Source organism: Quercus lobata, chromosome 5 (assembly GCF_001633185.2).
Source record: "Quercus lobata isolate SW786 chromosome 5, ValleyOak3.0 Primary Assembly, whole genome shotgun sequence".
NCBI classification, from domain to species: Eukaryota; Viridiplantae; Streptophyta; class Magnoliopsida; order Fagales; family Fagaceae; genus Quercus; species Quercus lobata.
In genome coordinates this window covers 34,119,273-34,191,361 of record NC_044908.1, presented here as the reverse complement: position 1 = coordinate 34,191,361, position 72,089 = coordinate 34,119,273, and the positions used below count along the sequence as shown (strand labels likewise).

At 35.3% G+C, this 72,089-nt stretch overlaps 1 protein-coding gene across 2 annotated transcripts; it reads left to right on the top strand.

Moving 5' to 3' along the window:
* Nucleotides 1-51,633: 51,633 nt before the first annotated feature.
* Nucleotides 51,634-65,907, top strand: LOC115991953 (endoplasmic reticulum-Golgi intermediate compartment protein 3-like). 2 transcript variants are annotated; one of them, XM_031115945.1, is made up of 13 exons: nt 51,634-51,884; nt 52,734-52,807; nt 53,206-53,289; nt 53,493-53,573; nt 54,166-54,246; nt 55,963-56,055; nt 62,724-62,903; nt 63,033-63,100; nt 63,562-63,613; nt 64,252-64,305; nt 64,399-64,491; nt 65,017-65,124; nt 65,461-65,907. In XM_031115945.1, exons 1-13 carry the CDS (start codon nt 51,743-51,745, stop codon nt 65,482-65,484), a joined length of 1,134 nt encoding a protein of 377 aa, XP_030971805.1. In that variant the 5' UTR covers nt 51,634-51,742; the 3' UTR covers nt 65,485-65,907. The 2 variants fall into 2 exon arrangements, with proteins under 2 accessions (XP_030971805.1, XP_030971804.1); XM_031115944.1 differs by having other exon boundaries at nt 51,635-51,884; nt 65,017-65,083.
* The last annotated feature ends 6,182 nt before the right edge of the window (nt 65,908-72,089 follow it).

Below are 72,089 nucleotides of genomic sequence, written 5' to 3'. Positions count from 1 at the left end.
CTACATTGAACCTTCACTTAGTAAAATAGCGATATAAACTCCAAAGTTATAGTGGTCTCCGACTTGAATTAGAATTGCTTTAGGGAAATTAAGTGTCACTGCTTACACATAACAACCCAGGTGTTGACATGAGCTTTTATAGCTAGCACTTTACGACCGTGTGCTGATCCCATTTTTATAAGTGTATTTGAGATTAAGTCCAAATCTTATAGGGAGCGGCCCTACCCCCACACACACATAGGTGAAATTTTGTCAAGGGTGCTCTTGTAGTTCTAACACCCTACTCATACGAGCTACAAATTTCATTAAGAGTTTTTTACTCAACATCTCCACATTACAGGATAAATGCACTTACATCATAAGGATGAACAATTAAAAAATTATTTACAAAATAAATGATTAAAAGGAAATAAATTATGCATTTCTTACGACTATCGTATGATTCGTTTTTCCCATTGAACCCAATTCTCAGGATCTCTGGTCCTTGAGTTGGGTATCCTCATACATGGCTCATGATTCTATGGACTTTAGTCCCATCCCCCTCGATGTATTCCAGACCCTATCTTTTGCCAAGGCCTTGGTAAATGGATTTGTAAGATTATCATTAGATTTAATATAATCCACAGTTTTGATGCCACTACTCAAATAAGATCACACGGTACTGTGCTTTCTTCTTATAGGTCTGGATTTACCGTTGCAGTAACGGTTTTTAACTCTACCAATTGCGGCAATGCTATCACGATGAATTAATATAGGTGGAATTGGCTTTTCTCAAAGTGGAATTTCATATAACAAATCTCTAAGCCAATTTGCCTCTTCAGTAGTTGAAGCTAATGCTATTAATTCGGCTTCCATTATTGAATTAGCAATTATTGTTTTCTTTTTAGATTTCCAACAAATAGCACCACTACCTAAGGTAAAAATATAACTAGTGGTAGAGAGAGAATCACCTAACAAAGTATTCCAATTGGCATCACTAAAAGCTTCAATCACAGTAGGGTACTTTTTATAAAATAAACCATAGTTTTTGGTACCAATTAAATATCTCATGACTCGCTCAATAGCTAGCCAATGATCTTTACTAGGCCTTCTAGTAAACCTGCTTAGCACTCCTACCGAATATGCAATGTCAGGTCTAGTACAATGAGTAGCATAATGCAAACTACCAATGATGCTAGCATAATCCTTTTGATTAAAAATCTCATCATCAATATTCACAGGAAATAAATGAACACTAGAATCAAAAGTAGAAGCTACACTTTTGTGATCATAAAAATTATATTTTCTCAATATTTTCTCAACATAATGTGATTGATCAAGAAATATTCCATCACATGTTTTTGTAATTTTCATGCCCAAAATAAAATTAGCCTCACCAAGATCTTTCATATCAAAATATTTTTTGTCTCATTTATAACATGCATATTTGAGCCAAAAATCAACATATCATCCACATAGAGGCTAATAATAACATGTAAATTATTCCATGATTTAGAATAAATACATTTATCACATTCATTTGATTTATAACCATTCTCAATCATGCAGGAATCAAACTTTTCATGCCACTGCTTAGATGCTTGTTTTAAGCCATATAGGGATTTAGTTAGCTTACATACCTTGCTTTCTTGTCCAGTCTCTACAAAGCCTTCGGGATAATCCATATAAATCTCTTCCTCCAGGTCCCTATTTAGAAAAGCAATTTTTACATCCATTTGATGAATTTTCAAATCAAATATTGCAGCAATAGCAATTAACAATCTAATATATATAATTCTTGTTACTGGATAAAATGTATCAAAGAAATCAAGATCAGCTTTTTGTTTAAAGTCTTTTGCAACAAGTCTAGCTTTAAACTTATCTATTGATCCATCTGGTTTCAACTTTTTTCTAAGGACCCATTTACAACCTATGGTCTTACAACCCGGTGGAAGATTTACTAATTTCCAAGTTCTATTAGAAATTAGAGATTCCATCTCATCATTTACAACCTCTTTCAAAATATAGCATCAGGTGATGTTAAAGCCTCTTTTAAATTTTGAGGATTTTCCTCAATGTTAAAAACATAATAATCAGGACCAAAATCCTTTTCAACTCTAGCTCTTTTACTCCTTCTAGGTTCCATTTCAAAATTTTCTTGATTTTGTAAATGTGAAGTAGAAGAACTAGGTTGTGATAAAATATTTTCTTCACCCCCACTATTTTTCAATTTAAAATGAAATTTTTCTTCATGAAAAATTGCATCACCAGATTCAAAAATTATTTTGTTTTCAAGATCAAAAAACCTATAGGCTGCACTATTAATCGCATAACCAAGAAAAGCACAGGTAGTAGCTCTTATACCTAATTTAGGCATTTTAGGGTTAGTAAGCCTTACATAAGCAAGATAACCTTATACTCTCAAATATCCCAAATTTGGCTTATGTCCTTTCCACATCTCAAAAGGTGTGTGGTGTGTGACTTTTTATGTGGCACCCTATTCAAAACATAACATGCAGTTAAAATAGCTTCACCCCAAAAATGTAAAGGTGCACCAGATTCAATTAACATGGCATTTGTTAACTCAATTAAAGTTCTATTTTTTCTTTCAGCCACACCATTAGAAGCAGGTGAATATGGTGCAGTAGTTTCATGGATAATTCCCAAAGACTGAACAAATGAGTTGAATGCACTTGATTCACACTCACGGCCTCTATCACTTCTTATTCTTTTTCTTTTTCTACCGAATTGATTTTCAACTTCTTTTAAAAAAATCTTGAAATTTTTCAAAAGCATCACTTCTATTTTTCAACAAATAAACAATTGTATATTTTGAGAAATCATCAATAAAAGTGATAATATAGCTATTTCCTCCACGAGTTAAAATTCCCTCAAATTCACATAAATCAGAGTGAATTAACTCAAGCAATTCAGTATTTCTTACAACACTTTTATGAGGTTTTTTTTGTAATCTTAGCTTGACTACAAGTTTCACATTTTTCAAAATCTTTTGACAGTCTTGGAATTAATCCTAAACTACTTATGATTCCCACATATCTACTATTTATATGACGCAAACGAGCATGCCAAAAATTAATAGAAGAAAGCATATAAACTGAACTGGTAGATGTTTTATTATTCTCAACATTCAATTTAAACATACCATCACAAGCATAACCCTTGCCCACAAATAATCCCTTTTTAGTGATTACATAATTATCAGATTCCATAGTTTACTTGAAGCCAGCCTTGTTAAGCAAAAAACTTGACATCAAATTCTTCCTCATGGACGGAGTGTAAAGAACATCTTTCAATGTTAGCACACGTCTAGAATTGAATTTCAATTCAACCTCACCACTCCAAAGAACCTTGGTTTTGCTAGAGTCACCAAGCATAATAGTTTTTTCTTCTTCAAAATAAGTGTACAATTTGAACCAATTTTTGTCATAGCAGACGTGTCTATTAGCACCAGAATCTGTCCACCACCCTTCAACATATTGCACCATATTGATGTCCGTAATCATAGCCACTAAAGGCTCTTCGGTTACGTTAGCCTGCGAGGCAGATTCACGTTTCCAAAATTTGCAACATCGGGCAATATGCCCACTCTTGCCACAGACAAAACAGGATCTATTAAATTGATCTTGTGAAGAGGGTCCTTGGTTTTTATTGTAATTTTTCTTCGGGTTTCCCCTTCCTTGAGGTCTATTATTATTTTTAAAGACTCTCTTTTTAGGCTTCAATTAACCATTTCAAGGAAAATGATTTTTGGACATATTATTATTGGCTGAAATAAGGTTTACCTTTGTGGTGGAATTACCATTGCTCTCTTGTGTCATGAGTGCATCTTGTCCTCTAGCCTCCTCCTCCACACAGATGCTTGTGATCAAAGTCTCCAAGGATGTCTTCTTTTGTTTGTGCCGCAAAGTCTTTTGGAACTCCCTCCAAGATTGTGATAGTTTACCAATTATGCCAGTTACCACCAACTTGTCTCCAATCTTTATGCCTTTGGATCTCAATTCTGCCACGATCATTTGAAAGTCTTGTGCTTGATCCACCACCAATTTTCCATCCACCATTTGGTAACAGAAAAATCTACTAGCAGCATACTTCTTTGCACCCACCTCCTCAGTATCATACTTGCTTTGTAAAGCTTTCCAAATTTTCTTAGCAGAATTATAAGTTGTATCATAATAATCATAGAAATGGTCAGCAAGACAATTCAAAAGATAAGAGCGACAATTATATTCATCTTTTGTATACTTATCTATTTTTTCTTGATGGAGAAACTATATTCTTCCTCACTCATCTCATCGGTAGGAACTTTTGATGGATTCTTGTCAGTGAGAATGTAGGAGACTTTGAGAAGACTCCAGTAGAAGAGGACCTTTCCTTTCCACCTCTTGAAGTGAGAGCCCTTAAAGTGAAAGGGTTTGTTGAGATCTCCAACAGACTCATTTGGTTTCTCTAATGTAGACTCCATGTGATGAATCTCCTTAAAATTGTTGGTGGAAACACAATAATAATAGAAATAACACAACAAGCAATTAATGTGGGATTAAACACCACAATTAAAAAGAATAAAATGGTCTCTCTCCTTTTCAATATAGGATTAAACATTTTCACTAATTTCTCATCTTCCATATTCACTCTCATATCTTTACATTTATGTTATAACTTTTATTCATTTTAATTATTTAATATTAAAATGCTCCAACAAAGTGTTTATGATGTGTAAAACAAAAATTGAACAAAAAGCTCTTCAAAGCCACTATAAATGTCTATTTGGGATTCGTTTATTTTACTGAAACTGAAAACTTTTTGCTAAAAGTACTGTAGATAAAGGTAAAAGTTAACTAAAATAGTACAGTGGAGCCCATGAATAGTAGCAAAAATAATCTAAATGGTAAAATAAGCTGACTTTAATTGGTAGCCAAACACACACTAAGCCTCTGTTTGGATACTAATGAAAATGAAAATGATTTTACTATTTAACTTATTTTTGCTACTATTCATGGCCCCACTGCACTTTTTGGTACTATTCATGAACCTCGTTGTACTATTTTAGTTAACTTTTACCTTTATCTACAGTACTTTCAGCAATAAATTTTCAGTTTCTGCAAAATAAATAGTATCCAAACAGACCCTAAGTATGCGTTTGGATTGAGATGGAAAATTAAAATTATTTTACTATTCAGCTTATTTTTGCTACAATTCATAGGTCTTACTGTACTTTTTTTAATATTTATGGGCCTCACTGTACTATTTCAACTAATTTTTACATTTATTTACAGTACTTTCAATAATAAGTTTTCAATTTCAGTAAAATAAGCGGTATTCAAACACACCCTAAGTTTACAAGTCACTTAGCTACAAAATCTTAATTTATTAGGAAGGGTAAAATATAATCAATTAACCGTTATTCCAACAAATAATGCTACCTCACAAATCATTCCTTAGCTTTGGTCTTCACAATTAATTTTGGAAATTATGATATGACAAAAAGGATAAAATATCAAAATTCGTAAAAATGTTTAAGAAAAATGAATCTGAATTAGTAAGAATAGCAAAGCTCAAACATCTTACTTATCTATTACCACATAGAACCAAGTTTACTGAGTTAGATCTCGACAATGACATTTGCCAAACAAAAATTTGTTACCTAATTTTTTAAACAAGTAGACTTAGCGTGTGTTTGGTTTCAAATTAAAAAGTTAGCTTATTTTACTATTTAGATTACTTTTGCTACTATTTATGAGCCCCATTACACTTTTTGTTACTATTCATGGGTCGCACTGTACTATTTCAACTAACTTTATCTTTATCTATAGTACTTTCAACAAAAAGTTTTCAGTTTCAATAAAATAAGCGAATCTCAAACATACTCTTATTGAGTGTTAAGGCAATGAGTCAAATCCATAATGTGTCATCTCTGCGTTAGGGAGTTAGGACTACCAAGTGGATTCCCACCAGAACCCATTTTTAGCTAACTAGGGTGAATGATCAAGTAACAATAAGTTCCAGTGGGGCTGCTACAACAACTATTTGTCTTGGTGCTTGACCACTGTGCACCATATATTGGCCTAGCTAGCTACGTGGTTGACTACATCTATTGCAACATTGACATCTGCATCTGCTGTGCTCTTTTAGCAGAAACGTCACAAAGTGCTTATTTAGGCCGGCTAGGCACTAGACCACGTTACACTTTTCTTCTTTCTTCTAGTGTTTGGATGCCAAATTAATTTCACTCTTCAAGATAATGAGAATATGTTGGAGTGAAAAGAGAAATATATACATGATTTATATTGTGATGCTAACTATTTACTGAAAGTAAAATACCAGTTAAATCGCAAAAAAATAAATAAATAAATAAATAATCAAACAGCCATGTGTTCAATGCTTGTTGTGCAAATCATACGATGCACGATGCATTTGTCGATTAAGACTATTAGTACCCCACAAATTAAAAAAAATAAAATAAAATAAAAGTGTAAAAATAGAAAATAAAATTAAAACAAAAGATTGATGAAACTTCCTAAATTAATAAACAAACAGGCATACGTGCGTGCAATGCGTTTCTGTAAATGTACCTATGTAAACCAAAATTAAGTAAATCTATTTTTGATGGACACTTTTAGTTTAAAAAACAAGGGGAAAATAAAATCACAAAATATATAATAGTCAAATATTGAAAATTAAAACATGCGTGTCTTTTGTCTTCATCTATTAAAAATAACGTGTGGCGAGTATAAACTTGGTAATAAACTTTTCCACCTGTCATGACTCATGATGAGGAAACATTGGCATGAAACGCACTGTATTTCCTCTTTAAAATTATTTTTTAGATGTCAAGAATTAAAGAATACAATAACATGATCTAGACATAATAATTTTTTCAGTCATTTTCATAATTATTGACATTTTAAATTCTATTGAAGTAACATCACTTACATAATTTTATTAGTACCGAGCACAACATATTATTTCAACAGTTATGAAAAAGAATTATAAAAATTGTTGTGTTTCTACGTTTTTTTTTTTAATTAATATTCACCCAATCATCCATTTAGACTATAATCATTATGAAGCGGATTCATGTCATTGTCTATGGCATGTGTGGTCCATTGGTTAATTGATTTTGGTTTTTCGAGCTCCAACTACATGTAGGATATGCCTCGAAGACCCAAAAGTTTGAAGAAAAAAAAAATGAAAATGGTTTAATTAGAGGAGCAGGATGAAAGTTGCAGTTTGAAGCCAATTGATCAATAAAGGAAGAAAACAATGGTAAACGGTGTGCTGGGAAAAGTGGTAATTATCACAAAGCAGAGTCTGGCCAAGTTGAAAGAAATTGCAGGAGAAATGTCAGTGTGAACCATGAAAACGATTGTGAGGCATTTGGTGCATGAATTTTGGAGATTGGAAAGCTTCACAAAAAAGGTTGGGCTTAGTGCTGACAGCTGAGTGATGATGTTTTCAACACGCTTGCTTGATATAATACCTCTCTAGCTCGTGGGTAATTCTATTTACTAGTGGAGGTAGGAAATGGGTTCATTCAACTGGAATTTCCAATGGAAACGGAAAAGGACAATGATTTTTATTTCACCAAGGGGGCACCACTTTGTTGGCTGAATTGCCCTATTAGTTATCATCATGATTTAGATGTGACACTCAAATAGTTTAATTACGGGAAAGCTTTTTTTTTTTTTTTTTTAATGGCTGGGTGGAGTAAAATTTTCAAGAACTCATTTGAGAACTAAGCAAGAAATAATGTGACCCATGATAAGAAATGGCATATTGGAGAATGATTTTTAGCATTGAATTTTTCAGTTAAAATATTTGTGACTAATTAAAGAACTATTTAGTTGTATTGGAAGATTTATCATGGTTTAAACTTCATATATGATTTGAAGTTAACCCCATGAAAAATAAAGAAAAATGAAAATCCTAAAGAGCTTTCATATTCTATAATCATGGCCTATCACATTTTACGAATTCACTCGTATATCAGTGTCACTGTCAATGATGCAAACTTTTCTTTAATTTTTTTTTAAAGGAAAAAAAAATACAACTGAATAATAATCATATAATTATGAATGATTGGTCAATATCAATATGGATTCAAATTATGAGTAAATAATTTTGAAAGGGATAATTGAGGGACTCAAATAAATAAGGTGATATTATTCAGCCAAAAAAAAAAAAATAGATAAGGTGATATACAAAATGGATTGGCAGCCACCCAATAAGCAGGGGTACTATCCTTTTACTGCCACTCAACTTCTATCACTTGTGGTTTGTGATGGAACTTATGCTGCATTGAATTTGAAATCGCTATCTCTGTATATTTTACTCTCTTTTTTTTAAGACAATTTATCCAACTGTTGAAACTTACCAGAAAACGGAATAACCAAAAGACTAAAATTAAAATGAAAAAAAAATAAGAAAGAAGAAGAAGAAGGCATTGCATCCTTCATGGACCGGGAACAAGAAAAGAGAAATAAATTTGGAAAAAAAAAAAAAAAAACACTTGGCGGTTCTAGAATGGCACTTAATTTACCATTCCAGAATATCTCTAAACATAAATAGAAATTATTCATTTAGACTTATATATTCATACGTACAAGCAATCATAGAACTAGGCAACGATTATTAAGAATAAAAATGAAAGGGGGAAAGACCTTGGCCAATGATTGTTTGCCAGGAAAAACATTTGGATTATTTCCTTAATGAGGAAAAAACGTTATTTTTCACAAATTAGATATATACTCTTTTTCTATTATTATTTTCATCTTAATTTTATGGTTCTGATAGAACAAGTCTAATGCCACAACTCGCCACATGGGCCACATGGACGAGTTGTGATATAAGTTGTGCCACAAGTTATGGCACTAGACTTATTCATTCTGATAAGGATTAAGATGGCGTAATCAGTTATGTCAGCATGATGCATGCACCTCCCTTTCTTTCTTTCTTTCTTTTTTTTTTTTCTTTTTTCTTTTTTCTGAGAATGCACCTCCCTGTATTGAAGAACAAAAACAAGAAAAAGTAAAAGAAAAAAGCCACTTTCTTTGGGGCCTAGAAAGAGACCTATAATGATGTATTGAAGTGCATAGCTTTTCTTGCACATATTATAGTTTATGTTGCAAGACCGTTGCAACGGTACATGCCACAGAAAATTCTCATTTAGAGTTTTTGGGTTTTGTTTATCTTTATTCATGTTGTTTTCTTACTCCAAGCATGAAAAATCTATATCATCATTTTAAGTTCATCAACTTCAAAATTGGACGATTAAAGTTTATACAATTAGGGTAACGTTTCTTCTCTACTAACAAGTATATTTCTTATTTCTACTACCATTGTGTCTGTGACCGTGAATTCTTTATGATACTTCTTATTAATTTTTATACGGACAGGATATTTGTAGTAGAGTTCTTGCTCTATATAATGTAAGTTATCATAATTACAATCATGTGTGACTTTATTATTGACTGTATCTAGTGACTCAAAGATAGATAATAAAATAAAAAATGAATAATTATATAAATATAAAAAAAAAAAATCAAGTATAAATTTTTTATACTATATAGTTATATAAATAATTAAAGTATGACTTCTAAAATTTACAACCCCAATAATTTTAATTGGTCCAAGAGTCATATATATATATATGAATGGCCAATTGGCCCGTAACATGTACCCAATCTCTTAAAATAAAAAAGAAGCTTTTTAACATAAAGCATTTCCTTTAAAAAATAAAAAAAAAATTATTAAATCGAGAAATAAGAGACTACGAGCCTTTCAGCAAATGTTCCTCATTTATTTCTATTCTATGGTAGTTCCTCTTGGATATGCGTATGTCTGCCCTTTTTCTTTTTCTTTTTTCCTTCAAAATTTTGATAGAGATAATATACATCCGAAGCACACATAAATGTTTTAATTCGTCATCATATTTTCAGAATTGTGCAAATGATTGATAAGGAATATAAAATCAACAACCTACGTATTGTTTTATAGAGTTATCATATTTTCTTCTGTAATTATTGAACCAAATTTTCAATTATGAATATTAAAATTAGGTTCACAACAAAACGAAGATGATTTTTTAAAAGACTACATGATTTTATACATTGAAAGAGAAACTATTGTCAAATTTAGTATAAAATCAATAACAAATGATTTTCAAATTTTAAAAAGTGTCGAGCTCCATTTTGATTGATAATTAGTTTGAAATATATTGAGAAGTAATTATATTAACTAGAGACAAAGTTTTCCTGCAAACTTAGTAACTCTCACTAAAAAGATTAATATGACTACATATTTTGAAATTTTAACTATTGGATTACATGTTTTTATGTCCTTAACACTCATGTTAAATTTCATATCAATCAAATTTTATTTAGTATTTGATTCATAAACTTATTTTTTATGCATAATTTTAAATTATAAAAACTTGAAATTAAAACATTTGAATGATGACATAGTTATTAATCTTTAATCTTCTGAAAATTTTGCAAACATGAAACATATAAAAAGAAAATGTAATTCAATGGTAGATTTATTAAAATTCATATTTTAAATAAAAAGATATTGAGTGGAATTGTAGCCATTGACTACAACCAAGTTTATAACCAAACTTTGTCCATTAACTAAATAGATTCTAGCTTAAATTTTTCTAGATTAATTTAATCGTGAAATTGTTTTAGTATATTATTCATTCCCAAATTCCAAGAAAAATAAATTGTTCATGTTTTGGCACCCAAAAATTGAATTTTGATTCTAATGTGAGTTATTAATGGATGTAACAAAGTTATTATATAATAGTGACCCTTCTACTGCTTGTCCAAATTAAATCACATTAAAAAAAATTTGAAAAAAGAATAAGAAACCTAGGTTACAACTTACCACACAACATGACAGAGTCTACCATCTGATTTAACATAAACACTATGTTATGTAACCCATCACAATCTAATAATAATAATAAATAAAAGGTGCTAGTACTTAATGTGATGTGAGTTCCCAATACAAACATCAACAAATCCTTAGTCCCAAAATTTGAAATCGACCATAGATTCTCGACAAATTAGATTGGATCATCCACATGAAATTTTTATCTCCATTCTATCCTATTTGAAGTCTTACTCTTGCAACTTGAGTTCCAAATAGATGTAATAAAACTACTATCATATGTGACATGAATAAGAATCCCAGATTACAAGGTGACATGGTTGCATTTACAATCAAATTTGAACGTACACACTATATTGTATGTAACTCTCTAATTAAATTACTAGATAATGTGCCCGTTTGGATTGGGCTGAAAGCTGCGTCTGCGTTTGTTCTTTCACGTTTCGTTCCTTCTCTTTTTTTTTTTTTTAGCCGCAACATTTGACTTTTCCACTGTGAACAGTGCACCTGTGCACTATTCACGGGTCCCACAAATTACACTTTTCAGCAACTTTTTCATTAAAAATTGGTCACATAGCACTATTTATATATACATTTAAAAATTATTTCGCTACAGTGTTTTTAGTTTCAGTTTTCAGTTTCAGCAAAAATAAGCTGTATCCAAACGGACCCAATGTCTCATGAGATGCACAAACTACTTTACAATTTCATTTGAAATCATTTTATGCATATTAAAACATACATATAACACTTATTTTGTTGTATAATACTTATATTTGCCCACAATATTGTTGAATTTTTTGAAACTTGATTTTCTTAATTCATATTTTATTTTAAAAAATTGTATAAAACTATAAGACTATAACATATTACATTATTTAATGTCAAGAGTAGATTTTCTTTTTTAAATTGACTAAATGAATTTGAAACCTATAAATAAGAAAGCATAAAATACTTTTATATCCTAAAATTACATAAATTTAAATAATCTCTCAAACACTTCCTCAACCACTCTATTCTCACAACCAAATATGGAAAACTCAATCGCAAGCACTCAATTCATTATCTCAATGAAATTAAAGAAATCATTTGTAAGTATCAACATAAAGAGAACGTGAATAAACAAAGAGAAATTGGCTAAAAACACATCCATTTATCAAAATTTAATTGTCTTTAGTTGGGATTTTGTGTCCTTTTTTTTTAAAAAAAAAAAAAAAAGCATAAAATACTTTGAAATCATCATTTTTTTTTTTTTTATCACTATGACTCATGCCACACAAAACAGCAGTAAAAATTACACACACACACACACACACACAAAAAAGGATAACTTCATAAATAATCGATTAGAATATTTCATTTTTTCTTTAGTTCTAAAAAAAATAAAAAATACAACCACCACACATCCTTAGTGCAATGGTCACTCCACAAGTATAAGTGCTTATAGAGTGTGGGGGGCAAGGGCCGAGATTCAAGTCTCCAAGAGAAAGTTTCACACATATAGACACTTAGATTATGCTAGAGTAGAATTTCTATCTTGTATAAAAAAAATAAAAATAAAAATACATTTATGACTTTCCCAAACCAAAATCTCAAACACCCAAAAACTCAAAGTGAATCATAACCTTCACAAAATCTACAACATCTGACTTTAACATCAAAACCGTAAGCTACCGTTTCTAAATAAAAAATTCAAGCCCCCTTCCTTGGTCATTGCCTACTCGTACAGGTTAGGATCAAATGGAATTGTAATGTTGGAGTTATGTAGATGTCATTGAAATGTTGAAAGTAAATGGCATCGTTTTTGGTTTGAGTGTATTTGAGATGGGATGGCATGAATGACTGTGGACATATATATATAAAGGAGTAGAAGTGAAAAGGGTAAATGGAAATACAAAGATTTTTTTGTGAGTGGGAGAGAGAAAAAGTCTTGAAATATTGAACCAAATGAAACAAATAGTAATTTTAAAACATTGAATAAAAAATGTAACAAAAAGTTGTCTTGAAACATTGAACCAAAGGAAATAAAGAGTCCCTATTTTTAAATTTGTTTTTATCTCCAATGTGACTTAAGAGTATTTCAATTCTCTTCATAAAGTGCGCCACATGGCAAAATCTCATGCTTTCCATATGAAGTCTTTGCTTCTATGGTCTTTGCTTTTATATATATATATATATATATATATATATATATTGACGTGAAACAAAATAAATTAAATAAATAAATAAATAAAAATTATGACACTCTAGTATTTCGTGTGCTATGAATTGGAGGAGAGCTTACTGTTTGCTTGGGATGTAGGGATTCAAGATGTCCGATCCTATTTGAATGCAACTCCAAGGTTGTTTGTGATGCTATGACTGGATGTAGTGTTCCACCTTCAGTGATATGCAACATTACTGAAGGTATTCGACATTAATTGCAGGACTTTTGACAGGCACAAGTTTCAAATGTTTATCGATAGGGTAATCACCCTGCTCATTTATTAGTGCAATATGAAAGGCATATCGTTGATTATGTAACTTAGATAGAGGAAACTACTTCTATGGTTGAGTACATTGTGGCTCATGATGTAGCGATGTTATCTTCATTTTAATAAAAGTTACCATTTCTTATCTCAAAAAAAAAAAAAAATGGCAATGTTATTTTCATGTTATATTGTGATATGCCTTTCAAAAATTCATGTAAATACCATATATTATTTAGTATTCAATACATCTAAATAAAATAATAATAAATATATAAAAACTATAGAGGTGTTATAGAACTGTATGGACACGTTTGGGTCTTGGGCCCAAGGTATAAGTGGATCCAAGCCCAATACAATAAATTTGTAGAGAGTGGGTTGAAAAACTAGGTTCTAATGAATGGGACAACAATTATAATGGAGTTTAAAGGATAATCAAACAGAAATGGATTGGATTTCTCAAAGTAAATTGGTCATCGGCCCAATCCAAGGAGGTATGTTCTAATATATATTAATTGGAAATAATTACAAGTATGATTCAGGTTGCTACAATGCTTTTTCCTCCAAATTTCCGATCCCCTCTCCATGGAGAGTCTCTTCTATTATATAGTTCCCTTCCAATGATCTTGGCCCTCCATTTGTTGATCATCCAGTCCACTACTTGGGTACTTGTCGCATCGGACACCCTCTCTAGCCCTCTATGAGTTGATGTAGCCAATACTGTTCAGGGGTCTTTTCTACATAAATGCTGCCAGAAAGTTAGCTGCAGAGCATTCAATGCGATGGCAACAGCTTTCTCTTAGATATTTCTTGGTTCCCATTCTTCCAATACATTCATAATGCATGCCCCTATCAGTAGAGTTTCCTAGAAGGTTACTTTGAGTGATAGGATATGCATTTGATCTGGGCTTCATTTATCCGAGGAGGCGCTCCTCCTCGAACCACCTTTCCCAACCTTTCTGTCCGCATGTTATTTATGGGACTCTAAGCTTAACACCTTTATTACTGTTTATTCGTCCTCGACCCATCAACATCATCGGACAAGGACCAAAGCCTAGTATATGATTTTGGACCCTTATCCCTACAAGAACAATTATGTAGTACTATCTAAATAAAAATAATGGCAAATTTGTTTTTAAGTTAAGAGGTCGTATGATTCGAGTTAGCTCAATTAGTAAAATTTCTTACCGTCTAAATAATAAATTTGAGTTTCAAACTCTACTTACCGTCTAAATAATAAATGGGAGTTTCAAACTATACTTACACCAAAAGTCAATTGAATCTATAAAATACTATTATATAAAAAAAGGATAAGGACAGAAAAAACAAAAAATATTTTTCATAAAAAGTAGAAAATATCCTAAAATAGTACCTGTAAACTGAAAAAGTAATATAAATTGAGAAAGAAGACACAATTTTTTTTCAGAAAAAAGTGTGCTTAACGGGCACCGTGCGGTGCCCGTTAACACAACCCTATAAAAAATATGGGCTTCAGTAATAATGATAAAGTACACGTCATAAATTAAAATACTATTACATTTTATAAATTAAAAATAAAAAAAAATTAAGACATGCAAATTGGACTGTAGATACGGTAGTCAGGTTGTGTACCATTAGGTGTATGATTTTTAACTTATTGCCGTGGATCCAACAACTAGTTTACTCAAAAGAAGTATGATTCTTTTTTCTTCCCCGTTGTTCACGTTGGAATTATGGCCTTCGAAGAACTCAAAATGTAGAAGCAACTCAAATGGGACAAAGACAGTAGTAATCTTTCCTCATCATGATGATCCCAAACTTTAAAGGCAACTAAAACTTTGATTTTCCTCCCAACATTCCTTCACTTTTTTAGTGGCTTCTAGACTGAGTCAATTAATGAGGGGAATCATGGTCGGCCGACGTGGCGCACGAGACCATGACACTATTGCCTCCTAATGGTTGAGCGGCACCGCCTCGAAGAATTCTCTTCATTCTCTAACTTTCACTTGACTTGCAGATTAAACGGTCATTAAAAACAATAATTAATTAATGATGCTTCTTCTTTTCTAACGTCAGTGCTGCATTTCGTTTTCACCACAGCCGCGTGACGTGTCTTGCAAATATTTGTGGAGACCCAAAATGTTACTTTTGCTTAATTGGTCATGGTTGTTGTGGAAACCAAGCCAACTCTAAGCTTTTGTGTAGAAGATACTCTCACGTTAGTGTAGGCTTTTGAAATATAGAATGGATCCAAGGAAAAATTTTGGACGTGCACGGAGATTGAAAATCCAAAGATTTATTAACAAGGAATAACTGTGTATATCACCCACAATGGCGGAGTCAAGAATTTTGCCTAAGGGGTAACAAAATTCCTATAATAAAGCTCTCTTTTCTAGCCCGTAACTATATAAAGTTGTACCCTACATTCTTTCTTAGACCAAATCAAAAATAATTTTTTTTGAAATAATTTTTTTTTTTACCGATCTTTCATGCATGGTACTAAATTTTTCTTTAAATTATTATTAATAATTTGAAAACATAAATACTAAATTTTGTTGAGTTATAAATTGACCCTAGTAAATTAATTCAATTACCCTTTGATTAATTACCTAAATTATATGCAAAACAAATTAAGGCACAAACAAATCACCAATCTAAATTAGAGCGCAGCAACAATTAAATTTAACACAGTGATTTGTTTACGAATAAAGAAAACCTTTGTAGGCAAAAATCTCACTAGGTGAATTTCAGGTTACCACTCCTAAAGAATTCACTAATCAAGAACAAGCGGTTACAAGTACAATAAATCTTACCCTTATGACCTATTCCAAAGTACCTACCTACAATAGAACCTTAGCCTTAATCCCTAATTGAACTTGATCTTGTAGAAGCCTTTTCCTTTGTATGGATCCTAGTATATGACTAACTCCTTTGCACGAATTTCAATATATGACTAACTCCACAGCAACCCAAAGAGGTAAAAACTCCCAAAAGTTGAACACTATTTTTTGGCCAAATCCTAGGATAAATATCTTCTGAAGATTTATTTCTGATTGGTATTGATTTTGTCTAACATTTTTTGCTAATCACTCCCCTAAACTCAGTTATGAATAAAGCCTTTCACCAACACACACCAACCCCTCATAAATTCTCTACTTGTTCTGTTGTTTCTAGATCTTAAATCAACTCCCTAGTTCTTAAGTGAACTTCTAAGTTTCTAAGCTCTTAAGTTCTCAGATCAGCCACTTACTCTCTTAGTTATTAGTTCATAAATATCCCTCATACACTCACCCATAAACACCCATATCTCTTATATCAGAAAAATCCTAGCAAAATAAATGTCTACCAACCCCATGGCCAAAAATTCTCACTCTTTCCATTTTTATTTACCCATACTATCAAAATAGCCTTCACTACTCACTACATATACAATTATCATCATAAGCATGACATGGCATAAAAGTGATCTTGCTGCCCTAGCTAGAATCTCTCTCTCCCTTCATTTCATACTAAGCTTTCCTCATTTATTTGTTATAATTACAAAAATGGATTTAGCAAAAATAAAATTACAAAAATGGAGCCTATAATCTTTGTCTATAGTTTTTTGATTGAGAGCTATAATGTATTTGTAACTATGGAATTTTTTCCACATGTTAGTTTAATGAGACACAAGAGTTTGGTGATGTAGACACTTTCCTTGATCTATGCAACCACTAACAGCTGGACATCCATTCTTTTTGATTTCACTACTAGACTATTTCTTTGTTGTAGCTGGATTTTTCTCCATTTGCTGACTCATTTGCTGTAAAAAAAATGTTTTGGGCCTTCTTAAAATCCTTGCTGGGCCTAACTTAGGTGTGAAGCATAAAAAGTGAATCTTTTAAAATCTCAGCAATAACCTATGGACGTATGTTAAGCCTAACATTGAGTCTCAGTTTTGGCCTCCCTAATTACTATATTTGTCAAAGGGAAAATTTCGCCCCTAACAGGTACTATCCTTTGAATAAGCGGTGTGAGGTTTCTACCACCTTCCCCCGCATCATGGTTGTCAAAATCGTGATCTGGATCATAGGATCGCACTATTTTACAATCCCACCTCACCAAAACGTTTAGGAACGCAATAGGATCATAAAAATGGTAGGATCATACGTAAGATCGTGTAGGATTGTATAGGATCATAGGATCATATGGGATCTTACCAATCTTACCAAAAACATATATTTTTGGTTTTTTTTATGGGATAAATTTTTTGTTTTGATGAAACTTTAAGGGTTTTTATTTTTTCATGTTGTGATGGTAAGACTTTTTATTTTTTATTTTATAAATTTATGTTAACCTAAGCAAATGTTTTCTAATTTCTAGTTCACTTGTAATCAAAATGAAGGAATGCTTCATTATTTCTAAATGAAGAATTTGATATTGGCTTTGCTGCCTTTTAAGCTATAATGCTATTAAATTTGTTTGATCAATATACTAAAATGTGTTCTAATATTACAAAAATATTTTTTTATATATAATTTTATCAGTTGTGCTTGTATTTGTATATTGATTGATTGATTTTTTTGAGCATGCTTCTTAATTGTTGTTGAGTGGTATAACTTGAATAGTTGAGTGTGAAATTGTATCTTGATGTCTTTTGCAGCTCTAGTATACAAATATATAATGTCTACATAGATGATGAAATGGATGATGATGATTAGGAATTTAGGACAATGGTTATAAGAACCTTAGAATGGGAATAATTAAATGTTCACTTCACCTTAATATTCATCTTGCTTTTGGATTTCATATTGTAGTTAACTAGTTTCCATTTGCTAACTTATTTTGGATTTCAAACTTGGAACTTAGAACTTGGAAAATATTTTCCATATGTTTTAATAAATATTTTGGTATTTAGTTGCTAATTAAACATTTATTGAACTTTTTAAATACATTGGGTCAAAACTTAAATATATTTGTTTCATTAATATAGACTTAGCAATGTATGACATGCAAATTACATCATTTTATGCAAATCTAAGTTTTTTTATGGATGAATTTATAATTTACGTGATCATTTAACATACAAAGCCATTGTCAATATGTTTTTTGCTTCAAATCTAAAAATATGTAGAATCTTACGATTCATGATCCGATCCTACGATCTATGATCTACGATCCCACCTACCTTCAACAATCCTACGTAGGATCCCGATTTTGACAACCTTGCCCCACATATAACTAAACTTCTGAGTCTAAGAATTTTTGGATTAAAACTTTCATTACCTTAATTATCTTAAGAGTCCCTAAGAATGACTTTTAGTTAATTAGGTGATTAAAATGAGTTAGACAATAGGTGACCAATCACACCTAGAATAAACCAATGGTTGGTGCAACTCCATAAAATTAAATAAGTAAAGAGACTCATTCACACATACATCACTCTAATGATACAAATACACACACATCATCACATGCAAGCAAAAAGAAAAGAAAGTAGTGGTGTTTGAATGAAAATAACAACACACCCTTCAATGTGGGAGTCAAGGGTTCTTTTCTTTTTCCTAATAAGAGAGAAAACCGGCAACAAATGGCGTCCACAATCACCTTCTTCTACTACCTTCAATAAAAACCCTAAGCAAACATCACAAGAAAACCCAGCAACAAGCCCTATCCAAAAGCCCCAAAAAACCAAAAAATCAACTCACAAAACCCCACTATAAAACCCATAAAAATCCATTGAAAAACACTTAACAAAAAAAAAAAAAAAATAGACAACACCGAAATTCCCAACCAAACACCATAGAAAATCAACTCAAAAAACTCTATTGTTAGTGTGAGAGACCGCGCCCTCAACAAAAGAGAAAGCATCGACACTTCTCTTTTGGGGTTTCGATTATTGTGGGGTTGCCATTTTTTTTTTTTTTTATATTGCGAAAAAGAAACAAGAAAAAAACTAAAAAAATACAGGGTACATGAATAACATCAAGTTCTTATTGATTTGAACAATTACAATTGATAAAAATAAATTATACATGGCTTTGGTCCTAATTACAATCTAAGTAAATAATTTCAAAGTTCTTTATCCTAGTTACAATCTGTCAACAATAAAGACTACTCTACAAACCTAAGATCTAGACTCGGGGGCTAGGTTACAGGATGGGAAGGTATTAGGCACCCATCCTGCCCGAACAAAATCAGGTCTTCTAGACTCTAATGACCATTTAAGTACCCATGACCAATGATATGCAATAGATTATGAAATGCAACATGTTATGTTAGTTTTTTTATATCTATGGCTAAATGTTATTTAGAGACTTTAGATCTACATTTTACTCTTATGTAAAGAATTGAATCTGATGTTTAATGTGGAAAACAATGTTTTGAATAAAAATGTGTAGATCTAATATCAATTTGTAAAAATGATTTTTGTTGACAAAGTGGAAATCTAGATTTTAATAAAGAAATCTATGGTGAGAAAAATTCAGATCTATTTTTTAGATAAGAAAAAGAATGGGTTTTTAATGAGAAAATTTCAGATCTGTTTTTAGATGTGAAAAACTATGAGTTTTTTAATGATAAAATTTCAAAGCTATTTTAGATATGAAAAAGAAGGAATTTCTAATGAGAAAATCTCAGATCTATTTTTTAGATATGAAAAATAATGAGTTTTTCAGATCTGATTTTAGATATGAAAAAGTATGAGTTTATAATGAGGAAATCTCAAATCTGATTTTAGATATTAATAATAAAAAAATAAAAAAAGATGAATCTTTTATGAGAAAATTTCAGACTTGTTTTTTAGGATATGAAAAAGAATAAGAAAATTGCAAATTTGAAACCTTTAATAAAAAATAACCGTGAATCTAAGATTATGTCATGAAAAACCCTAAATCTACATGTTCAAGCATGTGAATCAAATAATCATTGTATTCTAATCATGGAACCGGGATTTGAAAGAAAGAAAGATCATGCTAGAGATTGATGTTCACATGTTAAAATGGAATGCACAATTAAACATACATGCTAATAAAGAAATAAACTTAATACCTATTGATGCCCGGCCTCGAGATGGAGAACCGTCGGGGCCTTTGTTCAACCACCCACCATGGCAACGCTCCCGCATGCACGGGGCCTGTTGGAGGCCCCTCTCGAATGATGGTGGTATTGCGTGGTGTGCGCGTGTGTAGTGTGTGGTGTGGTTTGCGCAGGACTTCGGGTGCTCTCTCTCTCTCGATGGAGGAAGGTAGGTCTACCTTTGGCATTATGGCAGGAATCTGGCCAAATTTTAAGGGATTACCAAAGGTAAGTGGAGTCGCCACCAATCATTGGGTTTTTCTAAGGTGTGATTGGTCAACTATTTATAGTTGATTTTATTACCAATCCTAGGTTAAGAACAAGGGCATTTTTCCTAATCTAATGTGGATGGCAAAAAATCTTGATTCTTAGATCCGAAAGTTTGGTTACGTGTGGGGAAGGTGTTAGGCACCCCACAACCCCTGTCCAAGGACAGTCCTTTGTTTTGATAAAACCTTAATTTTCATAAATTGGCAGTAGAAACATTATTTTGGCACTGGATTTCGGGGATTTGCATGCGTGGAGGCTTTGAGGTTTGGCTTTTGAATGAGCGTGGTCCCAATCTATGCTTTCCTTAGGCATACAAGCATAGTACCAGATTTCCACGGTGAAAATCCAGAGACATGTCACCTTACTTTCGTGGCAAAATTAGGCTCTGCTTGCCTTGGGTGACACAGATTGTGACAATCACACTAGAAGGGGTGAGCAGATATACATAAACATACATCATGCACAATGCAAGCACATAGAGCGGGAAAGTAAATGCCTACATCTCTAGAGCATGGCCCAAAATATAGGTGCAGGAAAATAAACAGGGGTCGCCATACTCTAGAGATAAGGACGAACGGTACATGGCATGATATACCTAATACAACCCATCTAAGAGAGAAATTAAGGAAGAAGGAAGGGGTTTTAAAGAGTACAAAACCAAAAGGGAAAGGCTAAACTCCTAAATCTACTGAACATTACCGCTTGGCTTATATCCACATGCTTGCACCCGCGCTCCTTTTGCTTGCCCCTGGGAGACTGTGCCCTAACTCCAAGCGTCTTCGCTCCATGTGTGTACATGCAAAGGCAAGGACAAGAAACTAGCAAACAAACAATGGAAGGAAAATATGCAAAGAGCATATGAAAAGGCATAAAGCGAATAAGCATGATAGGTATGGCAAGCACAGAAACAAGAAAGCAAGCAAACAAGCGAGAAGGCAAACAAGCGAGAAAGCAAACAAAAGGTGGTGTCCGCGAGGGACAAATGTAGGTTTGGATTGGATGTTCGTAGCTTCATTGTGTTGAAGTATGGACAACACACTAGCAAGCAAGATTCATGCATGGACATGTAAGCAAGCGTGTAAAGATGCATAGAAAGCCAACGGGTGGCACAAACAAACATGGTAAGCATATCATCGCACGAAGTGGAAAAGGGGAGGGTACACATGGAGCAACCCGACATCCGGAGATGCTTCCCAAATGGTCACATCCGAACAAGACCTCATGGGCTCAGGTGTAACCACACAACCACAAACCTGCTAAGGGAATCAAGCGTGGCAAAGCCTAGAACAAGAGAGGTTATCACAAGCATAAAGCATAGAAGCAAGCAAGCATAGATATGCAAATAAGGATGATCCGAACCCTTTGATGTGGGCCAAGGTGTATGGATAATGACAAAGACCATAGGGTCTCTAGATCAAGTCCGAACCGATAGGCCAAAACACAAGAAAGAAAGACAAAGCGACAAAAGGGCTACAATAGCACATGGCATGACAAACATAGCCTAGGTCTAGGCACACAAACATAGCATGGAGCGCACAAGCACATGGAAGATAGCATAAAGCATGTAGAGAACGTAGTTCCAAGCACATAGGCATGTGAAAACATAGATCTAGACATATAGGCATAGAAACACACACGTAGACATGTAGAACTTAGCACATAGACATGGAAGAACATGAATCCAAGCATATAAGCATGTGAAGACAAGGATCTAACCATATATCATGGGAAAAAAAACATAAAACACATAGATCCAAGTAAGGCATAGCCAACAACATCATACAAACATGTGAACATGTAACCCTAACATCAACCTAGAACAAAAAGAGGCATAAGACATAGGAAAACATGGCATAAAACCTAAAGCATGTAGATCTAAACACATAAGCATGTAAGGATGTAGATCTAAGCATGAAACATGGCAAAAAGCAAAAAAAAATCAAAGAGATTTAAGCTAGAAACACAAATAAAGCAAGAAACATGCCAGAGAGAGAGCAGTATATCATGTTATTAAGGCAAAAGAGCAAAATAAATGCTAGGAAAAGATTTAGAAGGCTAAGGGTGTGGGTAGTAGCTAGAAAGCTATATCCACACCCCTAAACCCCAAATCCAAGATGTAAAACCAAGGAGAAGAAGATTGGGTATAAGAACAATACCTTGTGTTTTTTGTGAAAAGAGAAGAATCAAGTAACTTTGATGTGTTTTTTAGGTGTTTTTTGTATTTGAGAGAGGGGAAAAACGTGTAAAAAAACCAGGCAAAGAGCAAAACTCAGGAAAAAAAATGATCCTCCCCTAGTCTGAAGGGTACCTCGAGCTTTTTATAGCTGCGGCACGAATTTCAAGGGGGCAGCTAAAGGGCCGCCACCTTCAAACTTCCTCGGATGGGTTTGATCTTGACATGTCTGGAAAGGTCTTGACTTTCTGTTTTTGAAAAGGTATGGATCTTGAAAATCCAATAGTCGGGTCAAAAGTTATGGCTCTCGAAATTTAGTGGTGCATCAATCGGTACGTTATCCCAATTTTTGGGACATCTCGACCATTCTAACACCGATTTCAACCCATGAATAGTCATTGGAATGATAATTTGATAAACTTTGCAATAGCATTGGTTTCAGCCCGTTCTAACAGCTTGATCAAAATTAGGATTTTTAGGCCCACTGGGGATCGACTTCAGGTCAAACTTGGTCGAAGTTGTTAAAAATCTACGAGAAGCTCGGGTTTGATGTAAAATTATGAAAAATGTTGTTTTGTGAGGGTTTTGACCTTCAGTCAAACCTAAGGTTGACCAAGGGCATTTTGGTCATTTTAACCAAAAAAGGCACTTTGGGAGCTCTGGTGTCCGAACGGGTTGCGCCACGATATTCTGGATGTTCTCGCTGCCCCATGGAGAGAAAATAATATTTTTGGATTTTTTGGGGTCCGGCATGCAAATCGAGAGAGGACAAAATACGGTATCAACAATACCTACATTAATTCATGAATGAATTCTCCAGGGGGAATTGCTTTAGAAGTTAGACAGAATGAATCTCTCTGAGTTCTAAAGAATTATCACTTAACAAAAAAGAAAATCTTAAAGTCAGACTTCCGGAGTTTCTTTAACATTAAGAGGAAAGGGGTGCTGAATTTTGGGTTTTCTCCTTTATTTATAGAGGTGTAACTACTTCAAAAATAAGCTAAGGTTGCTTTAGAAGTCAACAGACACGAGTTGGGTCAGACTTTATCCCTAAAATAGTCAAATCTGATGAATTTTGACCTAAACAAAACATATCTAGGTCAATTCTAGGATTTGTGCCAATTGGCACCGTTGAAGTGCCAATCAACACTTTCCAACTGCCGATTGGCACACCGATTGGCACTCTCAGCAGTTTTGCCCAATTTTGTCTTCTTACACGTTTTGGACTCTTTTTGGGCATTTCTTTGAGTTGGGAATTGTACTTAGACGTGTCTTGGACTTATATTCCTAAAAAAAATTCATCATAACTTGATAATTAAATCTATAAAATAATTATCTCGAAGATAATTACCCTAAAAACTTAATTATCAGTTCAATTTTAACATTATCATATTATTTCTTTTATTCCCAAATAACCAAACTTATTTTAACAAAATAAACCACCAATCACAGAAACTCATCTAATTAATTTTAATTGTCGAACAATCAAAATTAATTTCAATAGTCACGTGTGATCAATTCCACCCAAATGAATGCATGCAGACTGTTAAAACTTGATCTTGTGATATCTTTCAATTTGACAGTCTGATTTGGAAACTGAACCTATTGTTGAGATTGTTAGAATCTCAAGATCATTTTTATGATATGTGATGAATGAGTTGATGCATGAAATGCAATCATGATTTTTGGGTACTTATAACTATTTTGGTCTTCTCCCAAGGTTAAATTATGGGTGCAAAATTGAGTGTCTACAGTTAGTAGTTGGGTTGGGTTGGGTTTGACCCAACCCATAACCCATGGCCCATGAATCGTCCACATGGGTTAACTGATAAGTAATTTTAAGGGAAAATTACAACTTACCCACCTGTGGTTTGGCCCGAATTTAAGTTATCTACCTGTGGCTCAAAATTTGACACTTTATCCACCCAAGCTCTATTTCGTAAATCTTCCATAACCCACTTCTACATTTGCTGTTAGAAAAACAGATTTTAATTCAAAAATATGACATAAATAGATCAAAAGGGTAGGGTTTAAAATTTTGCAAAATATGGATGAACATTGCATAAAAAATATTCAAACAAATACAAATTAATATCAAGACTTCTCTCAAACAAAGTTCTAAATGTGAAAGCTTTTTTTGAAAAAACCCATCAAAATCAAGCAAACTTCAAGTATTAGCCTAAAAGACCACAAAAAAAAAAAAAAAGAATTGAAAATATAGCATGAATCTTGGCTGGGTTTTTGAGAGAGAGAGAGAGAGAGAGAAAACTTACACTCCACTAAAGACAACACAAAACACAAAAGATCATACAATTTTTTTTTATAACATTTTCTGTTGCAAATTTGCGTATAATTTATGGCAACTTGATATAGTGTGAAAATTTTTCTTCAAATCCTAACTGTTTGATCTATTTTGTGTCATGTTTTTGTATTAAAATGTGTTTTTTAAACAAAAATTAGAGAGGTGTGCAGGTACAAGCGCCCACGACGGTGCATTTGGGGTTTCCCCAAGTCTGTGGGAAGTACGCCTTGGCCTAGGATGGACCATGGCAGAGGGTGTAAATGGAGTTACACCTAGTTTAGGTCTAGAAACCATAAATATAACGCCCTTCATGGAATGACTGATCTTTAGTAGAGCACGTGTCTGGAGTTTAGGAATGGGGATGGGTAGGTGTTAGGCACCCAACCCCACCCAACTCATAGGTTGGCTTTCACTAATTGTGTTCCTAGTCTTAATCTCATTAAAGGCACATTTAACACATTATTCTAACTCACACACACACTAGCATGCATCTAAAGCAATCAACATGGCATAATCATCCCCAAAACTACCATTCATCTATCATGTCATATAAGCATATATCTCAAAGGGCAGAAACATCACAAGGCAGATCAGGATAAGCATGTTATAGCATCTAAACATCAAAACATGGGATTCAATCAAGCACAACATGTTAATCACCCATATCATATTCACAAACCAAATGCATGTTCATGTGATAATGCATGGCTTACCTCACTTACCTTACTGCATCACAGCACCTATGCATCAATGCATGATCATATTCAAATGCATGTTCATGGTATTTAAACAAATTAAAACCCTAATAAGCATAAAAGAGATAAAACAAAAAAAAAGTGAAAAAAAAAAACAAAAAACAAAAACAAAACAAGGTAAATAGGTGTATACAAATATGAAAACTAGGTTAAACAGAGGCTAAACATGTAGATAAAATAAAGGAAAAACTAACAAAAGGTGAATTAAGGTTTCTGGGCAAGAGTATGCATGCACATACATAGGGCATGCGTACACAACCCATCTATATGCATATGCATACTACGAGTATACGTACGCATGCAAGTAGCATGCACACGCATACACGCCCTAAGAACCCTAGCCCATAAACTACAGAACAAAAACACAAAAACAAAGAATTTAACAACCTAACATGCTCAGAATAAAAACAAAAAGAAAACCTAAACTAAACAAACATATTAAAGTAAAAAAAAAAACATATATAAACACAAGTTCAAAAGAAAAGCGAAGAGCCAAAGTTAGAAACTTTACCTCAACATTAGAACTCTCTAGAGCTTGATTTTGACTGTTCCTCTCATTCAATCTATTCACAACCAAATCAAAGATGAGTCAGTAAACTTAGAACTCAAAGACCAAGATCAGAAAAGATCCCAATCAAACAAAATTTGACTTGAGGATGCTTTGTGGAAAACTCCCTCTTTGATTCACTATTTTCTAGTGAATCTAATGTGTTTTACCACTGGAATCTGTCCTCCTTAAAAAAGTACCTTTTATTGCTTTATATAATTGAAAAATAGGGGTTTAGGGCAACTCCTAGACGATGTGGGATCCGTTCCAAACCTAATTTAAATGCAAAAAACTTGCCTTACAAAGTTTCTGGAATACATAGTTTCTAGAATCCTAGCATGCACGTGTATACGTACGCATACATGAAGCATGCGTACACAGAGTTTAAGCATGCGTGCACATATGCATGTATGTGTACACATATGCATGAATGCATACACATGCCCTAGTGTTTCTGTGATCTTTCTTTTCCAAAACTAGTTTCTTCAATCCAAAAATAAGTTATATTTTCCATAAATATTCTCCTCAAGTCAATTTCCATCTCATTGGGCCATAAACCAACCTTGGGCTTTGGGATTCTAACATCATTGGGGAACAGGGGCCCGAGTCGTAAGGGGTACAAAATACAGTGTCTATAAATACCCTCTTTTGATTCATGAGCTCCGCTAATGGAATCAAAAGAATAAGAGACAAAACATTTGTTTTGACATACGGCTCAAGCCCAACCCATGCACACAGCAAACAACACACATACATGGGGCGAGGTGCAACTCCATAGAGTTGCGTGGGATTCAATGTTCGAAGTCCCACAAGTGTTGCTCGGGAAACGAGCAACCACAGCTTTACTATCCAAGAACCCAGTTTGCCAATTACAATCAAAAGGCGAGTGACTCACTATCCTAGAGTCACTAAAAAAGAAAAAAAAATGGCCAACAACCTCAACCATTAACCAAAAAAAAAGGTGCTCTTACGAGCTAAAAGGATACATATCTGTGGTGTCCATCTGAGGCTCTTGCTTTGAACTTCTTTGAGTGGCTGTCACCTATGGGTAGTTTTTGTCTCTATCTCAAACTCCTATGATTTGGTGAGACTCTTGACTCTATGTGACTTCTATCTCTATCTCAATCTATTCAATTCTAGGTGGCTTATGCCTCGATTCTAGTGTACATGTTCAAGTCCAAGAAGGATATGTACTCAAGTTTCGTATTCTTCTTTTCTCTCCTTGTCTTGGGGATCTGTGCCTACATATTCAATTCTCGAAGGATATGTGCACAAGTATGGTGATGATCTTGAAGTGAAAAGCTCACCCAGGGGTCTCCCTACATGCATGGGTTTTCTTGGTAATTCTGACTCACGAGGGAGTTTTTATGGGTAGCTTTTGACTTATAAGGAAGTCTCTAATGATGTAGGATCCACTGGGGAAGACCCTTCCTTTATGACTCACTAGGGAGTTTGTGTTAGTTCCAACTCAGGAAGAAGTTTCATTGGTAATTCTCGACTTACTGGGGAAAATTCTTTTCCTTGTAACTCACGAGGGAGTTATCTTGGTGCTTTAGACCCACGGGGAGGTCCTTAAATTCACTTGGGGAAATTTTTTCTATCTGTGACCCACTGGGAGTTGGTGGATAGTTTTAACCCACGAGGGAGTTTCCTTGGTGACTTCTAATTCACTGGGGATGCTTTTGGAATCCTTGTGTCTTTCAACCTGCTGAGGGTATTTTTGTCATTTTAGTGTTTTTTTGTAATATTCTTGATAATACATGGTCCACTAGGGATGTTTTTGAATTTTTTCTTCTTGCATTTCCCATTTGCCGAGAGTCTACTAGGGATTTTGTAATTTTTTTTTTTTTTTTTTTTGTTAAACTACACGTAGTTTAGTGAGAGGCCTAAACTACACATAGTTTAGTCATCAGATGCCTTCCCGCCTCTTCATTTGTCTCTAATGGTTACCAACTGTTTCTTTTTCTTCTTATTCTTCTTCATCTTCCCCATCTCTTCACATTCTCTCTAACTCTTCAACTTCCATTTTCTCTCTACAAAAACCTCTGCCCTTTCTTCATTTCTCACAATCTAAAACTCTCATCTTCTCCCAAACTCTCTCATCTTCTCCAATGGCACTCAAGACCAAAACCAAGAAAACCTCTTACATGATTTCCGATGAAGTCTTCAACCTCACCCACTGGGATGGAGCCATAAGGCTAACAGAGTCTCCTCCACTGACTTTTAGGCCACAAAACCACCTTTCAGATGGTGCACATACCGGATTGGTAAGTTTTTCAAACTTTTCTCATTTTCAATTTTTGCTTTTAATCTTCTATTTTGATTCATTTTTGGACTTGTAAATGCTTGGGTTTTTTTAGGGGATGGGTCTAGATGAAATCCTGTTGTCTTAGGAGGGGTAGGAACATGTTTAGGATGAGTTATTGTTAAGGGAACCATTCTGCCTATGTTCATGCGTACGCATGCATCGTGCATGCATGCGCAAGTGGTCTTCATGTGTACACATCCGTGTTCATCAATTCATTATGGATGTATGCCCCAACATGTACACGCGTGCAGGACCCTATGTACGCACACACAGGACCTGCATACACATGTTGGTACTCAGAAACCTCATCTTTTGTCCAGTTTGATATTTTTCACTTATTTTCCTTACCTAATCATGATTCTTATGCTCCTTTTCATCCTCTTTTGCAAGTATTATCACCTTTTACAGGTAGGGGCAATACTAGCCATATTTCTTCATGGAATAGGGCCCTGACCAAGGATACAAAGGCCTTGGTACATATGGCCAACTTTGAACCTGTCGTTTGTTTGCTTTCGGAGGGTTCTACCAATGGCATTCTGGTGTAGACACTAGCTGAGAGGTGGTGGGATACCACCCACACCTTTAATATTGCTGAGAAGGAGATGATGGTGACTCCAAATGACTTTCATCGGAAGACAGGTTTGAGATTCGATGGACCCCTTATTGATCTGGAGGGTAAATTAGGTATTCAGCTGGGCATAGACCTACTGGGGCGTAGGTACTCAAGTGAGAGCATTTGCTATTTCAATCTGGAGGTGGACTATAGGCCTTATTCTCAGGCGACGCCGAATGATTGTGCCCAAATGGCTAAGGCATTCTTGTTATATCTGCTGAGGCTGTATCTCTTCGCCAATAAAGGGCGAATAGTATCCTTGAGATGGCTAACTCTCTTTCATAACTTTGAGCATGCTTAGGAGGTGAACTAAGGCCAGGCTTGCCTTGCCTACCTCTATTCGATCCTGGATAACTTGAGCCGAGGGACTCTACATCGGCTGGCAGGGTCTTAGAAGCTCTTTGAGGTTAGACCCTTTCCTTTTCCTCATGTAGTTTCACAAATTGTACTTCATACTCTTGCAAACTGTATTTTTTTCATATGTCATCTAGGCTTACAAACTGCATTTTATGCTTTTGCAACTGTTCCTTACTTTCTTACAAACTTTCATCTCACAAATTGTATCTGTGTGCTTTATCTTGCCAACTATCATCTTGTAAACTATCATCTTGGAAACTATATTGTGCTCTTTTATTTACAACAATTGGCCTTGAACTATGGCCTCATTGCCTGTGGTGCAAATGTGGACCTGAAGAACTTCCCCTCAATCTGAACTCATCTCAACAACCTATCCTCTGAAGATGTAAGTAAAATTCTTCTTTGCTAGTTGTCATTGCATGTTTAAAATGTTTTCTCTCTAACCATGAGTGCTTTTTTACAAATCACTTAGGGACCTAGGGTGGGTGTTCCTCCCATTGCTGACCCTAGTTTGAAGGCAACTGTCATTATCTCTTTTGTGGCCACCCAACCCTTGGAAGGTTTTGGTATAAGGGTTCTTTACTTGGCTAAGAGAGCTTCTTGTCAGCTAGCAAGTGCAAACACACCTCAAATTCTGATGGATCCTCCTCTATTCATGCTTGCCCCACTCTCGATGACTGATGCCGAGTATCAGTTGTGGAGGAATGGCATCCCTTATTCCAAACAGCTCATGGGCGACCTTGACTATAAGGAGTTCAGCAAGACTCGCCTCATGCCCTCCTTTCCTATCGGAGTATGTATTCTCTCTCTTTCATCTTTCTTTTCTCTTTATCTTGCACATGTTGCTTGTGATGATGCTCAAATGTGATAATTATGTCAGGATTCGGCTAGTCCTATCGCGGGTGGCCCCGTTGACCCTCCCCACTTGCCTTGGTCAGTCTACACCTATGGTCCTAATGGCTTTGCTTGGGAGCGTCCTGTGGGACGTAACCCGAATGTCATAGGTTATCCCTTCCCTCCGAGTATACGAGCAGTGAGTTCTCTTTATCCTTGTCCTCCTTCCCTTTCTTTCTTTCCTTCTGTCTCTCTCTTCTCTTTCTCTTCTTCTTCTTTTTTGCATCCCTTGAGCTTGTCTTAACACTGTCTTCTTTCAAATCTAGCCTACCATGGCAGAGCACGAGGAGCTTGTCTAGCTTGCTGGGAACCTCAAGTTGGAGGTGACTGAGTATTCTAGGCAGATCTAAGGGCTTGAGGGGTATGCCCACTAGGGTGATGATGATGATGATGGTGGTGGTGGTGGTGGTGATCCTAAGACAACTCCAAGCTATCGGCCGAGGAAAAGACACTACCGATGATGACACTGCATTTCAAACACACAGACATAGACATACACATACAGAAACATTGCTTTTATTTTAGGACATGTACTTATTTTACAACTCATGGGAAATTTGGATATGTATCCATATTGCTTTTCCTTTTCTTTTTCTCTTTGATGCGTGAAAATCTAAGCTTAAACCTACCTTAGGTAATCCTTTAGGCCATAGAGGTCATAAGAAAAGCCTTGGTAAGGAAATCACACTCCAAATAGGAAAGGGAATTTGAAACCCTAATGAACTTGGGCACGCATAGCGCGCACGTACGTAGGCGTTAACCATGCGTATGCAATTTGGACCATGCGCAGACAGAAAAACCCTAGCCAACTTCTTTCACTATAAAATAGTTGTAGGAGGCTTCCAAACCTTAAAATGTGGTTTAATCCCAGGAAAAATTCTGTAAGATCCCCAATGGCAAAACTCACTCATTTGGAGGTCTCGATGTGGATTAACAAGCTTAATCTCAACTTCAAAGATGCTCCCATGCCTCTTGGTCTTTCTTGTATTTTTTTTCTTCCATCAAATCAAAGTGAATGAGCCTCTTCTGTGTACTACCACTTAATTTTGGATCCCTACCTAGAATGTTTTTCAATTCAATGGTGTGATATTATGACCCACTCTTGAAAAATTTTGGTGCAATCATGGGTGAGCACAACTTCGATGCTATCATTCTTCCTACTCTCGAGGAAGATCTTTCTAACCTAGCTCATCAACTCTTAGGGGTTCCTCTACCTATGGCCAAAATATGGTGTAAATCCAACAAATTGAATGCCTTCATGGTTTTCAAGTATTTCTCTAAGATGGATGTCCCTTCGACTAGGGCAAAGCGTTCTCAACATCCTAACACCTTTTTTGCCTTTGTATTCTTGCAAGATTCTTCTTGGTGCATGAAACACCTCGTGTGGATTTTGGAATTCTTCATGTGGTTAAGAATCTAAGGAGCAAGAGTCCAATAGCCATCATCTTATCTGAAGATTCTGAACCCTTCAATGGTTTGGATGTTGTTCGTGAGGAAGCAACATTCTTTACTGGGAGTCCCCTTCTTCTTCAAGTATGATCCCTAATTTTTGCCTAGGTTCTCAACCTAGCGAGATTCCTCTAATTATTGCATGGATCACCTTTTGGTTTTCAACCCATCGAGGCTTTTTATATTGTCTTTGAATATTTCTCTCTCTTTTTCCTTTTCTTTTTATCTCTTATTTTTTTCACTCAACACTCATGCTTTCTTTTTCTCTCCCTCAGATATGGCTATACGAGAAGCTTAAATTGCTTTATCCTCCCATTGTTTCTCCTAGTCATTATAAACCAAAGCACTACCGTGATCACAAGCTCAAAGATAAAGAGATGGATGCCACCAAGCTTACTGAGCTCTTGAAGCATCTTACTTCTTTAGATGTCCAATGGGTGGTAGAATGGTGGCACATCAAGGCCATGTCTAGTTGTGGTTTTAACGAAAACTGTGTACCTTTGGTTAGGCTTCGCTGCTGCTCTTACTATCCTACATGTCGCATTGTGCGGCAATTCAGTGAGCGTCAAGGGGTTCCTTGTGGTAATGGTTCTTTTCATACCTTAGCATTCACTGAGAGAATCTTGGGCAGAATTCATGAGACTTGGCCGCAAAGGGCAATGAATATGGACATTCATTTTCCTCAGTTTCTTCATCCAACTTTGGGATTCAAGGATTGGTTGTCCACTGATATGAGAGCAGTCCATAGGGAAGAAAATGATCATAAGAAGTCCAACAAAAGGAAAAGGATTGAGTGACTACCTTGACATGCCCTAAATTTTACTTTTCTGCACTTTATGATTCTATGTCATTTCATTTGAGTTAATAAAGGAATGGAATGTTCCAAATCTCCTATTAAAACAATTTATCATCTTTTAATTTAAGCAATAAGAATCTATCATTTTATTATCTTTGCTTATTGTCCTTATTTTTGTTTTCTTTTTCTTTTTCTTTTCTCTTTTCTACGCCATGTAATTTTTGCCTATGACATCCTTGTGGGAATTTTTGCCATGCCCATGGTCTTTTCCCCTACTTTTTGCCTAGATTGTTCTTTTGGGTTTTCAACCTAGCAGTGTTTCATTGCCCTAAATTTTCCCTAAGCCGCCCCTTCAGGTTTTCAACCTAGCAGGCTTTTCCTTTTCTTTTTCTTTTTTCTTTCTCAAATGTTATATTTCCAGAGCCTATCTAAGTTGATTGGCTAAAGCATCTCTTCTCCATCTAAATCTATAATTCTTGTAACATCTCCCGACATGATCTTTTTGATAACAAAAGGCCTAGACCATCTTGGCTTTCATCTTTCCTCTTGGATCAGAAGTTTCATCACTAAGCACTATTAAGACTAGATCTCCCTCCTTAAGGTCTCTAGGTTTCACCTTCTTGTTAAATGCTCTAGCAATCCTCTTTTGGTAACCCTGTGCATGGTATTGGGCATTCATCCTCTTTTCATCGATCAAGGCTAACTATTCATATCTTTCTCTCATCCAATCATTTTCCAGGACTTTGGTTTCCACCAGCACGCTTGAAGACTATATCTCAACCTCAATTGGAAGCACTGCTTCACTCTCATAAACCAAAGAGTAAAGGGTTGCCCCAGTTGATGCGTAGATAGAAGTTCTATAACCCCATAAAGCGAAAGGAAGCTTCTTGGCCCAATTCTTGTATGTCACTACCGTCTTGGCTAAGATGATTTTGATATTCTTGTTGGTTGCTTCTTTGGCCCTATTAGTCTGTGGTCGATATGGTGAAGACTTGTGATGCTCAATATTGTACAACTCCATGATCCTTCGGACCTCCCCCTCAAAGTGGGAACGATTGTCAGAAATAATCTCTTATAGTACTTTGAACTAGCAAATGATGTTGTTCTCTATGAATCGAGCCACATGTTTGGCCTTCAATATGGAATAGGAAGCTGTATCTACACACTTGGTGAAGTAATCAATTGCAATTAGGATGTACTCATGCCCATTTGAGGCTTTAGGAACTATTCTTCTAATCACATCTATGCCCCATACTGATAAAGACCATAGAGAGATCATACTGCATAGCTCACTAGGTGGCACATAGTTCAAGTTAGAATGGGTTTGGCAATCATGGCAACTCTTCGCAAAGTCCATGCAATCAATTTCCATCGTATTCCAATAGTACCCTGTTGGGTTAAGATAGATTAACCCCGGTTAATTAATTTAATTACCCAAGTTGATTAATTAGGTCAAATTACATGCAAATCATGGAGGCAACAACAAATCACCAAATAACTAATACGCAACGGAAAATAAATTAACACAGTGATTTGTTAACAAATGGTGAAAACCTTTCGCAAGGTAAAAACCCCACCGGGTGAATTTAAGGTCACCACTCCCAAGAATCCACTAGTCAATAATCAAATAGTTACAGGTATGAGGAATCTTACCACTACCCTGGCCTATCCCAATATACCAACCTATAGTTGAACCTTTGATCCAATACCCAATTGGACTTGATCTTGTAGTAGTCTTCTTTCCTTTGTTGCACAAATCTATAATCTGTGACTAACTCCTTTGCACAGATCCTAGTACGTGATTAACTCCAGCAACTTAAATGATTGTCGTTAGCTGCAAAGTTCTTCACTTTATCAATAATGAAGATCAGGAAGCACTTGGTTACAAAATCCTAAGGCATACAAATGTAGTAGCTTCACATAGAGTATATGAGTTCTAGGTCTCTATTTTCGTACTTGATGACTTTGAAAATAAGTCTTGTATATGACTAAGGTTGTGAGAAAAGAAACCCTAATCATCCAAGTCATCATAGGCTGAATTTCAGATCTGAAAATTCTGAAATCATAGATCTCGATAGATCGAGCTTGTGTCAAGCTTCTCCATTAAACTTCGATAGCAGCATCTATCAAGCTTCTGTCAAGACTTAGTGAAACAGCCTTTCTTCACTTGTTTCTTGGATCAACTTTCATGTCTTTAATGATACTACTTGATATGTTTGAACAACATACTTTTTGATATATTAAACCCAAGTTATGGCCAAAATGGGGATATACCCCTTTCGCTGAAACTTTCCAACAAAATGCCCCATGTCTAAAACTATTAAGGGATATGCCCCTATTTTAAACTCGATTTTCTAAAAATCGAGTTTCAATGAAAAACTCGATTTGGAAAAAATCGAGTTATAGTCAATCAAACTTCCAAAAAAAAAAAAAATCCTGAATGGAACTCGAGTTCCATGCAGGATTTTTCAAACAACTCGATTTTCGGCAAATCGAGTTTTTCATTGAAACTCGATTTTCTAAAAATTGAGTTTCAAAACAGGGGCATATCCCTAAATAGTTTCAGACAGGGGGCATTTTGCTGGTAAGTTTCGGCGAAAGAGGTATTTTGCCATTTTGGCTCCCAACTTAGATCTACCCAAATACAAGTAAAGTGCATTTTATCAAAGGATTAGCCAATTACATAGAAAATATGATCCTAACATACCCCATCATCAAGATCTTCTTTGCCAACATCCTCCCATTCATGTAAGGACCACAAATTCCTCAATAGATTTCTTTCATGACCCTCTCGACTTCTTCTTTCTTTAAACAATGAAGGTGTATCTCATCATAGGACCTCCTATAAAGTTGGCCTCCATAGAGAATGTATTGTATTGCCATCATTGTTGTGAAATTTTAAAGTACTCACAAGTGTACGAACCGTACCGAAGTATAGTTTGACAAGAACGAGGTCAAATCCACAGGGACTTGTATGAACTTAAGAAAATTAATTAAACCTTAACCAAATTAATTGTAATCTAGTTTGATAAAAATTGGTTGTTTTGAAATTAAATAAACTAAATAAGAAATTGATCTAAGCAAATATATTATATAAAGCAGTAAAAAGATGTAAACAATCTAGAGAAAGGAATTCCAGTTTTGGAATCTGCCTTGTTAGTCATATCAGCATATATTTATGATCATTAATTTTTCCCAATCACTATATGATAATCTAGAAATCAATCTTGCTATCATGGAAAATATTATCATTAAAACTTGTGTTTAAAAATCTAAAGCATGCTCTTCTTCCCTTCTTAGGTATAGAATCAAATCATCAATTGTATCCGTAGCCAAACAAATCACAAAAGATATCCAATTTAAAATCAAACAATTATAAAACCAAGCATTCTTATCTAGAATCCTATCTTAGTCAATGAATGTGAAGCAAGGACAATTTAAATCATTTAAGAACAACTATTGTAGGAAAAATCGAATCACAACACTGATAATCCTTAACAAGGTTTCATCCTCAACCTTAATTGAAAATTTAGCTAATCATAGTAATTGTCAAAAGACACAAAAACAAAATACTAAGCATTAAACTTGACAAATAAAATAAAGCTAGAGTGAAAGAGATAAGTCACCGTGCTAGAGAAAAGCAGGAAGCCACATGTGGCACTGCCTCTTACTCCTGTTTCCTCTTTTTCGCTCCAGCCCTCGCCATCCTCTTATTTTTCTGATTTGCTCTTATTTTTATATCCCACATGAACGCCGACCTAAAGCACTTAAAAGAGAGAAGCCGAAGTAGCCTCTACAGACTATAGCTCACTTTTTAGTGTTTCGGTGAAGGCCCATTGCATTACTAGCCATCTCAACAAATCCAAGTTAAATACTTGGTGGGCTTCTTATATTCTTTCTTTATGCCTTACACCATTCTTTGCTTTATTCTTCTTTTAATTCGTACAGGGCTGGATTTAAGTTGGCTTGAGTCAATTGGCCCAGCCTAAGCATTCAACTTTATTATTAATTGTTCTAGCATGGCCACGTCAATAACTTCTTTCTTTTCTTTGTCTTCCACTTCTGATTAGGCTTTATTCACATCTTGAAGATCTTCAAGTCTGATTTGGGTTCAGCCCACCTGAATTAGAATCTATCATTTTGTCTCAAATAAAGTCCACTAGCATGTAAAGCCTTTATAACCTACAAAACATAGATAGATTATAATCAGTCACAAATTAACATAAAAATTAGGTTAAATATGCAAATATGAGGGTACTTTATTGTATATATTTCATGCACATCAATCATCCTATCTGAACGACACTCCTTACTGGCTCTATTAGGATAAATTCCTAATTCTAGAAACTTCATGATGTCGTAATACCACGGGACTCCGTCCTCTTCTATGGCCAAGGTTGACAAATCTCCTTTTTCTTTGTGTACCGACTGATAACTTTGTTTGATTTCTAAGGGTCATGTCCATACTCCATCAAGTATTTCAAGGTGGCCAAGGCAATTTGTAACTAGTTTTGAGCTCTAGGGATGATAGTGTATTCGATTCTGTCAAAGGTTTTTGCCAACCCCTCTAAGTATTGTTGGTAAGGCTTTAAGTGTTCCTTTTTCACCTTCTATAACTTTTGTGCATGTGCTATGACCAAAGTCGAATCTCCAAAGACTTCAGCTTCCTTTACCCCTAGCTCTCATAGGGCTCCCATTCCAATAATACAAGCCTCATATTCTGCCACATTGTTGGTTGCTTCAAAGTTCAACTTGACGGCCAAAGGTACATGAGATTCATCAGGGGTGATTAAGAGTACCCTTATCCCATTTCCATATTGGTTCATAGCTCCATCGAAATACATCTTCCATGCCCCTAGTTCAATATCTAAAATGTCCTCAACTGGGAAATCTTCTCTACCACTTTCTCCTTCTATAGGATTCTCAACACAAAAGTCTGGCACGGCACTTCCCTTGATGGTCTTTCTAGCCACATATTTCAAATCAAATATTGCCAATAGGATCAACTATCTTGATAACCTTCCATTCAAGGCAGGCTTCTTGAATAAGTATTTCAACGGGTCCATCCTAACAACTACCGATACTTGAAATGGTAGGATGACTTGTCTCAATTTCTATACAGCCCACACAAGAGCAAATCATGACTTCTTTATAGGTGTGTATCTAGTCTCACAATTGTGGAACCTCTTGCTCAAGTAATATATAACTCTTTCATTCTTATCACCATCTTCTTGTGCTAACATGCTCCCTACTGCATCCTCTATGATTGAGAGATAGAGGAGCAAAGTCTTCCCAGGTTCTAGAGGTACCAAGATAGGCGAGTGGAGAAGATACTCTTTGATAAGCTCAAAAGCTTTCTGACATTCGTCATTCCATGTATAGGGTTCATTCTTCCTCAAAAGTTTGAAGATGGGTTCACAAGTGGAGGTGAGTTTGGCGATGAATCAGCTAATGTTTTGCAACCCGCCTAAGAATCCCCTTATCTCCTTTTCACCTTTAGGTGGTGGCATGTCCAATATGGCTTTGATCTTCGATGGGTCAACTTCTATCCTCCTATCACTTACTAGGAAGCCTAGTAATTTTCACACAGTTACCGCAAAAGTACACTTCTGTGGGTTCAACCTCAGTCTATACTCCTTAATCCTCTTGAAGAACTTCCTCAAATTAGTGATGTGACTTTCTCTATTCTTGGACTTCATAATCATGTCATCAACATATACCTCCACCTCGTTGTGCATCATGTCATGCAACAAGTCTAAGGCCATCCTTTGATAGGTTGCTCCCGCATTCTTGAGCTCAAATGGCATCACCGTGTAACAATAGATCCCCCATTCAGTGGTAAAAGTAGTCTTGGTCATGTCTATAGAGCCATTTTGATTTGGTTATATCCTAAGAAACCGTCCATGAGAGACATCAAGGTACTACCAGCAGTGTTATCTACCGAGACATCTATGTGAGGTAAAGGGAAGTCATCCTTAGGGTAGGCTTTGTTTAGGTCTCTAAAGTCCACACACATCCTCACTTTCCCATCCTTCTTAGGTACAGGCACAACATTAGCTATCCATTTGGCTTAGTGTACGGGTCTGATGAACCCCACTTAAGAATTCATTCAGTTCTCATGTGTTTCAATTTTTGCTTGATGGGCACCATGTGAGAATAGTATCAATGTGATGCTGTGTTATCTCAGGATCAATACCAAGCATATCTTCATAAGACCATCCAAGCACTTCTTGGAATTCAGTGATGAGTTCTTTGAGATCTTTTCTTTCTTGTTCATTTAGAGTTGAGCCAATTTTAATTAAGCGTGGATTCTCATCATTGCCCAAATTAAGAGTTTCAAAAGTTGGTTCTATAGGTTCAATTTTCCTTTCCAATTGTTATTAATTTCATTTTGAAAATCATTAGAATTATTTAAGTGCAAAATTTCAATATTATGAGACACATCAAAATAAGCCAAATCAAAATTCATCTTATTAAAAATGTTGAAAAGAACATTGGAACTTGCATTACAAGACATCTTTCCCATGCTATTAGAAAACCCAACCTAAGTCCAATTGCTAAGTTGCCCATTAGTAGGCATGATAATTCTGTCTTTCCTTCCTTTAGGTGCCCTTGACATCTTCTTCACCTTCTCCCTCAAACAGAGTCTTTAGCTCCACAGACCAATCCTTTTTTTCCCATGGCTTCCATACGCACAATTTTCCTTCTTCTTGGTCGAAATGGGTACAATTTTCCTCTCCACATGACCAATCAAGCTCAATATCAGTGTAGTAATATATGTGGCTAAACTGATAATCATCTTCATCTTCGTCCTCGTCTTGGGCCAAGACAAAGTACCATTCAGAGTCTAGAGTTGGGGCAGTGTCTTGTTCAATCAAAATGCGAGCAAGGACGACTTAGGTTGTTCCAACCGTCGAGGTCCAATCTGGCCAGTCATGATCTTCCTAAGACCCCGCATTTCTTATTTCAGAAAAGTCATTGACATGAGCCCTTATGAAGGTCCATGGCCCAAGAATATGCTTCAGTACCAGGAAAAGCAAACAAACCATTCCTTCAATCATCACATGGTTAACCTCCTCTTGAGTCATGTGATCAGACATCGTGCCACGTAGGAAATCTGGAAGAAGCCATCAAAAGTATGAAGGAATGTCCCCTAACAAAAGCTTCTTTTATTTAGATGTCCTTAAAAAGTCTTTAAGTCCATTTTAATGAAGGCCCAATTACAAAATCACTCATTTTCCTCTCATGAACCTTGCCCCTTGTTTCATATGGGCTTGGTTCATTTATAATAAAGCTCTCATCTTACGCTCATGGGCTTTCATTAGAATGTGCTTAAAGATTTTCAACCTGTTGACTCAAACATGGGCCAACAATGTATTCATCACCTTTGGGCTCCTCCTTTCTCATATTCATTATCATCATTCTTTTTGAAGTAGCCTTCTAGCTAGAATATATTGTGGCCTTCCACTCAAAACCCATGAATCTCTCATCATTTTGAGCCTTTACATGCAACAAGGAGGGCCAAGATTAGGGAGATTCATACTGACTTTGTAGTATCTTGGATGCTAGGTCCATAGCATATTTGTTACCTTAGGCCCCATACTTTCTTTCTCAAGAGGCCTTTGATTTTGGGCTTATGATAGCAAATAAGCTATGATCCTATGAACCTTTCAAGTTAAAACATAACTTTTTATTTTGGGATAAGCCTCTTATATATGAGAACTCTTTTTCTTTTCATCCCATTGCTTTAGGGTATGCCATAACTTTTGGACCCATCCTTTCAAATTTTACATCTTTTATTTGTCCCTTAGAATAAGGTGAATACAACATATATGGTTGAACAAACAAGAGATATAAAGGGTACCCTCTTTAGATAGGATCTAAGATCTTTCGAAGTGTGGGTAAGCTCCTTAAAGTTAAAGGGATAAATCAATAGGTCACTCACAACTAGATGGGTCATAATTCCAACCTTAGGCCTAAATGGACTGTAATGGATCGGTGGCAAACTCTTAATGTACTCAAAGTCCATTATAGGCAATGACACAAATTGTGAGTTAGCGGGATGAATTTCGGAAAATTTTGGCCCGAACGGAGCCTCCACTTTCCCACTCATCACTAACCATGGAAAAGGGACAAAAGAACCAAGTGAAAGTGTGTACAAACAATATTAAACTAGCCTTTATCAAGATTAAGAAATGGAACACATTGGAATCAAAATCTCTATCCCCAACGGGGTCACCATTATGGGTGCAAGCACCCGCAACGATGCATTTAGGGTTTCCCCAAGTCTGTGGGAAGTACGCCTTGGCCTAAGGTGGACCATGTCAGAAGGTGTAAATGGAGTCGCCACCTTGTTGAAGTTTAGTAACCATAAATATAATGCCCTTTGTGAAAGGACTAATCTTTACCAAATCATTTGTTCGGAGTTTAGGTATAGGGATGGGAAGGTGTTAGGCACCCAACCCCACCCGACACATGGGTCAGCTTCCATTCATTGTGTTTCAAGTCTTAATCTCATTAAAGGCACATTTAACACGTTATTCTAACTCACACCCACACACTAACATGCATCTAAAGCAATTAACATGGCATAATCATCCCCAAACCTAGCATTTTTCTATCATGGCATATAAGCACATATCTCAAAGGGCAGAAACATCACAAGGCAGATCAGGATAAGCATGTTATAGCATCTGAACATCAAAGCATGGGATTCAATCAAGCACAACATGTTCATCATCCATATCATATTCACCAACTAAATGCATGTTCATGTGATAATGCATGGCTTACCTCACTTACCTGACTACATCACAACACCTATGCATCAATGCATGATCATATTCAAATGCATGTTCATGGTATTTAAACAAATTAAAACCCTAATAAGCATAAAAGAGATAAAACAAAGCAAAGCAAAACAAAACAGGGTAAACATATGTATACAGGTATGAAAACTAGATTAAACAAAGGCTAAACATCTAGATAAAACAAAGGAAAAACCAACAGAAGGTGAATTAAGGTTTTTGGGCAATAGTATGCATGCGCATTCGTAGGGCATGTGTACGCAGCTCATCTGTATACGTACACATACTACAAGTATGTGTATACATGCAAGTAGCATGTGCATGTATACATACCCTAAGAACCCTAGCCTAGAAACTACAGAACAGAAACACAAAAACAAAGAATTTAACAAGCTAACATGCTCAAAATAAAAACACAAAGCAAACCTAAACTAAACAAACATATTAAAGCAAACAAAACACATATATAAACATAAGATCATAAGAAAAGTAAAGAAAAGAGAAGAACCAAAGTTAGAAACTTTACCTCAACACTAGAATTTTCTAGAGCTTGATTTTGACCATTCCCCTCAGTCAGTCTATTCACAACCGAATCAAAGATGAGTTAGTAAACTTAGAACTCAAAAATCAAGACCAAAAAAGGTCCCATTCAAACAAAATTTGACTTTAGGGTGTTTGTGAAAAATTCCCTCTTTAATTCACTATTTTCTAGTGAATCTTATGTGTTTTACCACTGGAATTCGTCCTCTTTGAAAAAGTACCTTTTATGGCTATATATAGTTGAAAAATAAGGATTTGGGTTTGCTGCTAAATGATATGAGATCCGTTCTAAACCTAGTTTAAATGCAGAAAACTTATCTTACATAGTTTCTGGATCCCTAGCATGTGCACAAATGCATGTGTTTGCATACGCATGCTTCATGCATGCGTACGCAGAGCTTGAGCATGCGTGCACATACACATGTATGCATATACATGCCCTAGGGTTTTTGTGGTCTTTATTTTCCAAAAATAGTTTATTCAATCCAAAAATAAGTTATATTTTTCATAAGCACTTTCCTTAAGTCAATTTTCATCTAATTGGGCCCTAAATCAATCTTGGGCTTTGGAATTCTAACATCATTGGAAAACGAGGGCCTAAGTCGTAAGGGGTTCAAATTGTGGTGTCTACAAGGTGAGTTATGGAAGCTAAATAGAGCAAGGCTCAGGTGGGTAAAGTGTCAAATTTCAAACCACATATAAGTAACTTAAGTTCGGGCCAAACCATAGGTGGGTAAGTTGTAATTTGCCCTAATTTTAAATATAAGTTTAAATTGAAGTTAAATTTAAACCAAAAGATCTTGATATGAGTTGTCAAGATCAATAGTGGAGTAATTTAAACTTAGTGGTTGAGAATTTCAAGTACCACTCATCTAACAGTTGTTTTATCCATACTGGTATTTAAATACTCTTATAGCAGTCAGATAACTAATCACTAAGAGTGAGTATTATAAGAACAAAAAAAAACATATATATATATATATATACATATGTTTTCTTTAAGGTTCGTTTGGTTGAGGAGATGGAAAAGTTCAAGAATAGAAAATTATGGAAGGATGGAAAAATTGAAAGATAGAAAAGATTTAGTTTTCCCTCATTTGTGTTTGGTTGGAAGAGTAGAAAAGTTGAGAGATTGAAAACTTTTTTGTTTGGTTGAGAAGAAAAATGAGATGATAGAAAATGAAGTTGGTATAAATTTACAATTACATCCTTATTAAATAAAACAAAAAAATAACACATTTTTTTATCAAAAATTTTTGTACAAGCACTTCACTTTTTTTTTTTTTAATTAAAAAGGAAAATGACAAAAGGATCCAAAAATAATGAAAAAAAAAGAGAGGAAGAAACAAATAAAAACAACAACAACAAAAAAGACAAAAATGTGAGATGAACACCCAAAAAAAAAAACCCAATACCAAAACCAACAGTATAAATAAGAAGAAATGGAAAAAATTTATCCAAAAATAATAATAAAAAAAATAGAAAAAAAAAAAAAAAAAAAAAAAAAAAAAAAAAAAAAAAAAAAATTTGTCAGATGGGTGGGGGAAGAGCAATTTCATCCAACACACACTTTTCCCCTTTTCATTTTCTCCACATTTTGGGAAGATTGAGTTTTGGTAGGCATAAGGAGAAAACAGCTAGTCCCACCATTTTTCTCTCCCCTTCCCCCTCCTAACCAAACACCCTTTCCACTCATTTTCTCTCATATTTTTCACTCCTCTTTTTCTATCCTCTCCAAAATCCACCCAACCATTGGCGGTGCTTGCAAAACTATTCTGCTAAGGGATTTTAATTATTTATTATACTATGATTTCTCTCAACCAATGTTGGTCACTCTTGCTGTTGTTGCGTTGTCCCCCCGTGGGTGAGTTCTACCCCTATCTATACACAAATTCTTGGGTGAGTTCTACCTTAGCTTTGTTTAAGCTTTTATGGTATATTAATTTACAGCCACCCCTTTTCCCGCTAACTATCTTCTTTTCTTTTGGCACATTCTTTGACAAAAGAGACTTCAATTGCTTTCCCCATTCGGTAAATATGCTATCTATTATGCAAACTTTCAAATTTCAGTAGCCATCATTTTCTAATGAGGATTCCAAAGGGTTGATTGATGGAGAATGGTTATCCTATTCAACTAAGGTTCAACCTTAAAATTTTCTAAGCATGTACCTTATGGTCCACTGTATTTTCTATACTCTTGGTTAAAGCACTTCCCAGCAAGGCTTTTTCCCAATAGGATCACAGCAAAATAACTAGAACCAAAGACTCCCTCCCCTCCACCAAGCCATACCTCCCGAACTTAGTAAGTCCTCCTCTCCCTCTAGGTTTGGGATACAATGGAGCAAAACCCATTCCTCCTTTCACACAGCTCAATATCCAAAATGGACTTGGTTTAGGTCCAGTACATCCCATGCACTGGACCCGATCAAATGGGATGTATTGGACCCGATCAAATAATGACACATGTCCAAAAGTGGACACATGTCATCATCTCAACAGGTCTAGTACTACTGCACACTAGACCTAACCCTAACCCATCCAAAATTCAGGTATTGCATTTAATACTCTTGTACTCCCTCATGTTTTGCAGCTCTCCCTCTTTTTTCTTTTCTTTTTTTCCTTTTCCTTTTCCTTTTCCTTTTCCATAGGAATGTTGAATGTTTGAGGACTCTACTGTTCTTATACACAACGCCTGTGACTCTTTGGGCTTATTTGAAATTCATGGACAATCCTGCAGGAGCTTTTCTTAGTGGGCTTCCTCTTTTTCAATGTGTTTTGAGTCTCTCGTGGGTCTGCTTTTTTCTTCGTTTTTTCAATGTGTTTTCTTCGTTTTTTTCTTGACCAGGCCTCTGTTAATTTTCTTATCTTTGCGTATTCCACAGCGAGTCCTCCTTTTTGATCACTAGGCCGATTCTTTACTCTCTTTCCCTGCTCTTTTAGGCTTTTACAACTGGGCTTGGGTTTTGTTGGCTGGCCCATAATGTTAAAAAATGGGTACCAACAACCCATGTCTGCATTATAGACTACATCTTTACCAATCAAAATTAATCTTTTGTAAAATAATGTTCCAAGCACTGTTCTGCACTTGGAAAACACCAATTTACCCTTAATTGCATTATGACTGCGCCTGCATGTGATGTGAATTTACATGCCAATTTCAATTATGGAACCCACGTAATTACCAAAGTAATTTTAGATTCCAGATTCCAGAAACTAAACAGAAAAGTGGTTGTTATTTTTTTTTTTTTATTATTTCTTAAAGAAATATCAATTGTGGTTTGGCGGTGTTAGAATTGGTATTGGCTTCTTTTTCTTTTCTTTTTCTTTGTTTAACTCTTTTATGTGGGGTGTCCTTGCTGAAATAAAATTGGAGGTTGGGTGTTGACACAAATTGATTGATATTTGAGAAGTGTTATATTCCATAACATTTTCACAACAAATTTTAGATAGTAAATTGTTATTAATTCTTTTTTTTTTTTTTTTTTGGAAGCCGGAACTAACCAATTTTCATCAATTTAGAGCATTAGCATCCAAATACAAAGCATCCACCACTAGTGGGGGATCCTCCTCCAACCAAACAATATCATCATCAATTAATCTAGCCAAAGCATGAGCAACACTATTAGCAATGCGCCTAACACAATTAATCGAAATGGATCTAAAGCCTGCAACCAAGCACCAAATATTCTCATAAATTAATCCAAGCTGTGAAAGATTCGGTTGAGCCTGGGAAACTGTCTGCATCACCACCGCACTATCACCTTCCAAAATAATCTCGATGAAACCAACATCTATAGCAAACTTGAGGGCTTTACGACATGCCAACACTTCCACCGCTTCATTATCCCTTACAACACTGCCCTTCGCAGCAAGAGCAGCCATTACTTCACCCTTTTCATTTCTAATCACAGTCCCATAGCCCAAAGCAGCTCCCTTATCAAAGCAAGCACCATCAAAATTCAGTTTGAACAAATTTTCCTGCGGAGGTTGCCATATCTGTTGCGGTGGAGACAGAATTGGAATTGATTCACTCAACTAGTCTTGTGCTTCTGTATACTCTCTCAAATACTCCAATGCTCGCTGAGATGACCTTAAAGGATGATGGAATACACCCTCGTGCATGGCTGTATTGTGCTGAGTCCATTTCTGCCAACAAGTGACCCAAAACAGATCCCATTCCTCCCCTGAAAGTTTCGGCATTAAACCTATAACCAACTACAAAAAATCAACCTGCTCAGTACCTGATTTTTGAAGTTGACGTAAACTCCTAGCCTAAACATCCTGTGCCACCCCACAGCCCCATAGCACATGTAAGACCGATTCAACCTCATTCTGACATACACAGCATCGTGCCTCCTCCACTACCCTTTTACGTGCCAGATTTCCCTGTGTAGGCAGAATATTCAAACATGCACGCCATGAAAAAATTTTAACCTTGTTAGGAACATTAGCCTGCCAGATACGTGACCAGAGTGCCCTATTCGTTCTTTGCATCGATGTCTCCCCAAGGTTGCTCTCTTCCATCCGTAGCTGCTTTGCCACGTAATACCCTGACTTCACTGTATAATTTCCCTTCTTTGAACAAGACCACACCATCACATCTTGCACCACCCGCCTACTCAAAGGAACTTGGAGAATAGCTTTGCAATCAAATGGATGGAACATGGCAGTGATACGTTCTTTGTCCCACTGGTGATTCGACCAATCAATTAAATCTGAGACCCTCCACTCCCAAATCTCCTCCTCCGGTTGAAAAAGAATTTTTTTTGTTGGTTGATTAGGCAACCAGCAATCCTTTAAAACCCGAATAGAAGCCCCATTACCCACTCTCCAATAGCATCCTTTCTTCAAAATTGGTTGAGCCGCTATCAAACTCTTCCAAACATAAGAACTATTTTGACAATCCTTCGCCTCAAGGAAATCACACCTCGGAAAATATTTTGCTTTGAAACAACTATACAAAAGAGAGTTTTTATCCTGCAATAACCGCCAACCCTGTTTTGCTAGCATAGCTAAATTAAATGATCGTAGATCTTTGAAACCCACTCCACCCTCTTTCTTTGACAATGTTAAAAAACTCCAATTTTTCCAATGTATTTTTCCCCCCTCCCCAATTTGTCTGCACCAAAATCTAGCACACATAGCATCCAACTTATCACATAATTTCCCAAGTAGCTAAAAAACCCCCCATTGAATACATAGGAATGGATTGAGCCACTGCTTTTATGAGAACCTCCTTGCCAGCCCGAGAGAGCAACTTCCCCCTCCAACCTTGCATCTTTTTCCAAACTTGTTCCTTAATGAAAGCAAAAGTATCATATTTCCTTCTTCCTATCAAAGTAGGCAGCCCCAAGTAAGCATCAAACTTCTCCACTTCCTTTACCTTTAATTTGTCAATTATCCATGCTTTTTGTTCCACAGACACATTACTAATGAAATAGGCAGAAGACTTCTCCAGATTTATGCATTGGCCCGAAGTTTCAGCATATAGCTGTAAAGTATCAGAAACAACTTGCACTTCATTTTTATTAGCATGACAAAAAATCAAAGAATCATCAGCAAAGAGCAGATTAGTTATAGATGGGGCACTTCTACATACAGCCACTCCATGCAACCACCCTTCAAATTCGGCCTTAGCAAGGAGCGACGTAAATCCTTCAGCACATATCAAAAATAAGTAAGGGGACAGAGGATCACCTTGTCGTATACCCCTAGTTGGCACAATATTCCCATATACTTTGCCATTAATTCAGACTAAAAAGGAGGGTGTAGAGACACAACTCATAACCCTATCCACCCAAACCTCTAAAAACCCCAGATTAATTATCATGTCTTTAAGAAATCCTCATTCCACCCTATCATAGGCCTTATTGACATCCAATTTAAGAGCTAAAGCCCCCTTCTTCCCCTTTTTCTAATATGCATGGCATGCAAAGTCTCATAGGCTACTAACACCTTATCAGTAATAAGGCGTCCAAGTACAAAAGCACTTTGAGTAGGAGAAATTATCTGTGGCAATATCAACTTCAGCCTATTCACCAAAACTTTTGAGATAATTTTATATATCACATTACATAGACTAATAGGTCTAAAATCTGCCATTTTTTCCGATTTCTTTACTTTAGGAATCAAAACAATATGAGTATAATTAATATCTGGCATCATATGACCAGTATGGAAAAAATCTAACACAGCATCAGTCACCTCATTACCAACAATATGCCAAAATTTTTGATAAAAAAATGCATTTATACCATCGGGTCCAAGAGCCTTTGTTGGTCCCATATGGAACAACACTGCTTTCACTTCTTCACTGCTATACGGCCTGGACAGCACCTCCAACATATCATCAGTTATTTTTCTGTTAACTATATTAAGGCATTCCTCCATTCTGTCATAAGTACTTGCTTTAAAAATATTCATGATATATTTTGATGCCACCTCTGCCACTTTATCCACTTCCTCCACCCATACCCCATTAGCATTCTTGATTCCCTCAATAAAGTTCCTTCGCCTTCGTTGGGACACCTTGGAATGAAAAAATGTAGTATTTCTGTCCCCATACTTTAACCATGACACTCGAGACCTCTAACGTCAAAAAATCTCTTGCTTAAGCATTAAATCATTCAACTGTTTACTCACATCAAGAAATTCCCTTCTGCTATCTTCGATCATCTCCTCTGCATTCAGCACTTCCAGTTTCTTTTGTATTCTTTTAATTTCCTTCGTTTCAGGTTTAGTCTTTAAAGAACCCCACGCATTCAAATCAGCCTTACAACCTTGGATTCAGTCCATAACACCCCTCAAACTCGGACTGCCCTGCCCACCATTTGTCCACGCCTCATGCACAACTTCCTCAAAATCATCCCATAACAACCAACTCTCCTCAAACTTAAAACCACCAGCCCCCCTTCCCTTAAGCCACTTATCATTCATAGTTCTTAACAGAATAGGAATACGATCAAAAGCATGGCTGAACAAGTGAGACGCCAAACTGGCAGGGAACTTTTCAATCCAATCTTTGTCAGCAACAGCTCTATCTAAACATTGTTTTGTGTGGGCTGATCCTGGCCACTGGTTTGTCCAAGTAAATTTATGCCCAATAAAACCCAAATCTGTCAATTCACAATTCTCCAAAGCAACTCGAAAATCCTCCATCTGATTATGATAAGGTGCATTGACACTTTGTTTTTCTGATGCGTGAAGTATGGCATTGAAATCCCCGATACAACACCATGGACCCTTAACAAAAGACTTTAAATGAGATAAAAGTGCCCACGGCTTCCGTTTTTCATTTGCCTCTAGCCATCCATAAAACCCTGTGAGATACCACACAAAACCATCCTTCTCCACAACCTTAGCCAAAATATGGTTATCACTAAAATTAATAACATCTAAAGTCACCTCCTCCTTCCAAAGCAAAGCCAACCCTCCACCCGAATTAGGCTTTTTCACTATTAATTTATTTTTAAAAGGTACATCACCACAATGCTTCTCAAATCCACTTCAATCCAACCTTGTTTCCATTAAGAAGCAGACATCAGGAGCTTGTTCCCTTACTAATTTGTGAAGGTTTTGAACTATCCAAAGGTTCCCAAGCCCTTGGCAGTTCCAACTTAACAGCCTCATTGCTCTCGGCAAGGGTGTTGCAACACCCCCACCGCTTCAGTCATGATTAAGTCCTCACAAACCTTCCTTTTTTTCCCAATATTCTTGTCTGCCCCTGCCTCCCCATTAACTCCCATAGTCAAGTTATTTCTTTTTCCCAAAATGGATTTAGCTCCCTCTTTTAATACTCCCACAAGCCCAAACTCCATCCGAACTAGTCTGGTCCATGTAAAGGGCTTTCTAATTTTATTCGACCCAACCCCAACATTACTGATTTGCACGTGCTCTGCATGAATTATTGGCGCCACCTCAGACCTATAGTGTAGGCATGGTTTCTGCCCTCCCAACATCAAGGAACCAAAATCTCCACCTCCCTTATCCATGCCTCCACTCCCTTGATTCTTGGCTATGTTCCCGCTGTCAGCCCAATCTTCTCCCACAGTTCCGGTAACACCCCCCTCTCCCTCCATAATCGTTTTGGAGTGTTTACTCCCTTCCCCACCATCGCTGGCTCCCACCTCCGCCGTATTTTGTGAATCAGACTGGCCCTTATTGTCACCTTTCTTTCCCTCATGCTCAGCATACTTTGTAACTTCCCTCCTCTGTGGTGATCTCGTTCTAACCCCCAAAGCCTTCAGCCAATCTCCATAACCGCATTCAACCTTAGTCCCAGATTTTGTTTTGCTAAAATACTAAGCACAAAACCATAGTTCATGCCCAAGTAGTCCACAGTAATGGCACAATATAGGCAATCGCTCATACTTAAAATCCACCCAATATTTCTTCCCATCCAAACTTGCCAAGGAAGCCCCGCGGCGTATCTCTTTTTCTAGCGGATTAATTCTAATTTGAATCCACTATTAAAATTATTTTTTTACCCACTAGTAATAACTAGTAACAACTTGTCATTTAAAATTTTTTGTAAAAATGTTATGGACATAATATTTCTTTTGATAATTTCACTTGTGAAAAGTTCTAGTCATAATTAATCATCTAATCTAGATAATAAAATCAAATTATTTTCCAAAATGAAAACACTACGTGGGTTCTAATGCAATTTGAGTGACGACAAGCTTTCATTGGGCTTTATAAAAACCCATCTAAAAGTCTTATCCATTCTGGACCCGATTAAAGATCTTCAAGTCATCCTCCTTTCTACTTTTAGACTTCTAGTTACGGTAAAGAATAAAAACAGACCAATCCAGTCAACTGACTTATTATTAGGCGCCGAGTTGGACCAAATTGACCCATGAATAATAAATGTCATTTTTGGGTTGTCCAAGTCCAACTAACTTTAGGCACTTAATACAAATCCATTCACATTAATAGCAGTGCACTCATATTAATCATAATATGATTAGTGTTTTTTTTTTTAAAAAGAAACAAAGGAATAGTTAAACACACACTTAATTACAAGCTCAAACACATTATTTAACTCAAAGTACACTATAAAAGGATTTAACTCTTATATTAGTATAGTGGAGTTTTAAGCAATAAGAAAAAGTTACTAATTAGTAATCATTAAAAGTTTGTCACCTAGAGTTATTGTACTCATAGATGTTACTTTATATTATATTTTTACAATAAATCTTAAATTGTAAATTGTTATTAATAGATAAAAGATAATATAAATAATACGGTCAAGATTAAAAGGAATAACAGCTGGGACACCTAGGATTTACTTAGAAAAGTATAGTAGCATTATTCATTCATTCATTCAATAATATAATAATAATAAACAATGACATGTCACGGAAAAACAGCCAATCAGAAATGCGTGTTGCGTCACTCTTGTATTTGTAATAAAATTGGAAGCACCGCTCAACCTCCGAGAAACACTAACCCTGGAAACTCACTTTTTTTGTTTTCTGAAAAAACAGAGACAGAGACAGAGACAGACAGAGAGAGGCTTTGGTCGTGTTGTTGTGTCGGCATGGACAATGTTCTTCATAAGCTTCGGAAACTGGATGCGTATCCCAAAATCAATGAAGATTTTTACAGCCGTACTTTCTCCGGTGGCCTTATAACTCTCGTCTCCTTCATTGTCATCTTCTTACTGTTCTTCTCCGAGCTCAGTATGCTTCTCTCTCTCTCTCTCTCAAGATTTATTTATTTGAAGCTGTGTGAATTTTGATATTATATATATATATATATATAAGGGGTGAAACAATCTCTTGTTTTCAAGTTATGGGTTTTAGAAAGTGAAAAAAAGTCAATGTTGTTTTGGGGTCTTGGAAGCTCAATTCCGTTTGGAGACTCACACTTTTTATGTACTGCCATATGTCAATGCAAAATTTTATTACTATATTTTTTGTATACTAGCTATCAATCCTTTTCACTTTGTTCCACTAATTCTCACAAGTTTTCATTTCTTTTCTTTTTTTTTACTACTACTATTTTCTTACATGTGAATTCAAATAATGACTTGGGCTTCTAGTGATTGATCTCTAATTTTGGATTTTAAGACTAATGATTGAATTCTGGCTCTTATCATGATCATGATTATGCTGTTAATACCGTACTAGACAACATCTGAGTTTGTACATTAGAATGGGGTGACTTGTTACAGTTTACATTATTATGCACAAAGCAGTTGTAAATGCCTTCTTTTTGAGAGAAACTTTTGTTACAAAATACTTTGCCTACTTGAACTTATATAGGAATAGGATGATTAGTGACAATTATGGTTTAGATGTGTACTTTGGAAATTATAAATAATCATAGTTATCAAAACCAAATTTCACCAGTTTTTGAGCTGATAGGATTCTACCAATTATAGGATTTGTTTTGAAACTGACATAGTGCTGTACCAATTTATTTTGAATGGTAATGTTCTACTGACAAATACTCCATATCTTCTGCATATGGCTTTTCTTTGATTTTTAAAGTTGCATTTTTAATCAATCAGTTAAGTGTGCTTGCAGGATTATACCTCCACACTGTTTCCGAATCAAAGCTTGTGGTTGATACTTCAAGAGGAGAAACCCTTCATATCAATGTAATCTTCCTTTTTTCTTGCATTAAAAATGTTAATTACCTCTTCATTTTCTAATCATAATCTGTAAATTCTAATATGACACATGCTATTCCAGTGTAGCATTTGAATCTTTGCAGGTTCTAGTGGTTGTTAATTTTGTGAATCACATTTTTATGTGTCCCAATGCTCAAATATTTACTTGCATCAAAGCTTTGAGACTTTTCATTTGTAATAGTTCTTCAAGTGTGAAATATCATTGATCATCATTTTCAATTTTTAATTTTGAGTGAGATTAATTGTGCTTGTTTAATGCTGGTATTCAAGTGCGAATACCAGCCTGGATTCTTGCCTTATTTCAGTTTGAACAGTTATTATTCATGCTTGATTTATTTATGCCCTATTTCTGTTTGAAAGTGCAGTTTGATGTCACCTTTCCAGCTGTTCCATGTTCATTACTCAGTCTTGATGCCATGGACATAAGTGGAGAGCAACACCTTGATATAGTATGTACTGCAAGCAGTGTCTTCTTATTGATTAATTTTTAGCCTTAATAATACTAGTTGTATAATAATGGAGACATGCCTAGCATTTGAAAATTTGAATACTTACACCATTTCTTTCTTATTGAATCTGACAAGTGCTCCTGAATTTGATATTTGTTTGCTCTTGCTAATTTAGGGTGTATGATGCATTGTTTTACTTGCAGAGACATGATATTTTCAAGAAAAGAATCGATGCTCATAGTAATGTAATAGAAGTTAAGCAGGATGGGATTGGTGCACCAAAGGTTAGTAAAAAAACAATTCTGTGGCACACTTCTTCAGTAAGCATTTTTTTTTAAACATATCTTGTATCAGATGGATACCAATATATATACACACAACTCAAGCATCCAAATAAGAATGAATCCGCGATTGAATTGGCTGCACAAGAAAGTGCTTTGATACTTGCTGAATGAGTTACTTCCATAGTGGATTATAGATTTAAGTAAGAGGTGGGCCTATTGTAGTAAGAACCGTGGTATATGTTGTTTAGTCAGGAAATGGTTTGAAGGATTAGTTTCAAACCTATTGTTCTGTTAGGCTTGTCTATGGATGACATGGTGCCTGCTTATTTTGCTACAAATTGGGGAACCATAACAGATTGGCTTTGGATTGGCAGTTGTTATCATATTAAGTAGAAATACAGTTCGAATTTTGTCATCCTTTTTTCTGATGCTCTGTTTATTTATTTTCATGATTTAAGCTAAGGATGAAATTTTTCTTTGCTTTGACGATTTTCTCTCAACACAATAGTCCATTGGAAAAAATCCTTAGCCTTCTCTGCTTGTGTTTGCTTTCCATCTCTTTATTCTTATCTTCACCCTTTCCCTAATGCAGATTGAGAAGCCCTTACAGAAACATGGTGGCAGGCTTGAACACAATGAAGAATATTGTGGCTCTTGTTTTGGTGCAGAAACGGTACATTTGATTATCTGGTATCCCTAATGTTGCTAGATTATCTTTTAATAATTTTAGAACATGCAAAAGTACTATATATTAGGTACCAATGTGGACTGTCAAACCAATTTACTAGAAACTGCCTTTCGATTAGAGATGTTGTCATGGGTATGAAATGACAAATATTTTAGTTGGGAATACCCTTTTCAGCTTCATCAGGCTGATTTCCCTCCCTTCCTGCCATTCCTCCTTTTCAAATTGATCAAAATCAGTTTTTTTTCTTTTAATAGATGTTTCAATCTACAAGAATTTACCAACCCCCACCCCCCTCCCCCTTTTTTCTATAAAGGACAAATAAATCTCTCCTGTGTCCTGCATCTGCTGCTCATGGAAAATCCATTTGTTGGCTTTTAAATCTATAATATAAATTATTTGTATTAGATGCATTTCGTTAACTTATTTTCCTTGACCCCCATCATAGTTTTTCCTTTCATCTCCCTAAGAATTTTATTTTAAATGCTTTATCTAACAATTTATATTCTTCTAATCTCTCCATGTGCTCAAACTTTTTTATATATAGGCTTGAACATACTCAGTTAGACATGTTATGGACTTGAATTTTCTTTCTGATGAAGTAGGGTTAGCTTGCAGCATTCCTATCTATGACATGATTTTGAAGGAGTTAGGTCAGCTTGATGTCCCTTCGTTTCCATCTGCTATTCTAGAAAACTTGGCATGCTAAAATGGAAGTATGTTGGATAGTGAACCTTTTGTATGCACCATTTGTACTTAGGGATTCTCCTCTTTCAATAAAATTTCTTATTACTTATAAAAATAATATAAATAAATAAGTACATTTGAAATAAATGAGCTCTTTGGTGACTCACCCAATAAAATATTTGTTAGATTTCAAAATCAGGAGTGAGTTTTTATCTGAAATCAAATTCAGTTTAAATGTATTTTAAGTTTTAAGATTACATATGATGCGAGTCCAGGTGCCTTTTTATTTTTAATAAATGTCCCTTGTTGATGAGGATGGCGCTTGTCCCTTATCTGTGGCAAATTGGCAATATGTTGTACTTGTTCAACTTGGTCCCTCTGCATATTGTAAAATTTACAAAAGTACTGGAGCTAATTGTCAAAAATCAAATGGCCAAAAGGTGTAGAGACAACTGTGAGGTGGTTGGCCCTTGGATCTGGATCTTTTGGTCCTGGTGCATACAGTATAATGTTTTGAATGGTCATATGTGATGATAAAAGTTTTCCTATAAACTGCGCATGTTGAGTCTCAAAGCCATATTTGCATTTAAAATTCACTCATTAATAGATCACCTGCACCAAAAGAGATAAGATTAGGGTTTTATTTCAAAGGAAATATTACACTATTTGATATTGATCTTGCAGTTAGGGAAACTTATTGCACTGGGGTTCTAAAATTTCTTAGGACTGGTCTGCTGTTGATTTTAGCTTTGTTGTATGTGAACACTGAAATTGTGCAAAGGGGACAGAGAAAAGATATGCAGAAATTGAATTGCAGTGTTTATAATATATTTAATATCCTGGGCTGCCTCTCTTTTTTCCCTGGTAGCTCTGCTCCTTGGCTGATTTGTATCAGAGAACCAAAACTTACTCTATAAATATAAATAAATATATATATATAACATTCTACAAAAGTTATGTTCTTTCTGTAATTGTTCTGTAGTTTTCTAAATCTCACACTCTCTCTCTTTCTCGCAGTCAGATGATCACTGCTGTAATTCATGTGAAGAAGTTCGTGATGCATATAGGAAAAAAGGTTGGGCACTAACGAATATGGATCTGATAGACCAGGTTAGTCAGTTTATAATACTATTTTTTAGAGAATGTCATCAGTTCATACACGCATTAACTTTCTTGGATTACAATGTAAAAACTAAGGTAATCAACATTGAACATCTAGTATTAGTTGAGCATTTTTTTGTTGGTAAGGTATATAGATACCAAATGGGTTTTGAACCCACAAACTCGTCGTCCATCTTGTTCTTATAAGGAGATGACAAAATGCTGTTTGGTATACGAGTTGAGCACATTGAACTAGATATTCTATTACTGAATTAGATTAGTTATTTGTTTTGCTTCTGAATCTTGAGGTAAATATTTGTGGGTTGGAGAACTTTTTTGACCAGAGAAATCAATATGATTAATTTTTTTTCATAAGTAAAGATGTCTTATTCAAAGAAAAGATTACTTCATGTTCACAATGATGAACACAACATAACCTAAAAGAATTACAGAAGGATTATGTACAAAAGTGAAATGACTCCTTGTATTTGGGGGTGTACGAATTGTATTTCTTTATCTAATTTTTTAGTCTCTAGTTCATTTAGCTCTTGATTATATTGTATCTGTTTCTTGTTCAGAGTGTTCACTATCGTGAACATGATGTTCAATTTTTTCAATAAAAGTCTTATTACCTATCATAAAAAAAAAAGACTTCTTGAAATCTACCCTCCATGGTTAATACCCATTAGATCCCAAAGGCTCTAAATACTACACTCCATAAAGCATACGCAAATTCACAATAGAGTAGCACATGGTCCACTGTCTTCCTATTACACTGGCACATATTCCAACCAACCAAATAGAAGCCTTGTTTGATAATATTATCACAAGTTAAAATTTTTCTTTAGGTTGCTGTCTAAACAAAGAACAAAACCCTCTTCAGGACCTTAAACGTGCCAAATACTCTTCCAAGGAAAAGAATTAGCCTTTCTACCTCAAATAGTGACGTAGGACAATCACACTATTTCAATGGGACAATTAAACAACAATAGAACAAAGGATAAACCCTAAGAGTCAGCACCTAAGGATTGCTTGGAGTCAACACCAAGCAAAACTGGAGTCGACACCAATGTAAAAGAAACACACATTTTTTATAATTCCCAAAAGCTGTCTTACAATAATCAAAAAAAGTGCTTAGATAACAAACAATAAGATGCATTAAAAAAAAATTAAAAAAAAAATAAAAACTCTAATTATTAAATGCTCGGGCTTGCTTAATCTTCAAGCCCAATTACTAGCAGGCTCCATCTATAAGGTCACAGGTTAGGCTATCTTCTTTTTGCTATTCCTCCCATACATGCGTATAATTGGAGGCTTATACCTTGTGTCCGCATCAACTCCCCCCGGGTGAGAAGAACTTGACCTCGTCGAGTGGAAATCTGAAGAGCTCTAATAGTACTCAAGCAAGTTAGAATCTAGTCGATGTAGCTCATCTCAAGTAATCCATGTGCAATCAAAATCTGGTCACCCTCACCAACGAACTAGGAAACGATGAACTCCTCTATCCCTAGTAGAAACAATCTGTTCATCTAAAATAGCATCAATAAGTTCTTTATGTGCATAGGGCAAATTTAAGGGTAAAGGGGTAGGGATAAGGGCATCAATAGGATCAAGCAAAGGCTCATCAAAAGGGGTATCAGGAATAATTGTGGGGCTTTTATAAGCAACTAGATCCTCTATATTAAAGGAGGAGCTAATACCATAATTATGAGGAAGGTCAATGACATATGCATTTGGGCCCATTCGTTTCAATACCTTGAATGGTCCGGCACTACGAGCCTACAATTTCTTAATGGTCCCAGAGGGAAACTGTTTAGGTCAAATCCGAATTATGACATAATCTCCTACCTGAAACTCTGCATGACGTTGACGAGTGTCAGCATGAATTTTATATTGAGAATTACTTACCTGAATTTTTTTGCAAATCTCATTATGCAAATCATGAATATGTCATGCAAATGCCTCAACAGATTCAAAAATTCTAACATGTGGGGACATGTGCAAAAGACCTAAGGGCTTCCTAGGTGTATACCCATGCACAACCTCAAAAGGACTAGCGCCTATGGACCTATTGACAAAGCTATTGTATGCAAGTTGGGCTGTAGGAAGAATTGAATCCCAATTCCGATTGGCTTCACCCACTAGACACCGAAGGAGGTTGCCTAGACTGCGATTAACCACCTTAGTTTGACCATCAGTTTGAGGATGAAATGCAGTGGAAAATTTCAATTTGGTGCCTACTAAATGCCACAAAGTCTTCCAAAAATAACTCATGAAGTGAACATCCCTATCAAACACTATGGTTTCGGGAAGACCATAAAGTTTGACAATCTCATCAAAGTAGAGCTTTGCAATCTTAGATGCATCAGAGGTCTTAGAACATGGTAGGAAATGAGCCATCTTAGAGAAGCGATCAACAACCACTAGATTATGCTTCCTAAAGGTGCGGGGCAATTCTAACACAAAGTCCATACTCATATCCTGCCACGGGTGATCTGGCACAGGTAGAGGTGTATACAAGCCAGTGTTTTACTTACGATGTTTGGCTAGTTGACATGTACGACACTGACCAACTATCTTGGCAATGCCCCTCTTAAGACCAGGCCAATAGAATTGACGTTCCATTTCCTCAATTGTTTTGTCTTGGCCAAAATACCCTGCATGCCTCATAAGAAAAATGAACATCGATTCACCCACTCCCTCTCAATCTCCATCTCATCTTATCAGCTTGCTCCCTCCTGGGGATATTTGAGTAGTAAAGATCTAAAAAAAGTGACTCCAATTCCCAATTATAGAAACCTCTACAAAAACATTCCAACTCTATCCCAACCCATCTAAGTGAATTTCCATGACTGAATGAACTGAGGCACCCCATTTAAGTGGCTTTATTGGCATGAGATTTCCTTTTGTACCTTTTTTTTTTTTTGGGGGTGGGGGGGAGTAAAGATCTTGGAAAGGTTGCTTTAAGTCAGTGCTCTGTTTTCTCTGATACTCTATTTGAGTGATGAGAAATGAGATATGGGAATTGTGTTTGAGTGATGAGAACTGAGTTTTGAGTTAGGAGCAAACCAAACAGGCTCTTATGTGCCAATCTTAGTGGGAGAGTTAATTTATCAATTGCTACTTCATTGCATGTTTCCCAAGGACATAGGGCAACTAGATGCATTTGTTGATGGGTTGGATAGAGAGAAATAATCATTCCTTCAATTGCATTGAGTTATCTACTCTAGAGTGAAATCCATATTTCTTCATAAATTTGTATGAGTGGTCTAATGCGGGGGGGTGGGGGGGAGTAAAGATCTTGGAAAGGTTGCTTTAAGTCAGTGCTCTGTTTTCTCTGATACTCTATTTGAGTGATGAGAAATGAGATATGGGAATTGTGTTTGAGTGATGAGAACTGAGTTTTGAGTTAGGAGCAAACCAAACAGGCTCTTATGTGCCAGTCTTAGTGGGAGAGTTAATTTATCAATTGCTACTTCATTGCATGTTTCCCAAGGACATAGGGCAACTAGATGCATTTGTTGATGGGTTGGATAGAGAGAAATAATCATTCCTTCAATTGCATTGAGTTATCTACTCTTGAGTGAAATCCATATTTCTTCATAAATTTGTATGAGTGGTCTAATGCGATTGGCATCATATCTTCCTTTCCTTTTAGTTTCCTTGACGGTTTTCAATAAAAATTGTATACTTCTATTTTTAATTTTTTTTTTTAATTTACTTATTAAAAGACTTCATGGAAGCTAGGGTCGGAATGTACACGGTTCAGCTTGGGATAAGTTCAATTCAGGGTATTTTTCAACCTAACATGATCGTTAAGTTCGGTTTAGGTTATTTTTCAACCTAACATGATCTCTTTGAGTTGAGAAATTTCCGACCCAACAATGAAGGGGAATATTCACGAAATTCCCAGATCTGGGAGATGCAAAAAATAGAGAAAAATATGTGCCAAAGAAAACAATCACATAAGACAATATTTACGTGGTTCGGCAATTTACCTACATCTATGAAGCTGCAGGGATTTCACTATTCTCAGGGAAAAATACAAGATGCGGCAATACAATTTTTTCTTTAAAAACAACATAAAATCTTAATCTCTAAAACAATAGTTTTTCTATCCTGTGCACAGAATTCACAATGCGCTACAAAACGGGCCAACAGCTTGGGCCTATCAACCCAAGCCTATGTTCCGTAGACTAAGTCTCAGAAATCTCCATTAAAAACCATAACAATATTATTTTAAATCGGATCATAACTCGAATCAAATACAGCTAGGCTCCACAAAGCCTAACACACAACCCATAGGATCAAGTTGAGTTAGGCTGGCACCATTTTGTTAGGTCCAATAAAAAATTGTGTTTTCAATTTGTTGGTATTTTGTTTGATTGGTCTCCCTCTTGTGGACTCATGAATAGAGATTCCATCCCAATGTTTATTGAGTCTCTATCTCTTTGTACATAATCATTTAGTATTTTTTGGAATATATAGGTTTTCTTCATGCCTTCTTTGCATGAAGTACTCTCTTTTCAATAAAATGTAAATAACCTATCAAAAATAAAAACAGATTAAACAATTGAGCCTAATATTTCAGTTTCATAAATAAGTCTCAAAATATCAAAATAAATCAAACTAACAAAGTTCAACTAAGTCTGTAAATCCAAAATAAATCTAACTCAAATTTAAAATACTTTAAATGAAAAATAAATAAAACTATTAATAGCATGGATTAGGATTGGGTTGAAACTCTTGCTTACCTGGACCTGGCCCAACCTAAGATTCAAAAAATATTTAGAACCAAATACAACCCATCAATTTACGAAGAACCAACTTGAGGCATTAGGTTTGGTTCATTGGGCTGGTGAGTTGAATACAGGACCCTAGCTAGGGGTATGGAGTAAGGAATGTACAAGGAGTCGTTATTTTAGACATTGGAATGGCATGAAATCTAGTATGAAAGAATCTATCATTGATGAACATTTTTTTTTAAAGGAGACACACTTAATTACCTTCAAACATGGGACAAATGTTAGATGCATTTCATTATTACTCGGAAAAGTTGATAGAAAGTGCTATGAAATTGCAAGATGATACTAAGAGAGGAGCATAACCACTGAACATAGGTTGGTGGTGCTAAATATTTGAATTAGAAATGGAAAAGAATAGGTATTAAAGATATTTATGACACTGCAATAACTAGTGCAAGAACAATTGTAGGCTTCACAAGTTCGTTTTCTATCACAATAGATTTGCATCAAGAATCAACTTTAAGTACATATCTCTTTGCACTAGTTATGATTGAACTTATTAGACTGATTGAAAATGAAGTTTCTTGGTGTATCTTCGCAATTGATATAGTCTTATTGAATGAAACTAGATGTGGGAGTTGACGCCAAGTTGGAAATTTGGAGGGATGTTTTAGAATTTAAGGGTCTTAGGTTAAGTAGGTCTAAGACGTGGTACATGGAGTGTAAGTTTAGTCTAAGGAGAAATAGATATTGAGAGGTTGTAAGAGTTGATGGTAAAGAGATACCAAAGAGTGAGTACTTTTGATATCTTGGATTAATAATTCTTAAAGTGGGAGAGATCAAATAGATTTGAATCATAGAATAAGAGTATGGTGGATTAAGTGGAGAAATGCATCCGGAGTATGATGTGATCCCAGAATACCTATTAAGTTAAATGCAAAATTTTACGAGATTGTTATAAGACCGACTATGCTATATGGTACTGAATGTTCGGTTATCAAGATGCAACATGTTGAAACAAAATGTGAGAATATTAAGATTGATAAGTGCAATAATGAAAGATAAGATAAAAATGAAGAAATTCATTTAAAAATAAGAGTGGTTTCTATTGATGAAGAGATGAGGAAGAGTAGCAACAGATAGCTTGTTCATGAGCAAAGAAGATAAATTAATGTAAGGAAGAAATTCGAGTCGAGACAGTAGAAAGAGGTAAATGATGACCTAAAATAACACCAATGTAAATAGTAAAAAATGGCAAGTTAATTTAGAAAGTAACAAAAAGTATGATTCTAGATAGGATATGGAGAAAAATACATGTGGCTGACCTTGATTAATCTATCAAGGATCAATAGCCGGGTAGCTGACCCCAAATTTTTGAACTGAGGCTTTTTTTCTTTTCTTTTTTTGTTATTGGTTGTTAATAATGGGAAAAAAAAAAAAAAAAAAAAAAAAAAAAAAAAACAGAGTGCAATGCAATCTGCTTGTGATGATAAGACGGTTATGTTTTAATTAATGAGGATTATGTTGAGTTACATAGCCAAGTTTGTGGAATGACTGTGTGACTAGTACAGGCAACTGCTCCTTTCGTTAGAGATGCACTGTTAATTTAATCCCTTACTGTTGAGACACATCATGCAAGGAAGTATGGAAGACCATGTGGAAACTCTTTCGACAACTAGGCTCTGATGCCTCTCCTTATTTGACAGTTTTCAGAGGCACGAATTTGTGCAACATTTTCTTGTGCATGTTGTAGGTTGAAACTTTAGCTCCTCATTGAAAGCAATGAATTGAATATATGCACACATGGACATGGATGTCTACATGCGAAATTTACATACAGCCCTATGCATATTTCGATTCCCAAGCTTGGGACTTCGTTTTCTGTAGCTTTATATTGTTTTTGACTTTCTTATTTGTCCTTTTGGCTTTCAGTGCAAACGGGAAGGTTTTATCCAAAAGATAAAAGATGAAGAAGGTGAAGGATGTAATATTCATGGATCACTTGAAGTTAATAAAGTGGCTGGAAATTTTCATTTTGCCCTTGGGAAAAGCTTTCACCAGTCAAATGTTCATGTGCATAATTTGCTGGCCTTGGAAAAGGATATTTATAATGTATGATTATCTTGGTACCAATAATAGTTTGGCTTAAAAAAAAAATACATCACTATCGAATTTTAGCATAATTTGTCATTTTTCTTTGATTTTTAACTTTAATTTGATGTCATCACCATGATGATACAGATAAGTCACAGAATCAACAAGTTAGCTTTTGGTAACTACTTCCCTGGCTTAGTCAATCCCCTTGACGGGTATTTGTTTCTTTCTTCTCCTGTCTATATATTTACATGTTTTGAAATGCTTTCTAGTATTCTATATTGCATTAGTGTCATACCGTTTGAAATTGAATAAAGATGGAAACATTGTTTACATGAATGTTTTCCACCAAAAGTGCATAAACTATTTTTTGGTGTAATTAACATGTCATAGAATACTGCTGCTTCAAATAAAATTTGGAATTCAAAAATTCTGGTTGATGCAGCATATTCCAAATTGGAAATTGTGTGTTGTATCTGTTATGTTTTTCTTAGTTATGTGCTCATTTCAGCTTTCTTTCTTCCTCTTCACAATGGAAAATGTTTTGGCCATCAAATGAAATTGCTAGATTGTTCAGTATGTTCATTATCTACTGAATAACCATTAAATAAACAAATTCTAACTTAATTTATTTGATTTAATATGTTATAATTTTTCCTTCTCAACATCTTTTCAGTGTACAATGGGTGCCTGAAACACCAAATGGTTTGTACCAGTATTTCATCAAGGTTGGTATCATGTTCTCGTTACTTTGTGTTTGAGGTTTCACAAACAAATGCTGAATGATCTTGTCCTGTTTATAGATCTTTTATTTTGTGTTCATTTTATGAATTAAGCACTGATATCAATTGAATATCTAGTTTAAACACAAAAGCATACAATCAAAATCTGAAAATTTTATAGCAGTCATAAATCTTTAGCTATTACAACACATTGAAAAGGCAAATGTGGAAATTTTTATGAGAAACGCATTATATCTAAATTTTTATGATATCTTCAGTTTGTAGACCCATTTGAAGAATGGTGTTCTTTACAGACCATTAAAGTTATCTTATAAATATTTTATGGTGCTCTGGGCTTGTCTTATGAAAAGCAATGGAATTCCTACTTCACCTTGTTGATGGTCTGAATGAGAATCGTGTATAAATGCAGTTTTGAGTGCTGGTTGAAGAATTTTGGTCTATATTTTGAATTTCTGCTATGATAGTTTTGAAATGAATTATTGGAGACTAACCTGTGTCTTGTTTGTGTATGTGTACACATGAATGCACTTAAGTCTTTGTGTAAATGTTTGCCTGCGTATGACTGCAGTGTTTTCACAATTAGAAGCAAGGATTTTCATACATATTCATTATGAATTTGGCAGGTGGTCCCTACTAAATACACCGACACTAGAGGTCGTACTGTCCAGTCAAATCAGGTATTGTTAAACAAATTGAAGATGACAAAAACTTATTCTTTTATGTTATAAATAGATCATGCTGTAAGATGCACCATTAACGGCATTGTGCAGTATTCTGTGACAGAGCATTTTAGGGGTGCTGAGTCGGGTCACTCTTCGCCTGTTCCTGGAGTTTTCTTCTTTTATGACATTTCTCCAATTAAGGTTGGTATTTTTGTCCATAGCTATCAGGCTATTTGAAAATGTGATTTGGACCCAATCATGACTATTGGGCTACTTTAGGTTTTAGTAATGAAAATTCTACTTTGTTTTGTTTTTTCCTTTTTGATTTTCACACATTTATTTTTGTTTTCTTACAATAAAAAAATTCTAAATACATAGGATTATAGCTGCAACCACTCTCGTATGAGAGAACCAAACAGGGATAATGAGCAAAAAAGACAAATAACTGTAGATGCAGTGAAAGTTATGTGGATTGTATGTATTTGAAAATAGTTTCTGTATGAAGTAGACCCCTAGGCATCTTTCATGGAATGGGACTCAGTACTGCCACAAAGGTGACAAGAAATCAGTAGCTCTTTGAACTTTTGTGGCGGATAAAATTTTTCTAAAATTATATCCTAAACCACTTTTAGCAAAAAAATAAAATAAAATTATATCCTAAACCAATGCCCTTAGAGAATCTATTAACTTTTCCTGTTTTACAATTTATATTTTTGCATGTTTCAGGTGACTTTGAAAGAGGAGCATGAAACATTTTTACACTTTATGACCCATATTTGTGCAATAATTGGAGGTAGTGCTCTCTCTGGCTATTTTACCAACATTCATGCATATGTACGTACGTAAAGCTTTCAGCTCCCATTAAGCTAAAGCTTGTGTTCTGAATCTGATATCATTCTCTGATTAAATGATTGTTTTTAGGTGATTTTAACTTTTCTTTCCCTTATATTTCTCTTTCCAAGATATTTTAGATTTTGGGTATTCACTTTTAGAAATTTCCAAACACTCACTGTATACCAAATTGAAAACTTATATGATCGGTTCACTCCAGTAGAACTAGAAGTAGAGATTTATGTATGTTGGTTGTGATATTATTCTTGTTGTCTTCCTTTCTTGTTATGCGCTTGTTACATTATTAGAATCACTTACGGCTCGTATCTCTTTGTTTAGGTATTTTCACAGTTGCGGGAATAATAGATTCCTTCATATATCATGGTCAAAGAGCGATCAAGAAAACAATGTAAATTGGACAAAGTAGCTGATATCTTTGCCATTCCACATGTGCTGCTCCAAAATCCAGAAGGCTTCTGCGGGACTTGGGAAATCATTGAATCATTTTTTTTTTTTTTAATGAGGGTTAGAAATCACAAAATATGTGGCTGTTTTTACTTAGTGAGTAGGGTTAATACTCCTATTTCATTCTGTTAAATCATGCTTCTTTTTTTCTTTTCATTTTTTTGGTTCCCCTTCAGTTAGTGATTTGTAGATTTACATGACAATTTATTTTCTTGGGAATTAGATTAAGTTTCATACCTTAATGGGATCAAGGGTAAAACAATCTTTGTAAATGTGATGCAAAATGTCCACTCAAATTGCGATAACTTGAAAATTTCTGAACATTGTGGCTTATATTAAAACGTGCTTTCAAGAAACTTGACAGCATATAACTCAGTTTGGATTTGGTGAAAACAGGGTTATATAACTCAATTTTCATCACTCATAACTCAAAATATGTGGGACCCACAGAAGAATGAAGATTTTTTAGTAATGTTTTCATCACTCATAACTCCAAAAATCTGAGTTAGAGTTACGAAAACTGAAAACACAATTTAGGTTTTCAAGTGATTAAAACCTGAGTTCAATGGCAAACTTGTAGAAAAAATGAAGTTTCTGGGACCCACTAGTCTTTGTCGAGTCAAAATTTGTACCGTTGGCACATTTCTTTTTTTCATTTCATTTAAGAGTTTCTTCTCTCCATTTCCACTTTACTCTTCCCCACAATCCGGTCTAAGCAAAAACAGTAGTAACAAATCAATTACAAATCCTAGCCAAAAAAATCACAAAAACCCAATAATCTTTATCCAATTTCTCCCTCTCACTTGAGAGCTCTACCCTCTCGAATGACTCCACCCTCATAGCCATAGAGACAACTCCTATGCCACATATTGATCGCTTCATCTACATATTAGTTACACTTTGAAAATATTAAGACGTGTCAATTAACTTGCAAAACTTTTAATTATAAAATCCTATTATTAAATTTTTTTTTTTTGAAAAGAAAAAATACAAATAATAATTAATAAATGAATGCTAATATGTAACTTTGTCAACCTCTAGTATTGATATTTCAATTTTTTTAAATTTTTGAACAAAGAACTTCGGCCCCTCCTAAGTTTGAATCCTGATTCTGTCCCTGAATAGCAAAAAAAATCACAAAAAACCAATAACCTTTATCCAATTTCTCCCTCTCACTTGAGAGCTCTACCCTCTCGAATGACTCCACCCTCATAGCCATAGAGACAACTCTTATGCCACATATTGATCGCTTCATCTACATATTAGTTATACTTTGAAAATATTAAAATGTGTCAATTAACTTGCAAAACTCTTAATTATAAAATTGTATTATTAAATTTTTTTTTTCAAAAGAAAAAATACAAATAATAATTAATAAATGAATGCTAATATGCAACTTTGTCAACCTCTAGTATTGATATTCTAATTTTTTAAAATTTTTGAACAAAGAACTTCGGCCCTTCCTAAGTTTGAATCATGGTTCCGTCCCTGAACAAACCCAACTAAAATGATAGTGACAATGTATGTTAGCTAATTGTTGTAAGGTGGACCACTGATAAGAAAAAGTAATTGTTATTTATAACAAAAATGTAAAATTCAAGCTAGTTCTAGTTAGAGTGTGCCGAAGTGAGAGGAAGAGTTTCTGGCTTATGGCTTTTGGTCCTTTTCTGGGTTTTCAGATGGGAGAAGATGAAAGTGAAGGGAGCAAAGTTGTTCTGTGCAATGTCAGTGGATGGGCTCCACTATTTTGCCGAAAGGTGGAGCTAAAGAGTGAGAAATGTAACTCAGTTTTGTGTCCAAACAGAGATTGAAGAGTATTTGAATTATAATGAGAACTGAGTTATGAGTTATAGGGTTTAAATTTGAATTTTGAGTTTTGAGATATATGAGTTTTGAAAATTGGGTCATGAACAATTCAAACAGCAACTCTTTCAAATCTCTTTGGACCATTTTTATCTTGAAAATATGGATTCAAAATGCCGTTAAAAAAATTTTGCTCTAAATAAGGTTCGAATCACAACTTAGCTCATATTATGATTGAAGAAGATTTTAGGCTTTTTTCAAAAAATCAAAAAAAAAAAGAAGAAGAAGAAGATTTTAGGCTCAAAAGGCAAAATTGAGTCCAAAAGTGAGTCAAAATGAATAGACGGACTAGGTCCCAGATCAGACTCAGTCAAACGGTTGCTAATATGCTATGGACTAGATTTTAAACCGAGTCACGGTCATGGATGAGCAATGAATGACGGGCTTGAATTTGGCCCATGAACTTATCTTTTCTTACTTGTGCCACTCAAGCGTATTATATTCAATCACCCAAAGTGTTACGAGATATGGTTAATCTAGACTCATTGAAATTTATTTTTCAGAGAGATAGGGCTAATTATTTTCATAAAAATATAAATTTTCACAACTCTTAGCCTAATTAGAAACGATATTGATTATGAAACCCAATGTGCTTCAACAACAACAAGGAGAAGAATTGAAACAAAATTATGTTAGATTATTTTAGATTTTCTTATTGTTGCCACTCAAGTGCATTGTGTTTCATCACCAATAGTGTTTCTAGATTAAATTAATGTAGACTCATCGAAATTTGTATCTTTAGGGAAATATAGCTAATTAATTCCATAAATATATAAATTTGCATTAGGCTGCATAAGGCTCAACCCAGGCCCCAGTTAGAAACAACATTAGTCGGGGAATGTGCTTTAGTGACAATAGGGAGAAATGTGAGATTATTTTTGGTTCTTTTTTTTTTCTGATGACACTCAAACGCATTATGTTCCATCATCAATAGTGCTTCTAGATGAGGCTAATCTAGACTAGTCAAAATTTGTATATTTTGGAAAATAGAACTAATTTCTTCCATAGAAATATAAATTTCCATGAGTCTCAACCCAATTAGAAACAATATTGGTCAAACTCAATGTGCTTCAGTCACATCATGAAGAAAAATGAACCAAAACTATCTGAGGTTATTTGAGTCTTTCTTCCTTGTGCCACTCAAGCTCATTGTGTTCCATCACCAATAGTGTTTCTAAATGAGGTTAATCTAGACTCGTTGAAATTTGAAGAAATTTGCATGTTTAGGAAAATATAGATAATTATTTCCATAAAAATATAAATTTCCATAAGTCTCATCCTAGTTAGAAACAATATTGGTCATGAAACCCAATGAGCTTTAGTGACAACCGGAAGAAAAACTAAACAAAACTCTATGAAATTATTTTAGTTTTTCTTCATGGTACCACTCAAGCGCATTGTGTTCCCTCACCAATAGTGTTTCTAGACGATGTTAATCTAGGCTCATTGAAATTTATAATTTTAGGGAAATAGAGCTAATTATTTCCATAAAAATATAAATTTCCATGAGCCTTAACTCAGTTAAAAACAATATTGGTCATGGGACCCAACGTGCTTTAGTGATAGTGGGGAGAAGTACTAAAACAAAACCATGATAGTGGGGAGAAGTACTAAAACAAAACCATGTGAGGTTATTTCAATTTTTCTTCCTAGGGCCACTCAAGCACATTAAGTTCCATCACCAATAGTGTTTCTAGATGAAGTTAATCTAAATTCATCGAAATTTGTATGTTTAGGGAAACAGAGCTAATTATTTTCATAAAAATATAAATTTCTATGAATATCAACCCGTTAGAAACAATAATGGTCATGAAACCCAGTATGTTTTTAGTGATAGCTGGAAGAAAAATTGAAACAAAACTCTGTGAAGTTATTTTAGTTTTTCTTCATGGTGCTACTCAAGCGCATTATGTTCCATCGCCAATAGTGTTTCTAGATGAGGTTAACCTAGACTCGTAGAATTTTTTGATTTTTAGGGAAATAGAGCTAATTGCTTTCATAAAAATATAAAATTTTCATAAGTCTCAACCCAATTAAAAATAATATTGATCACGAAACCCAATGTGATACAATGAAGGCTAGAAGAAAAACTTAAACAAAACTTTGTGAGGTTATTTCAACCTTTCTTCCTTGTGCCCCTTAAGTGCACTATGTTCCATCACCAATAACGTTTCTAGATGAGGTTAACTTAGACTCGTTAAAATTGTTATTTTTAAAGATATATAGGTAATTGTTTCCTTAAAAATATAAATTTCCATGAGTCTCAACCTAGTTAAAAACAATATTGGACGTAGAACCTAATGTTCTTCAATGACTAGAGCAGAAGAAAAATTGAAACAAAACTATGTGCAAGTTATTCCAGTTTTTTGTCCATCACCAAAATTTTCTCTAGATGTTAATCTAGTGTCGTTGAAATTTGTAATTTTAGGGAAATAGTGATGAATATTTCCATAAAATTATAAATTTTGATGTGTCTCAACCATTATTGTCATGAAACCAACTCACTTTAGTGGTAGTAGTAAGAAAACTTAATCAAGAAACCCCCTAACATTATTCCATTAATTTTTTTTATTCATAAAAATTAATGGACAAAATTTGGTTCCAAACATATTAATAACCTTGGGCTCCAACCACCAATGGGAAAATGACATTTGTCCTTTACACATGACTCACTTAATCCAACCAACTAAGGCTCCAAACATGTTTGGTGCCAAACCTTTTTCTAATAATTAGCTTTTTGTAGGTATCACTACTTAACTAGTGATTGGATTGGGGAACTTTATCTTTTTTCTTTTCTCTCCCAAGTAGGAGTTTTCTCTCTCGTCTTCTCTAGTCGAGTCTTCTCTCCCTCTCGTCTGCAGTAAGGGTTCTTCCTAGAGTTCATCTCTTTTTTCCTTCCTAACACTGCCATGGATCACACGATGGTGGAGGGTCTATCCAACCTCCGTCTCACAAAAGAGGAAGAAGAGGAAATTTCCATTAAGTCGAGATGCAAATCTGATTTATTAGAGGAATGTTCGCTCAGCCTATTTGGTCGTCTTTTAACGGATAGAAATCGGAATTTAAAAGCGCTGAAGAACACACTACAGATGGCGTGGAAAATGTGCTCAGATCTACAAATCGTGGATGTGGGAATGGTATTATACAGTTTAGATTTAGATCGGAGTACCAAATGAAATGGGTGGAACAAAACGAGTTGTGGAACTTTGAAAACAACTTGCTATTGCGGTGCAAATGGCGAAGAGGGCTCAACCACAAATATAAGTTTTACTCATTCCCCTTTTTGGGTTCAGATATGGGGACTTCCCTTTGAACTTATGTTAGATGAAGTTGGTAGAGAGCTTGGAAACAACATAGGAAAGTTTATTGAAGTCGACCGACGAGCAAGACAGTCGGATCAAGCGAAATTTATGAGAATTAGAGCGGATCTCCAATTAGATAAACCACTCAGAAGGGGGGGTAAAATTGCTAGTGTGGAAGGCTAAAAATTTTGGGTGAACTTCAGATATGAAAGACTCCCTATTTTCTGCTTTCAATGTGGGAGGCTGGGTCATGATGAGAAGCATTGTAAAGAGCCCCCAAACCAGCAAAATCCCAAGCAATATGGCAAATGGCTCCGAGCTCAAGGAAACCCAAAGATGGGCCTGGAAAAATCACGGTCAACCAGCAGTGGAGACGGAGAAGAGGGCAGTGTAGATCGGTTTTAAGGGTAAGCATGTTGCCACAACGAAGCTTTCTTCTACCTCCGTGTCCGATGGTGGCGATGACCCTTCAGGTAGCATAGGAGATCGGAGAAATTCAAGTTCAAAAAATTTTGAAAGGCCTGGCAATAGTGAGGGAGACAGAGTATTGGGTGTCACATGCGCCCACTCAAATTAGACGGAATAGGCCACTGATGGTGTGTCAAGTGCACGTGACTTGAACAAGTGCTCCTTTTCTGACTTGCCATGTGGTGTTATGGGAAAAATAGGCACAGGATGCACGTGACTGGAGTAAATGCTCCTTTTCTGACTTGTCGTGTGGCGTTATGGGAAAAATGAGCACTGAGGATGCACGTGACTGGAGTAAATGCTACTCTGCTGACTTTCCAAGTGGTGTAATGGGTAAAGTGGGCACTAAGGATGCACTTTCTTTAGTGGGCTAGCAAGCCCATTCAAAAAAAACAAGATATGGAGGTCAACAGCCCAATTAAGCCCATAGCTAATCAAAGGGGGGAAAAGAAGGCACTTTAATGGCTACGGACCAAGGATTAGATGGGAAAGTAAAGGCAACAGCCCAATGGAAAAGAATGGCAAGGGAGAAAGGAAAAAATAAAAGCTCAGGTAAGGAAGTCCAATTATTAAATAGTGGTTCAAAGAGAGCTAGAAAACTAATTTTTGAAGAAGAAAAACCAGTAGCTCCATAAAAGAAGCTACGGCTAGTAACTATAAGGGAACTAACCCAACATGATGAGAGATCGGCGGTGGCTGCAAGGCAGCACCACCGGGAGCCATGAATCCCTTAAGTTGGAACAACCGAGGACTTAGGAACCCCCAATCAGTTTGAGCATTACACGATATGGTGCGACGATGGAATCCAAGTAGTGTTTCTGATGGAGACAAAAGCAAAAAATAGAAGAATGAAAAAAATAAAAAATAGAA

Coding starts and splice junctions, on each gene's coding strand:
- LOC115991953 (XM_031115944.1), top strand. CDS start 51,743: ATGGACAATGTTCTTCATAAGCTTCGGAAACTGGATGCGTATCCCAAA. Junction 51,885..52,733: donor ACTGTTCTTCTCCGAGCTCA/GTATGCTTCTCT, acceptor GTGTGCTTGCAG/GATTATACCTCCACACTGTT. Junction 54,247..55,962: donor CTTGTTTTGGTGCAGAAACG/GTACATTTGATT, acceptor TCTTTCTCGCAG/TCAGATGATCACTGCTGTAA.